Source organism: Chiroxiphia lanceolata, chromosome 2 (assembly GCF_009829145.1).
Source record: "Chiroxiphia lanceolata isolate bChiLan1 chromosome 2, bChiLan1.pri, whole genome shotgun sequence".
Taxonomy (NCBI): domain Eukaryota; kingdom Metazoa; phylum Chordata; class Aves; order Passeriformes; family Pipridae; genus Chiroxiphia; species Chiroxiphia lanceolata.
Window position 1 is genome coordinate 72,091,497 of NC_045638.1, and position 51,432 is coordinate 72,142,928.

At 48.4% G+C, this 51,432-nt stretch overlaps 2 protein-coding genes and 1 long non-coding RNA gene across 3 annotated transcripts; 2 read left to right on the top strand and 1 right to left on the bottom strand.

Moving 5' to 3' along the window:
- The first annotated feature begins 1,306 nt into the window (after positions 1 to 1,306).
- Positions 1,307 to 4,549, top strand: CDX2 (caudal type homeobox 2). Its single transcript, XM_032680962.1, has 3 exons — positions 1,307 to 1,808; positions 4,054 to 4,199; positions 4,382 to 4,549. The coding sequence occupies exons 1-3, from the start codon at positions 1,307 to 1,309 to the stop codon at positions 4,547 to 4,549; spliced, it is 816 nt and encodes a 271-aa protein (XP_032536853.1).
- A 17,148-nt stretch (positions 4,550 to 21,697) lies between these two features.
- PDX1 (pancreatic and duodenal homeobox 1) lies at positions 21,698 to 26,676 on the bottom strand. The gene is made up of 2 exons (XM_032680923.1): positions 26,192 to 26,676; positions 21,698 to 23,332 (listed from the first exon to the last, which is right to left on the bottom strand). Exons 1-2 carry the CDS (start codon positions 26,583 to 26,585, stop codon positions 22,944 to 22,946), a joined length of 783 nt encoding a protein of 260 aa, XP_032536814.1. The 5' UTR covers positions 26,586 to 26,676; the 3' UTR covers positions 21,698 to 22,943.
- Positions 25,980 to 37,202, top strand: LOC116783395. The gene is made up of 3 exons (XR_004355670.1): positions 25,980 to 26,177; positions 31,021 to 31,111; positions 37,017 to 37,202. It is a non-coding gene; the product is annotated as an uncharacterized LOC116783395 (long non-coding RNA).
- Positions 37,203 to 51,432: the final 14,230 nt, after the last annotated feature.

Genomic DNA, 51,432 nt, shown 5'->3' on the forward strand with positions numbered 1-51,432 from the left:
CGGCGGTTGAAAGGTTTCCTCGCTGTGTCATGAGAAAAGATGCGAATATGCAAACGTCGTCTCGCATTGTCCCCGCTCAGGGTGAAAAGTTAAAGCATAAAAGCGGCTGGGGGAAGCTGAGAGGGGGTCGCCTCTTCAAAGGAGACTGGCTGGGCCGGGGGAGCCGGCTGCCGCTTACCCGGGAACCGCCCTTCCAGGGCCAACATTTCCACAGGGTTTCCAAGGCGTCGGGGAGGGAAAAAGTGAGTGTGCGTGGAGGGACAAGTCGTTGGGTTCCCCGCGGGCTCGGCCGCGCCACAGAGAGGGAATCGCACCCTGAGGCGGCAGGCTCCAGAGGCTGATGATTGCCCTCTTGGGGAGAACCACCCTCTGCCCCGGTCCCAAGGCCCCCGCGGTCCCAAGGACGGAGGGATGATCCGGCCTTGCTCCCGCGGTGGATCCGAGGGCAGTGGGTGTTTCAGACGAAAGCACTCCCAGTCTTCGTCCTTTCCCAGACCCGAGGCCCAGCCTAGGTGCGCTCGACCTCGAAACTCTGCAGGCACACGCGGAGGAAGGAGACAGCACCCTCGGAGTGGGGATTTCTCCTCTTACCTCGCCTTCATCGCCCGTGACCGAGTGGGACCGGGATCGGGTGGGAAGCGCATTGGAAAAAGCAGTAGGCCGCCGCGATGGGGTTTGTTGCTTAAAACTACCACGACAAAATGGCTTTGTGGATTTTTAATCAAAACTCCCTCCTCTTCCGCCTCTTCCCCCTCCACCTCCCAACCCCGAGCACGGAGAAGAGCTGGTTAAAGTGCTGCCTGCAGATCGGCCGTGATACACGGCTCCCATATTCCCACCCTCGCCCTTAGATCTCCCTCTCTGTCTTTTGCAAGTCTCTTGATTTCATCCTTTGAACCTGTGATTGGAGGTTAAAGTGCACCAGGTTGCAATGGAAGGAGGAAGCTCTTAAACAATAAAGGCTTGAATATTTAGCTGTGATCAGGTCGCTGCCCTCTCCTTATCTTTTTAAATGCAAATCGTCTTTTAGGGGTAGTAGCTATATACCCAGCGCCTCTCCACGTCACCTGCCTTTGGTGTGTCTGGGCCATTACTAATAGAGCCTTGTAAACAATCGTTAATCATGTAAGGGCTGCAGGCCATTGGATTCGGACCCGGAGCGCGGAGGAGCGCGGAGCGCAGAGCGGGGCCGCGGCCCCTCCGCCTGCCCCCTCCCCGCCCCGGGCAGCCCGGCCCCACGCAGCAGGCGCGCCGCGGCGAGAGCCCCGAGCAGCATGTGGAGAGCCGCCGCCGGGGCACCGCCAGCATGTACGTGAGCTACCTCCTGGAGAAGGACGGGCCCATGTACCCCGGCCCGGTGCGGCACTCGGGGGGACTCAACCTGGCGGCGCAGAACTTCGTGGGCGCCCCGCAATACGCGGACTACGGCGGGTACCATGTGAACCTCGACGGCGCCCAGTCCCCCGGCCCGGCCTGGCCCGCGCCCTACACCGCCCCGCTCCGCGACGACTGGGGCACCTATGGCCAAGGGGCACCGCCGGCCGCCGGCTCCGTCCACGGCCTCAATGGGGGCTCCCCCGCCGCCCCCATGGCCTACAGCCCCGCCGACTACCACCACCACCACCACCACCCGCATGCCCACCACCACGCCGGCCCCGCGCCCCACTGCTCCGCCGGGGTCATGCAACCTCTCAACGCCGCCAGCGTCGCCGCCAGCGCCGCCCCCGAGCCGCTCTCCCCCGGTGGGCAGCGCCGCGGCCTCTGCGAGTGGATGAGGAAGCCGGCGCAGCCCCCGCTCAGCAGCCAGGGTAAGTGCGGGTCGGGAGGAGGCGGGCAGGGGGCTGCCCCGCCGACGGCTCCACCGGGGCGCCGACGGCTCCCCGTGCGCCGTGCAGCGCGGGAGAGCTTTTTTTTGGGGAGAGCTCCCCGAAACAAATCCCCCGAGGGCCGGTCCTCGGGAGCACAGGGCTGCCGGCCTATGCCGACAGCCCGTCAGCGCCGCCGAGAGCGGCCCCGCCGCGGTGCCGGGCCGGCTGCGGTAGGAGCGGCGCTTCGCCAGGGAGCAGCCGCTGCCGGCCCCGGAGGCTCTGTGCCCGGGGGGGCGCTCCGACGGAACAGGGTTGAATGGCCCTGATCCCGAGGAAATGGTCGCTCTTCCTCCCACTGCTCCGCTCTCCTGCTTATAGCCACTTACAAGATTTTTTATAACCAATTATAGTCATATAAATCATCGGCCGGTGTCGCTCCGCATTTGTTTCTGAGTCACTGGGCGCCTGCCCTTTATTAACGTCTCCGTGCGGCCAGGCCTCCCAGGCGGCCGCCCGTCGATTCCTGCGGGCTGTGCCGTGCCCCTGGTCGGGCCGGACCGTGCCAGTGGGGCCGGGAGGTGTGAAGGCGTGCCCCGCCGGTGCCCCGGCGGCGGGAGGCCGGTCCCGGCTGCTGCGGGTAGGACGGGTCAGGCCGTGGCCGGCGCCACACTCCCTTGTGATGTTAATACCCCTGCAGACCCTCTCTTTTATTCCCCCCCCCGCATCTGCCAGGAGAGTTGCGTGTCCCCCACTTTGATATACGTCTTCCACGACTGCTGTCTCCTCTTTTTCCTTTTTTTTTTCTTTTTCTTTCTCTCTTTTTTTTTAACATTTATATATATAGTGGTAAAAAAAAAAAGTATGGCGACTTTGGTAGTAAATAACAACTTATGTCATTCCCCTCTCATCCCCTGCCTTGCGCGACCGGCGGGAACGGCAGGGGCTCCCCGGGCGGCTCGAAGTGGGGATCCCGGTTACTCCCGAGGCCGCCGCGCCTCAGTACCCCGGTGCCGACCGCTGGCAGCAGCCATGTCCCGGGTGACGATGGCAGTGGAGCTCGTACAGGCCCGTCGCTCTTCCCACAGCAGCCCGTGGTGTTCCCACAGTTTGAGCTTGTGCGTCGGTGGCCGGTCCCTTGTCTCCATTCAAATTCTGCCTTTGGAGCCAGTGTTTATGTTAATGTGCAGAGCTGGGGGGATGAAAGCGCCTGCCGCCATTTGTTCAGTAGTGGTAATTCAAACAGAATGTGGCTGTCATTAAGGCTTTGAGAAGGGTTTTTCTTTGATAAGATCTCCTTGTCCTGCATTGTTTGGGATTGTGTTCCCTATTCACTGGCTCTAGGGAGTTTTCTCTGATCAGGCTTGTATCTTTACAGGGTGCTTTTGTTGTGGTTTTCAGAGAGTTTACCTGAACAAAGTCAGCTTGCTAGCCATTAAGCACCTTGGGGGCAGAGACTCCCCTTCGGCTTCCTGGGGAACGGGAGGGCAGGGGACACAACCAGTTAAACAAGAAACCCTCGGGAGAAAGAAGGTCACCGGCTGCGGCTATGCACTCTGACCGGCCACTCTCTGGCATCCGTCTTCGGATTTTGTTGGGATTTGAATTTTCGGGGTTTGGTTAGCTTTTTTTGGTTGGTTGGTTTTTTGTTTTTTGTTTTTAATTGAGCGCTCAAGTTGCACGTCACACTTCCGGGGTCTCCAAGAAACCCCTTAAGTCTCTTCGCCGACGCCGGAGCAGAAAAGGAGAAGCTGGGCCGGGGCCCGAGCTGTCCCCGCGGCCGCTCCGGGTTCTCCGCCCTTAGATCGGTGTTTCTCGTTCAGAAGTTAAATCCCTGGGTCCTGAAAGGGACTTTTCTTTCTTTCCCTTTCCCCCTCTCTCTATAAAAAGTTTGTTCTCGTTGGGGAAGGCAAAACAAAACCGAAACCCAATAAGTGCGCAATGAAGGTGTCCCCGCGCAAGGCAGGGGCGTGTGGCGGGGCTAGGGCTGGCAGCTGAGGCTGAGAGCCTGTGCCTGGTGTGCCCTTACCTGCGGCACGCCTGGGATTTGTATCCCATTCCCCAAGGAAGTGCAGAACGTCTTCTCTCTCCTCTGCTGCGCTCAGTAGAGCCCCGGGCGGGGGAAGAGAGCAGGAAGCCCAGGAGGTGGGTGGGAGAACTGCTCCTGATCGTTCTGCGCCACAGGGGGGAGAGCCACGACCAGAGCCTTTGGCTTTGACTTTCTCAACCATGGCTTTTTTCTCCGCAGTTAAAACCAGGACGAAAGACAAGTACCGAGTCGTGTACACTGACCACCAGCGGCTGGAACTGGAGAAGGAGTTTCACTACAGCCGCTACATTACCATCAGGAGGAAAGCGGAGCTAGCCTCCAACCTGGGGCTGTCGGAGAGGCAGGTCTGTCCCAGGAGTGGCGCTCCCCACGTGTGGCCGGGCTGCGCGGAGGCAGGGATGCACGGGACGGGGCTGCACGGGGGGCGGAATGCGCGGGGTTGGGATGCGCTCTCGGTACGAGCCCCTGAGACGGGTCACATCCACGGCAAACTGCCTCCCCTCACTCCCTTGTCTCCCACCGGCAGGTGAAAATCTGGTTCCAGAACAGGCGGGCGAAAGAGAGGAAGATCAACAAAAAGAAGTTGCAGCAGGCGCAGCCCGGCGGCGCGGAGCCTCTCAGCCCCAGCGCCTCATTACAGGGTCCCGCGACGGGGGCGGCCGCCGCCGGGCTCGGCCCCGCCGCCCCCCAGTGACAGAGGCCGGGGACGGCGGTGCAGGGACTGCTGGAGAGCGCAGCGGGGCCGGGCCGGGCCGGGCTGGGGGGCACGGTGGGAGCGGCCCCCCAAGATGCACTACACCGCCCCACGGGGCCGGCCGTGTGTACAGGTGTACAGTGTATGTGTCTCGTCGTCCGGGGCAAGCGTGTCCATCGCTTTATTAATATTATTATTATTATGTTTGGGTGCTTTTTTTACCCCAGAATTTGTTAGATAAAATGGGGGCACTGCCTGCCAGTAAACCCCCGGTATATCTCAGGGATCGGTCCAAAAGACCTTAGAAATGTTGTTGGGCTAATGATGAATTTTAGCAGGAAAAAAAAATTAAAACACTTTTTTTATTTTATATTTTATTTTATTTTCTTCTTGCAACCATTGGGAATATGCAAAATGTTCATCCTGCCCTAAGGGTCAGAACAGACAAGATAAGGCACTGTTTAAATGTTCAGAAGTGAATTGCTTAATGTCAGACACTTGTAAAAGAGCCCATAAATCCAGTGCTGATAGTCACCCAGCCAGATTTATTAGCTGTAGTGCAAAGAAATTGGATGAATTTAGTTTCTTCTGGAAAAGGTGTCCCGTCATGCTAGAGTAAGGAGCCTTGTTTGCATGTGCAATGTCCTATTGGTTACATTATGTGCTGTTTCTCACATCCTTACAATTTTTATCTTGTTTGGAGGGGTTTTTTTTTGTTAGTTTTCCAGAGTCTCCTTGATTTTATCAGCTTTCTGTAGGCTTCATCAGAGCTCCACTAGGAGCAGAAATCCTCAGAAGAGCCTGTGCTATGCCAGAGCCCACCTTGCACTTGCTATGGCCCATTTTCACACGCTGGCTAGATGGTGGGGACTGGAGTAGAAATGCCAAACAACTCACCTTAGATAGAGGTGAAAATAAGAAAAGTCCAGCTGATTTGGACAAATGTCCATGGCTGTTTGCCATATGTACTTCTTACTTATGGATGGGAGAAACCCCACTGAGAAGCGAGGCCATGCAGACAGGTTGGGGTGGCCACATTGTTACTCCATTTGCCTTCTTTGAAGCAGTTTGGTTTTTTCCTTACTGAACCTTTCTTACCTTTTTGTTAAAAGCCAAAGACAAATGCCAACAAGTATCTACAGAACTGCATGGGAAGAACTGGTTTGCCAGGGCCTGGCCCTACTGACACAGTAGCTCTCTCTGCCTGAGAGAACTCGAGGAAATCGTAAGGACCAGCCCCAAAGCCTTTGTACTGCATTTTGGCTACATGTAGCTCCATGCCTTGCTGAGCCAGGAGCTGACAAACTGACAGCAGACAGTTGGCCATGCATGATTCAGGGCTCCTGTGCCTAGGGGAAGACCACAGTGGGAGTCAGCACCTCCAGTTCAGCGAACCTGCTTGATTTTGTGCGATATGCATAGTCTTTGGAGTGGGTTTGGCCAGGAGACATGGGTGCAGCACCCAGGCAGTTATGCTCATTGCGCATGGGATTGACACACAGCCCATCTTGCTGGGTCCAATGTCCATGGTTTGCTCTGGATCAGAGGGAGGCAGGAGCCAGATCCATCTTTCTTGGACTCTAAAGGGTCCTTAGAACTTTCAGGAGGAGTTGCTTCCCCGGGAACAACTAAAGCTGAGCAGCTCCCAAACTGAGGGGTCTCGGCTCTGCAGCACCAGAGGAGAGCACTTGCACCAGGGATGGCCAAGTTAGGAGGACTTTGCAGGCACTGTGATCCGTTCCTTCCTCTGAGGTCTCCCCAGGCATGGGGGCTCTCAGGTGGCAGCAGCCATGATGCAGCCAGGGTGCAAGCAGGCCCGAGTGGTGCCACCCCTTTGAGGATGTCCTCTGGCGCCCAGGGCCACCCCCGCAGCATTGATCCCGGCCGGCTGCTGCCGGAGCTGCTGCGCGTTGCTGCGATACGCCTGTCAATAAACCCTGTTTGGATTGTGGAGCAGAGCACAAGGTTTGTTTGTTTAGTGGTTAGAGGTTCAAAAGTCGGCATTGTCCCACTGCAAACGAGCACAAGTTTTTTCTCCCTAAGGAAAAGCTGGCTGCGGTGAGAGGAGGGAGAGATATCGGTGGGCCCTTTTATTTGCTTCCAGGAATAATTAATGGCAGTGCAAAAAAAGATGACCACGGAGTTATGAAACACCATCAATAAGTAAATTAATCACAAAGGATCTGCGGGTGTAAGAGGTGCTGCTTAGTGTGGGGGTTTTTGCATCTCCCCATGCCTACTGGGCTGGGCTGACATGGGACTGGCAGAATCCAGGGCTTTTTACTGCAGTGGTGGCACACAGCTGCCCTTGGCACCAGGCCAGGCATGGCAACTTTGGGACAGTCCCTGTAATCCTTCTGTAGTGTGCTCTGGGTTGATTTTAATATTGAAAGTGTAAAAATGTCTCTTTTTTGCCTGTAGGACTTATGAGAAAGAGAGTTACTCCCATTGAGGTGAACTTCTTGATGTCCACGAAAGTTTTACGTCTCCAAAAAGTTCATTAGATACATATAAACAAGCCCAACATGTTTTAAAAATCCCCATTCCAGATCTCTTCCTCTCTTTGTTAATAAACATTAATTTTCTGAGCTCTCTCCACATTCTTGACCATGGTAAGGCAGAACTCAAATTTCTCAGTGTAAGAAGGAGCCAACCGAGCAAATCATATCCACACCCAATCTCAAATATGTCCCCACTCCCATCACCAAACAAGCAAACCATCAACCTTCTGGCTTCCTTGCTATTCCTTATGTACCATAAAGGAGTGTAAAAAGGCACAAACTTATTTATTTGGGTGGATATTTGAGGCATCTGAATCAATCCAGTGGCTGGACCATGACATTGAACCAGAAGTTCTGTTTGTGAGAGGTGAGCTGATTGTGGTGACTCCCCAATCAACCCATGGGTATTTTCACCTCTCACAGAGCTCCCCACTGTCCTGCAGCAGCAAGCCAAGCCAGATTGGTGGGGCACAGTAGGTCAGAGCTGCTGTAGCTTGCTTGCCTGGCAGGATCTGGAGCAGATGTCCTTGAAAAAATATCCAGGAAATCAGAGGGTTTCGCCCCAAAGTTGCAGGATGGCAGTTCCCTGCTCTCCTTCTCTTGCTCTCCTCCTTTCCTGCTCTTATCACTGTACAATAACGAAACACTTAGGATTCCTTCTCTTGGATTAGCTTTTGGACAAATATCAGTTTCTCAAGAAAGCTCTTTGAATTTGGGGTAAGTCAACAATATATGTCATAGCCCAGCATGGGGAGAACAATAAGGTACTTAGAGGACTTGGACGGCATCTAGAGCGAAGGTCTGTTTTCTCTGATCTCGAGTATCTTTCAGGGGCACTTTATGTGTCACCAGTCTGATGGCTGAGCACTCTGGATCTGCAGAATGAAGTAAGATTTTTAAAAAGTAATAAATAAATAAATAATTCAGCAGTAAGCAACAACTTCAGACACACCCCCCACCCGGCCTTTTTGCCCACACAGGTGACTTCTGCGAGGCAGACTGTTTCCATCCATGGGTGAAGCAGCGACTAGAAGCACACATCCCAGTCATACAGCAGAGGGCAGAGGCCATCCTTCAGAAACCAAGAGGGGATTTTGCTATGCATGACTTAAATTCTGGCTCCAGAGGGCTGTGAGAGGTCATAAGTTTCTGTTTGCTACTCCATCAGTGGCTGGTGTGGAAGAGGAAATAATGGAGTTTCCAGTTCTGTTGACACAGCTCTGCTGGATGCAATGCTTCATAGCCAAAATTCATGACCAAATACTTTCCCTCAGTCCCACCTGGATAATGGAGCTGTGTGCTGAAGTTTAGAGCAGTTAGAGCTGAAAGAAAAAGTTGAGTTGATGCCAGAGAAGCAGCACTGGAGGCCTTCCAGGAGCAGCTTGTAAATAGTAAAAAAAGTCACCAGGACACAAATCTGCTGAAGGCACTTCCAGCTGCACAGGTAGCTCACCAACAAAACAAGGCCACCTTGGTGTGAGAGGTTATGGGATGAGTGGGCTGATGTAAGAGAGGACAAATGCCAGTGAGGTGCATCATAAAGAAAGCTCCCCAGCAAAACAGCTCTGGTTACTGGCAGAAAGCCATGGCAGAGAAGTGTCAGGAACTTCTGGGAACAGATGGGGCCAAACTCTCCCGGAAGCCTTTGCAGCCTGTGGGCTTTGCTCCAGATAAGCTCCTTGGTGGAGCAGGATATTCCCGCTCTCCTCACTAATGAGGAAGGACTGCTTCCTTCTCACCTGCATGTTCTGCCATGCTGTGACTCAGGTGAATACAGGCAGTTTCTTCTAATTAATGTCTCAACTTCTGCAATGTAACCAGTTCCATCCTCAGTTTTTGACACTTTCAGAAGTCAAACTTACCTTCCTTGAAAAAGGGCAATTGAAAGTTACTTGCAAAGGAACAGGAAAAATTTGAGCTATTCACAAAAACAAATAATTCATTGTCAGGAGACTGGCGTTAGGGACCTGGGAATCCCTTTCTAGCCCTGTATTCCTAAACTGAAGTATCATCTGTTTTGGGATGACACCCACTTGAACCCCCTGTAGATGCTTCAAACTAAGTACAGAAAAAGAGAGGATGAAAACTCACAAATAATTCTCATTACATGTTTACATGGATGTCTAGATACTGATCTGTGGTATTCATTAGGCTCCAGTCCACTTAACCATTGGCAAGCAACAGGAATAATTTTCTCCTTGTTCTTAATTTCCTCTAATTATACTAATAACAAACCTAACATAATATCTAATATTATCTATCTATAATAGATAACCTATTTAATGTAATATCTAACCTATTGGTCAAGGCAGATGTTTTGATTCAATTCTTCAAATTGACAGAAGTACGTTACCTTTCTTAAGTGTGCTGCATAGAATTGTATAAGAGTGTAGGTTGAAAGGGACCTTTAAAGCTCATCTAAGTCAATGAGCAAGGACATCTTCAATCAGGTCAGGTTGCTCAGAGACTCCTCCAATATGACTTTGAATATTTCCAGGGATGGGGCATTCACTACCTCTCTGGGCAACATGTTCCTGTGTTTCACCATCATCATAGTAAAAATTTCTACCTGATATCTAGTCTAAATCTACCCTCCTTTAGTTTAAATTTCTAACAGCTCATTTCCAACCTGCTGATCCCTAGCACTTGAGCTGGACCGAAGAAAACTAGACAGAAGCCAAATAAAACATCTGGATTCATTATCTGCCTCTCTGCTCCCCTGCACCTAGCTGCAACAGGCAGGGCTGGAAAAAAACACTGTTTATAGTGCTGTTCCAAAAGAAGAGAACAAGCCAAACAGAACACATGGGCCTTTCCTGCTTTCAACATTTTTTCTTCCCTTAGTCACTCAGGTATTTTTTGGCAGCTGTTGCAAGCTCTTGTAGTTTTGCTTTTGAGTCAGATCCTGTTCCCCTGACATGCCTTGCTGCCTTCCATAGAGTCACATCCCATCCTTCAGATAACTTGCATAGACTCAAAGACCTTTGTGAGAGAAAAGCTGCCTTATCTCCTGCATTCTTTGGAAAGGGATGCTCCTCACTGCTTTGTCCCTTCCTCTGCTGGTAGACAAGACAAGCTTTCAATCCTGGAAACCAAGATTGCTTGGGGTCTAATTTTTCCATGCTATGGTTGACAGTGGCAACAGAAAGATCACTCAGGGCTACAGGACTTGCTTGGTCCCTTGCCTCTCTGAGTGACAACCGTTAGGGCTTTCAACAAGGGCTTGCTCATAAACATCCTGATGCAAAACTGAAACAGAAACCAGATGTACAATTCAGTGGCCCCCATGATCATGTGGGTCTCAGGATTTTTAAGATTACAATTCTGCTTTTGGGTACCTCAAGTGTAATATGGGCAAGACATGGATACCAGAGGCCATCCGAGCCTCCAGAAGCGTTTAAACTCCTAAATCAAACAAGAGTCAAGACACATTAGGATCAAAGAATTTTCTTTCTTTTTCTACAGTTTGAAAATGAGTCAATCCCTCTCATGGAGATTTTAGGAAGTGATATAAAGAGCTGTGTAACAGGTAACTACTGAGGTCCCTTTAAAGATAACTCAAGTTTTTGATTACATTTTAGGGAAATTCCAGTCCTCACCTAATTTAGGGGTTTTTTCTGTTATTTCTAAAATTTGAGAATGTGAGAGGGAATTTACATTGTTGAGAATCCCCTCCTATCAGCAATACCAAAGAATTCTTATTCCAGTTTTAAATTAAAATGTGCCACTAAGAAACATAAATTACAATTAAAAAAAAATCAAACTACTCATTTTTCATGTATGGTAAGTGTGGTATATCTGGTAGTTCTGCTCATTTTTTAGATATGCTTTGATCCTCATCAGGACACTTATATGCATCTATGGAGGTGGAGGTATCCACAGTGGTCTGAAAAGTGGTCTCTAAAAACATCTTGCTCAACTACTCACAGGAATGTAGTGACTCAGAAGAAAAGGCAACTTGCTCTTATCAGGGGTGTATTTCTTCCTCCAGGACTTCAATCTAGAAATGTGATTCTTTTTTTGTTCCCGGTAACGACACCCTACTCTTCCAAGGCCAGAGCAACACTTTGGACCTACCCTTCCATTCTCAATAACTGCCTCACCAGTCTCCTCTCCTGGCTCCAAAGGTGTTTTCCATCCTGAGAGGCTTGGTCTTCTGATGGCTTCTGCCAGTAAAACATGCCCTTCTTTATCTCTTTGCCTGGGGGTACATGTTCCTGAACTGGGGCAGGAAAAAACAGCCTCCACTCTAGTCCAACAGAAGCAGCTGCTTGAGTAGGGCCAGAGGGGGTTAACATGGCAAGGGTTTAGCAACCCAGGAAAGTCTGTGGGGGTCCAGAGGCTGGGGGTATTTAGCCTCCTGCCACACACATCCCTACCCAGGCATACTACCACAGACACCTGAAAACCTGCCTCCTTCCCTCTTCGCCTAGGAAAGTGATCCTATATTCTCCACAGGCTGGAAGCTACCATCACACAAATATCCTGGTGCTGGTGCCTTGGAAAAATCCAAGCGTAGAATGAGAAAGAAAAGACAGGAAGGAATTTTCCTGTCTCAGAGATAAGGAGCGAGACCATTTCTGCCACACCAAGGGGAAAGTTGGGGCTGCAGTGTCAAGTGCCCCTGGGGGCAGGGAGATGCCCTCTGAAGTACCTGTTCCCTCCCTGCCTACTGCAGGTAGCAGTACCACTCACCCCAACCCAGCAGCTGCCTGTGCTCTGTGAGGTTTCTGTGGTTTGTGATGTGCTCTGAGGTCCAGAGCCAAGGGAGAACTTGCTTGGAGAGACATAAGTAAATCCACCACGACAGCTTGCAGAGCCCACAGAAAGAGACAGGAAGGAGTAACAGCCCAGCAGCCACTGCTCCTTTCCAGGCAGGTCTTTCATGTTGCCCCACCATGCCACTCCCTTCCCTGTCTACCCAATCTGCTCAACCCACCAGTCCCTTCCTGATAGCCCAGGGAAAAGCAAGGGTCAGTATGAAATGTTAGGAGCACGTCAGCACAAATTGATGATTCATGCCGGAGGAATGAGCAGTGTGTTTTTATCTGACTTCAAATGTTTAACCTCACTCAGTATATTTTTCCTTTGTGAATATCATGCTCTATGCGTTCAGTCTTACAAAAGACATGAGACTGCTTTCTCCCAAATCAGCATGAGCTCAGATGTCTTTAGCAGAGCAAATTCAAGTCAGTCCTTGTTCAGAGGCTCTCAGCCTGGCTCACAAATACTTATTGCTCCAGCGTCTTGCAGCATCAAAACCCAAGGGCAGAGTACTTGACTCACAAAGTCAAGCTCAATGTAGAGGCATTTCTTCACTCTCATGGAAGTTTTCTAAAGTCACCCGGAACCAGCTTAGGTGACAGAAATCTTCCTTGCTGCTGTCAAGTCACCCATATAATACGTGAAGGTCAGGCTGAATACCTACATCTGTCCTAATAATTTGAAAAGTGCCAAGAAATATTCCTAGGCACTGCAGCTCAATCAGCTGGGTTTGTAAATGGCTAACATGGTCCAGTTTGCTTGCCCAGGGAACTTCTGGGCATGGTTTGAAAGTTAGGACAAGCAAGACTGTCCCCAGAATATGGTTTGGGTGCAGCCAACCTGTCCTAGAGGGCAGTAGAGAAGTCATCTGCATATAGACCATGTGGCGACAGCTGGGCTCAGCACTGAGGAGTGAAGCTCAACTTACGGGTGTAGCTGTAGCCTCAGATTCCTAAGTGGCATTGAAATCACATAAGCCAGTTCCAGAAAGGCATTCCTTCTTGTTTTCCTTTTAAGAAGTCCTGGCTTCCTAGAGATGTGAACACACTTAGTGAAATGTTCCAGGAGATCTCCTCTTTTCTGCTTACTTCCTCGGCGGGAAGGTAAAAGCAGCAGAACTGGGGTAGATGCTCCAGCTCTGCTGAACTTACAGGACTGACGTCTTCTGTTATTGTCCAGAATTTAGCCTGTGCACTTCGAAGGGCTAAACCGTCAGGGTGGGGACAGCTGCCAAAACCTATCTGCCAACTCCAACCTGCTGGCACACTGACCAAGAGCAATCTAAGCCTTCGGTTTCCAGCAGGGAATTGCCAACTATTTCTTCACAGCCAAAACTGTTCTCATTGCAGCATTTCTGTGCTGTGGGGCTGGAACTGAGATGGGAAATGTTCCAGAAGCGTGTGCTTTTAGCATCGGGGAGGTCTGGGACCACAGCTGATCACTTCCAACCTGTAGCAGAGTCCAGCTGTGGTTCCTGTGCTGCTCATCTGCTCAGCGAGTACCTTCTACTTGCTGCCTGCATCGCCCAGCCCTCCTCTTCTTTGCCGTTCACCTGCCCCCTTCGCTTCGCCTTGTGCTGAGACACTGCAGCACTGCAACTGCAGGAAGGAGGGGAGGGAGGGAAGAAGGGAAGAAGGAAGGAAGGAAAGGAAAGGAAGCAAAGGAAGGAAAGGAAGGGAGCGGCTGCGCTGTCGCGGCGGGGCCGGCAGGTGGTGGTGTGGCACAGCCCGCACGGCCCCCGGGCAGCTCCTCGCGGCCCTGCCTCCCTCCCTGTACCGTCCCGGCCCCGCCGGCCTCGGGAGGATTGGCGGTGGGGCTCTCCATAAGGGGATGGCTTTCTGCCAGGCCCCACATGCTCCGCTGGGCTACTGCCATGCCTGTCGCGCCTGAGGAGGTGAATCGCAGACATCAGACCTGGCGGTGGGAAATATGTTACCACCTCGGAACTGTGGTACTGCCTTGATCTGACCTCACAAGAAGAGTTTGGCACATCCTCCCTCCCTTTCCTGGGCTTATGCCAACAGGCATCAACATGAGGAGTTTCGAAACCGGTTAACATCCATTCCCACCGGGCAGCATGGCAGCACCTAGCACAATTCCACTCGTCCTCCTCTCTCTGCAGTGTTTTTCCTTTCTTCAGGCACTGCTGTAATGTAAAACACAACCCCATGGAGCAGAACCTGCAAATGTCTATGACACCATCTGGAGAGCTCTGGTGGCACTGAAGAAAGCCATTATATGCCCTACATAAACCATACTTGAATGGCTGAACAAATCCATGCTCCTCAGTTTTCTGTCCTCAGTTCACACACTTTATACCCCTGGTATCCTCCCTTACAGCTGCTGCCCAAGAATCTAGGCCAAAGCCCATTCAAATCAGTCCCACTGGCTGCAATTATCTTTGGACCACGGCCTAAATCTCCTTTACTGGTTCTTGGCTTCATGCCTCTTCCATGCCCTCACTTGGAACAATCTCTGCCTGTCTGAAGGCTCTCTTTCATCAAATTTCCCTTAGTCCCACTCTGTTCAGGATGCCTCTCTACAGTGGGTAAATGATAGCTTCAGAAAGCATATTGGGGTGTAACAGGGACCATCTAAGAGATGGCAGAAGATGTCAAGATTACTGGCAAAGTGCAGTATGTTCTGGAGTGGTAGCGGGGAAATGAAGGTGGACAACATCCAAGATGTGTAGGGCCTCAAAAGGAAACTTAAGCAAGGCAAGGGAACTTTTCTAGCAGCTGCACTTCATTCATGTTCCTGTGGGTGACTCTCCTCTGCTTCCTTGCCTGCCTCTTCCTGGTCGCCATATCCTGCAGAAGCTCCTACTTTGTGTCAAAGATAGTGCAGATGCAGGTGTGGGGTGAGTTGTTTCCCAAATGAAAGAGATGGCACTTTTTGCAGAATAATGAATATTTTGTTGGATTGTTGAGTTGAGCTGTCTCATCCAGCTGCTTCTGTTTGGTACAGAAACAGCAAGCAGACAGGGCACACTAGCACTTTGGATGAATGTGATATGCCACTGTGCTCTCAGACTGGGATGTGACAGCTTTCTGGCTCCTGCCCATTCATTGGTGGTCTCCAGCTCTGCCCTTGCCTGACAGTTCCTCCGTGTCTATCATTACTTTCTGCCCCATGTTTTATTCCGTAAAGGAGAGGAGGCTTGAAAGCAAATTGTGCTTCCTCTCCTCCTCTATGCCACTTTCCAGGTTCCCAGCTCCAACTCCTTCCCTATGACATAGAAGGAAGTACTCTCTCTTTAGTTGGTCTCTCCCTGGATGTTTTTAGTTCCTGATGCATCCTCCTCCATCTTCTACTCCATGCTCCACAACTAGGCATGGAGACAGGCTGGCATCGCACAAGCATGCAGAAGAAACACCACATTTCCCTTGATCTGACTTCCCCAACTTGATGTTGACATGGCCCACAGGTGTGGGTCTCTTCCTTGGTCCTGATGTTAACATGTAAAAGCCCTGTCTCTCCTAAACTTCCCTCTCCCCACTTTCCCAAGTGTTTATAGGTTTACGACTAGTGAAGAATGAAGCCCTGACCTATCTAGCGACCACCTCTGGAGAAGAGGCATAGACACTAAGATTTTCCAGCAAGCTATCACTGCTCCCAGCCCTGTGTCATTTAATGGCTGGGAGGGCAGGATTTTTCAGATCTTCCATGAACAGTGCTGCTGCGTGGCTTACCTCACTTCTCGGAGCCAAGTTGAGAGTATGAGATTAAGGCAGGCATAGGACCAAATGGAACTTTGCTGGAGCAGGACATAAATCTGCCACCCCAAATGGATTTTTATCTCCCACATCTCTGCAGTTTTTCTGACAATTTCCAGTGCCTGCATATAAACAAATTGAGATTATTTTTCCCAGGAACTGTGAGGTAGTTCTATGGACATTTTGCCAAAAAAGAGCTTCACGTAGAGCCCTGAGCAACCTGGACTCTAAGCACCTGATTTGTCATAACTGGGGACAGCTGGAACAAGCCCTGCATGTAACAGTGAATAAACACTGTTTCTGCAGAGAAACTGCAGGAAATGGAAATCTCTACCAGAATCACAACACTTTTCTTCAGTGTATGGACCAGGAGGAATGTGGAGATAGGTTGAGAAAACACCACCACATTACAAGGGCAAATTAAGCTTCTTCAAGAAAGGTGCAAGCTGCAATTAACAGCTAAGTAAAACACACAAAGCACCTGGTTTCTGTATCATGACTTGTTCCCTAGAAGTGAAACAACATTCCCAGATAATGACCTCATTGGTGTCATAATCCTGTAGCTGTTGAGGTCTTGGCATTACATCAGTTACCATTTTTCTTCTCTGTTAATACCTCCCTCTGGCTTCTCCCCACCACAAACCAAAGTGCTTCAGCCTTTATTTGCCTCTCTTTTGACCCCTCCTGCTTGCAGTGCCAGCTCATGCTTCTGCCTGTCCACTCACTGATGGTGTTACTTTCCATCACTACTTGGAGCACTGTTCCCCTGCTTGCCCTCTAGGCCTATCCTCTCCAGCTTATGCTTTTGAGCTCTGTGAAACTACTCTTGCTAATATCTCTAGCAAGTCTCTAACAAGCCAGGAGTTGCTTAAAATTTTAATTTTCTTCTCCAAAATTTTTCCTTTGGCTTCTTGGGAGGCTGTTTTAAAGAGAAGGGAAATACACTGTCCTCTCCTTGCTAACAAGGCAAGAAACAATGGGCTATAATTGCAACAAGTAAGAATTGTTGGATGTTAGGGAAATGCAGTCATGGTAGGAATAAGGATGCTCTGGAACAGAGAAGATGGAAAATCTGCAGCTATGTAGGCCTTAGTGAAGAGGACAGAGCAACATGTCTGAAGTGATCTTACTTTGAGCAGAAGCACAAAGCAGAAAGCTCAGTAGTTCCAGTTTTAAATCTCTTTTTGCTCCTTCAGGGATGCTTCTAAGGAATACTCTTTATTGCCACGTAAGGGTCATGCAGCTCCATGCTTTATGGTCCTTTCCTCTGCCTTTACCTCTGCCTAATCTAATGCACAGCTCAAAATGCTGTCTTGCACACCTGACATCAGATGTATGTCTTTCTATTTGAAGTAAAACTGTCTCACTGAAGTCTGTGGGATGAATAGAACCAAGACAGCAGAGGATGAAGTTGTGAGCAGGTTTCCAATCACAACTCCAGGAACCAACTGTGACTTTAGCAACAAGTTCTACCACATTCATTCCAGGGTAAAGTATTTGATGCCTTGAAAGAAGAGGGGCTTTTCCCCTCCTACCTCTTTTTGACAATTTTCATTCTTGGGGTAAAAATTCAGCGTACAGTGTGGATTAAAAAAATTCCAAACCAGGACTTGCTATTCTGCCAGCTTATCTAGAAATGTCACCTCACACAGTCTCACCCTTAGCCAAATACTGACTCACCAACAAGGGCCTAGCATTCAAAAAGGAGAGAGGGCATACCACATGATAGATCAGCTCTCCCTGCTGGAAGGTTGACTGGGAGTGAGAGGCATGTGTTTGAATCAAAAGGACTTGACCAGTTGTGCTGAAGTGTGGTTAAAAGCCAGGATGCAAGGGGGTTCCTTTGTTACTGCCTGCTGTGGAGAGGTATAGCCTCCTCTCCAAGAGGGGTTGTGTTCAAAATATGGCTGTGAGCCCTACAATGCCACGCCCAGCTGAGGCTCCCAGCAGGTAACTGTTTGCTTTTCCCTGGAGAAGGGTTTGGGCCTAGGGAAATGGTGTTCAAACACAGGTCTCTGCGCAGTCCAGTACCTGGTAACTCTACCCTAGCTCCACCTTGGTCCTGAGATAGCTTGGTCTTCCAGCAAGGGTTGTGGGTAGCCCGTGTTGTCTCCAAAGGGAGCTCTGCTTCCTGTTTCTAACTTTTCCTTACACCAGTGAAGTCACTAATCCTTGCCTGCCTCTGTTCGGTGCTTTGAGGTCCACAGGGAATGTCCAAAGCATGCAAATAGCTAAATAAATAATGGCACACATTGCCCCTCCTCAAACAAAATACTAGCATGCTACCAGTTACTCTTGGAGACAACTTTTCCGGTATCCTCTATCAAGTTTAGCCCTGCGAGTGGAGACACAAGCCATTATAATCTCTGCTTTCTGATCCTGCCAGATGTATTTTACTTTTTAATCTTAAGGACACTGTGCCAAGGTTTCTTTGAGCAGATGCTATTCTCCTCCTCAGCTTGGGTCAAAGAACAGGGAGAAAATGAAGCTGCCATTGTCACCGGCTCATTATACCCAGACCAGCTCTTTCATGAGGCAAAGCCCAGCAACCCCCTCTTTGCCAGTGTTCCACACCTACTTGAGATGCTTCTGTTCTTGGTCTGTTGGTCTAGCTCACCCTCATTTCTTGAATTTCTTCCCTTTCAATGTGTTTTTGGGTTGTTTGTGAAGGATATGCCTAAAGGCACCTCATGGGGATGCAGCACAACTGCAGCCTTTCCTCCTTCCAGTGGTGCTGATGCTGGAAGCAAATGATTTCTGGAACAAGCCCTGACATGAGGCAGCAAGTGTGTTGGACCTTATAGTAGAGGAACCACGTGTTTGAGTTTCCTGCTGCATGAATGAGGCTGGCCAGGCCTGACTCATCACTGAGGTACGCTGGAGAAAGAGAGGGACTCAGCTCATTTCCTTTGCATTTTATTTGTTCCTGCACATGTTGTGATCCCAAAAGCACTAGGGAACAGAGGAGTTGCATACCAGGACAGCAAGTGGTAGGAGGAGAGGAGGTGGAGAAAGGTGGAGGCTAGGAGAAGCCTTACCTCCCTCCATGCACTTTCCCCATTTCTGCACCATTCTTTGTGCTCGCAGCTAAAGCACTACTGGGGCATATGGGTGCTGGCAAGGTGCACAGAAAGATACTGCAAAGGGTGCTGGAAGCCAGTGAGACAGGAGCAAGGAAGATAAAATATAAATGTTAAATGAATGTAAGTAGTAGATAAGTGAAAGTAGATAATGTTCACTGCTAGTATGTGTTTCCATGTTTCATTGTCCTCCCTAGATGCTAAACCAGACACATTCCTCACTGATATAAAAATGTCCTTGAAGATCTGGCCATTCTTATCCCCATCCAGAGTAGAAGAAAGCAGGGAGGGAACTGCCTTTCTGAGTCACAGTTTATTGGAAGCCATGTGTTTGCCTGTGTGTTTGCATGGGTTACCTATGCTTATGTGAAAAGGTCTCATAAGAATAACCCTATAAGCTAACAAGAATGAAGGGAACCCAATGGCATTTCTTTCTATTCCCAAAATAAGCCTTGAACCCCAGCATTTAACCCCCAATCAACTCTGTCCCATCTGGAGAACAGACTACAGGTGCACTGCCCAGGCCACCAGTCCCTGCTTTGGTGGTCATTGCAGAGCTAACATCCCATCCCTTGTTGCACTTCAAATCACTGAAATCTTCCTGAGCAATTTTTCTTTTCTCAGCCTGCAACATTTCTCCTCAGCTGTGATCATGGCAGCAGCAGCAACCACAGTGTGAGAGGTAGCAGCCTACAGTGTCAGACTGGAAAGACTTTCACACCTTAGGTTAAATCACTGCTTTCAGAATTGATTTATGGAAATAATTATTTATAAATGGAGGGATTTTCAGGCAAACATATGGGTTTGTAATGGAGGAGACAAGTACAGTCTTGCAATCCTACTTTTCATATGGCCATCACTGCAGGGTCATGGAACATCGTCCCAGGGGGAGGAGGTAAAACGGGTCAGCACAGAGTGTGCATGAGCTCCTGTTTCCCTTGCCCAGCCTCGACCAAAGCAGAGACCCCAACCAGAGCTGCAGATGTAGCTTCCCAGATGCCAGCAGATTCTGACCTGTGTGTGACAGCAGCCCCAAACTCCTGCCAAGTTTGGCCTAGCTGTGTGCCGTTCGCCTTAGACGCTTAGCTCTGCTTGGAAAAAGGAGAGGTTCTGCCTTGTGGTCTTTCATGGAATAACAGACAATGTCTCAGTAGTGCAGAAGCAGAACACTTTCACTGCAGTGTTGGGGGATGTATCTGAGCAAAGATGTTGCTGTGCAAAGTTCAGTCAAGGCTTTCATCCTCACTATCTTCCCTGAAGACATAGATAGAACTGATGTCTCCATAGTTTGTGGTGCAGTGGATGCCAGAGCCGAGGAGGGGGAAATTGCCCGTAATCCAGTTCAGCTCTTCTTTATAATAATTAACACTGAACACTTGCGAGTCTTGGGGACATACCTCTCCCACACCTACCTAAAGGATTTCACTGTTACCCAAGAAGGAAATAAAAAGACATCTCACACTTTTCATCTCTTGTCTAATTTTAAAAGTATTTTTAGAATGTTTGTGGAAATCCTATCCTGGGGTTAAAGGTGATTACATACAGATCACAAACTATTTCATAAGGGGATGTGTCTCCTAGGAAGATGGATATATCTGAACAACCATTTTTGGTGAGATGGCATGACTCTCCATGTCAGCCTTGCCTTTTTCCAGCACTGTGTAGGGTTGGCTGTTCTGTCAGGTGAAGTTACCATGAATCTTTAGCTCTACAAGATTCCAGAGCTGTCTTGATTTAGTTAATGTTAATTGTTCCATTGGTGCAGTTGTAAAAAGGTGAATATATATATGTGTGTGTGTGTGTGTATGTGCTAAACCCATAAACAATGCCAACTCTCAGAAAAAAAAACTTTATTCATTAAAGCTAAACTACGCAGGTCTGATTCTGTTTCTACTAATAAAAATACTACCTTGATACTGTGGACAAATGATTCAAACAAATTGTGTGAGTCCTTTGTTTTCACATGAGTGCACAAAGAAAATCGAAACTGAATGCACTGTAGTACAGAAAGGACAGGCAACACTTCAGCCACAGTGCATGCTGCTCACCCAGGCCAATGTGCTTTACAAATCATAGCATAAAATCGTGGTATTTTTTGTCAGAGACATACTTCCTGCAGCTAGATCTGTTTTTGTAGTGGCTCCCAAATTGCAATTGTCTGTCAGTGTACATTGTAAAAGGTGTGTGGAAATTGTTCCACTGCATGTTACGAGTGACAGATTAATGTTAATGAGTAGTGATTAGAAATGCTGAGGTTTAAAAACGGTTTCATGTCCCCCAAAAATTTAAGAAATATTACTTTAATTACTATGGTGTTTCGCTTATTAAGCAGAACAACTTTATTCGAATTTTGCTCATATAATCATTAGTAAAAGTTCTCACTCATTGAATGCGCTTTGATGAACAAGGATATACAGTCTCGGATGATAAATTTCTCAGGCGTGTTGCAGGAAAAATTACCAGAAATGCTCCTATTTGCACACAGACCTTAATGTCCCCAAAGGAAAGAAAAGCAACAGACAAATTACAACTTCAGTTCGAGTCTCCCCCTTAGTGTTAAAACTCTCGTGTAAGACGGGAAAAAAACCAAAGAGGTGTGCCAAGCTACTTCCTCTCCCCCTCGTTTTCAGCCGAGGGACTGGTATCATCGTCTGGTCAGGGTGTGACAGGCTGTCTTCCTCCTCCTCCTTTTCTTCCTCCCATGGCCCGGGCCCTCAGCGCGGGAGGGATTGTGGCGGTCCCCGAGGGATGTTCGAGGGGCTGCTGCTGCTGAGTACAGGGCAGTAACCTCTCTGTCGAGGAGAGGAGGCAGATCCTCCTGACTGACAGACAACCGGACAGTTCCTGCTTCCTTCCAAGGGCTGTTTTCTGTTTATGGTTTGGATGTGATTTGTTCCCCACTTAGTTGAAATTCTCGTCGTTATCGGGACGGGGAAGCTGTTCCTTACGGCACAGAAGGCTTGGCCCGGGGCGGCCGGCGAGGGCCCCCGCAACCCCCTGCAGGGGGTTTCCCCGCAGGGAAGCCCAGGCCAGGCTCTCTCCCTCCAGTCCGGAGGAGCTGGCCTTTCCCGCACGCCGGGACGGGACAAAAATAAGACCCAGGAAAAGTCTTCGGTGCTCTGCAGTGCCTCGGGAGACAGAGGGCCCCCAGCCTCTGCTGGCGTGTAAAGTCGCGTCTGCAGAGCCGAGCTGGGACAGGAGTTTGTGCTGCAGGGCGGTTTCTCCTCTCTAAGGCAGAATCCGAACTTGCAGAAGGGTTGGAAGAGAGGCAAGAGCTTTTCCCCAAAGAACAATGTACCTGGGACCAGCCCTAGCCCCCCACATACGTCCCGCGCTCTCGGCTCGCAGCCCGATCTACCTCTGTTCGTTTCCCGGAGATTACCAGCGAATTTTCTTTTGCATCTCTGGGCTCGCATTCGCCCCTCGAGGAGGCGAGTGCAGCCTCGCGCACCGCGGAGCCCCCCGCGGAGCCCAGACGGTCACGGAGCCGCGGGCAGCCAGCGCAGAGTCCCTAGAGCCGCTGGCGAAGCCCGGAGGAGGGTCTGGTTGCCTATGCCCGTCATTGGGAACAGATCATCGGTGTAGTCAAATCCTGCCCGCAGGATACGAAGGCTTTTTTTTTTTTTTTTTTAATATTTAAACTTTTTCTCTCCTTTTTTTTTTTTTTCTTTCTTCCCCCGCACACCCCCCGCCCCTTTCTTTCCCAAAGACAAAAGAGAACGAAAGAAACCAGATTCCAGTTTCCAAAGGAGTAAGTAAAAGTCCCGAGGAGTCCTCGGTAGAGCCGATGCCCTGGTGCCACTGGAAGGGACGGGGACGGCGGCGTGCCAGCCCGTGGATGGTCCGGGATGCTCTGCTCCACGTCCGCGCTTGTGAACCGACGGACACGGCGGGACGCGCGCCCCGACCGGGCAGCCGTTCGGGGTAAGGCGGCGTGCTCTCGTTTCTCCTCCGCTTCCCAGACCGCTCCGTGCACCCAGGGTTGCACACACAGTCGGTGACCACCCGAAACCCACCTTCCCCAGGGGAAGCTGCCCCGTAGGGCTCGTTGCGGTGCGGGTTGCTCGGGGGAGCGGGGCACAGCTCGCCGCCATCTCGGCGGCTCCCTGCGGCCTACTCCGGCCCTGCGGCCCACAGTGAGCCCCTCTTTGTTACAGCTGAACATTTCGTTTTTGGAGGACGCGAGCGTCGGAGTGGAGGCAGAGATTCCCCGGGGGAAGGCGGGAGAGCATCGGCACGGCATGGCGGGGCGGCGGGAAGCCTGTGCCAGCCTCACGGCTCTTTCCCCTATTCCATCCTTTTCCTCGTCCCGGGGCGTGGGGCTCCCCCCGCCTCATCGAGAGTCCTGCTGTCTTCTGGGTGCTAGGCTGGGGGCGAGAAGGTCCCTGGAGGCCCCCGAGGTCAGGTTCCCGGCGGGGCACGGCTGGAGATCCTCCTTGTTCTGGAGCTCTCCGGAGGTCACCACGCAGTCTTGCTCGGGGTCATTGCTGTTGCCCGCCCCGCGCTTTTTGTCCTCTTCCTTCTTCCACTTCATCCGCCTGTTCTGGAACCAGATCTTGATGTGCCTTTCGGTCAAGTTCAACATGACAGCCAGCTCCACCCGCCGCGGCCTGGAGATATACTTGTTGAAGAGAAACTCCTTCTCCAGCTCCAGCAGCTGTGCCCGCGTGTACGCCGTCCTCGTCCTCTTGTTCTCCTCCGGTTCGACTACACAGGACCCCCCTGGAGAGAAGTGAGAGTCAGTCTCGGCCCGCCTGGGTGCCCCATTGGGCTAGGGGGGCCACATCCCTGCACCTCTGCACGGAGTGGAGGACACGCGGGGGAAGCAAGCGGGGTGTAGGAGAGGCCTCTGGGAGCTCTCCGGCTGGGCACAGTGAGGTGGTGCTAGTGGCGGCAGTCACAACTGCTGCTATTTCATTTTATAATAATTTAATATTTTTTAACAATAATTCGGATGAGATTTTCAGGGAAGCGCCGTCCCTCGAGCTGTGGGAGACGCTCACGTGCCACCGTTTGCGTGTCACTGAAAGCTCCGAAGGGGTCCCGGATCCAGGGTTGCAATTGCTTGCGTTCGTGTCAAAAAAAAACAAAAACAAAACCAAAACAAAAAAACCCCCACAAACAAAACAAAACAAAAAAACAAACAAACAAAAAACCTGAACGAAAACCAAACAATGATCCACCACACACAGAGAAATCAAAACGGAAAAAAATAACCCCTCCAAAACACCACCACCCCCAAAACTCCAAAGAAACCAACGCACCAAAAAAAACCCCTCTAAAACAAAGCAACAATAATTGTTGGGCTGCCGTGTTGGGAGCGGGACCAGGGCCAGGAGCGGGACTGGAGCCCCTTCGTTTCGCCAGGTTGGTGAAACTTCGGGTTTCTTGTTCCCGTAAAAAGGGGCAGCAGCTCAATCGCCGTTCCCAGCGTAGCCGCCGCACTCCTGCGTCGGCACTGAGGAGCGGGTGATACAGGCGGCTCATCGAGAGCACTGAAACTCAGGGCCACTTTTGCCAGCTCCAGACCCCAGCTGGTCACGCTTTCGGGGGTGATATCATCTGTAGGGAACGGTGATTTAGACAGACAGCAAGACACAGTCATTTCAAGAGATCTACGCGGAGTCTCCTGCTACTCATCTTTCTATTCCCATGATTTTATATGTATTTATTTATACGGTGTTTGTAAGTATAAACTTATGTATATAAACTTATATATGTATTTAAATATATATTTAAATATATATTTAAATATATCTGTAATGTTTACAGATAAAAATCCTATTGTGTGTGTAGATGCATAAATATATATTAAAATCAATGTGTATATGTATAAAAATATTTGTAAATCTAAACCTATGTATAAACCCGTATGCATGTGTTTGTAGCTGAAAAAGAATTTGTTCTACTACTGTAAAATGAACTAGTGCTACCTGGAAGGCGGAACGCCAGGGATCTGTCGGAGGCCGGGCACCAGGAGACGGCCGGCAAGCCCCGGGTCGGCGGCGGAGCCCGGAGTCGGGCACGGCGGGTGGCACAGGGCCGGGCTCGGCCGCGGCCTCTCTGGTCACCTTTCCCCGTCAATAACAACGCAAAGCCCCGCAGCATCCATGGACGCCTAAGTCCCAAGGGTTTCCACTAAAAATAAATCCTGGGAGTATATAGTTTGACACATACACAGTACAAAATACGTCGGGGTTTGGCTACGAGGGCTGCGTCGGCACAGCGCGGGGCCCCTTTAGGTCTGCGGGAGTGCTCCGGCAGGAACGACTTGGTGCTGCGTGTGCCTGTACACACATCTCACGGACCGAGCAATGCACGGCCCCTGACTGCACCTCCCGGGAGGGCTGGGGAGAACAGGGGAGAGTTTTAGGCTTCCACAGGGAAAGTTTCTCTTTTCTGCTGGTTTTGTCATTCTTTGGGTACAGGAGACAGAGAAAGAAGATGTAGTTCAAAAGTTTGGAGGTTTTTTTCTTTCTTTTTTTTTTTTTTGTAATATTATTATTGCAGAAGTACATTCAACTTAATGAAAATTATCTGATTTTCTCCCCTCCCCACCTCCTCACTGGCACAATCTCTGCCGCCGTGTCCGCGGCGTGGGACAGCGTGCTCTCCTAACCCTTGCCGGCAGATGCACCTCCCTGGAGATTGGGGATCGCCACCTGTTCTTCCCTCCCCCTCGGTCTGTCCCATGCAATTCCCAAACTATTTCATGGTGATTTTAAAACTCCGGTCCTTTTTTCAACTGTCTATTTGAACAAAGCCATTAATATAATATTTGCCCTATAGGTGTGACGGAGGCGCAGGACACGATAACATTGTGAGGGCAGAGACAGAAATATTGTTGGGCAGCGGAACTTTCTGCCTAGATAGAGTTTCTTCCTCTCACTGGCAGCTCTGTTTCGTTTGTGCATTGTTTTCCCTACCTTGTTTTTTTCACTTGGAAAGGTGCAATTATGGCTAAAACCCGTCGGGAAGCAGGAGGGGTGGGAGAAAGAGACCAGGACGGGAGATGGGCTCTGCACAGAGGAAAGCCTAGAGGCAGCGGAAGGGGGATCGGCGGCTGCTCCGGGGGCTTGGGGGCTGCTCCGCGTCCGCACGGTGGGGGCTGTCCCCTGCCCGCCAGCCCTGCCTGCCGCTCCCAGCCCGCTCCACCTCGCAGGTGCCTCCGCACCCCTGGCCTCGCCCTCCGCGGACCCGGCCCCCGCGCGGAGCTCACCGCGCCCGCGGACACACCGTGCTCGGCGAGGTGGCAGCGCCCAGGAAGCACTTGCACATTGTCTCAACTTGGCCACAATTAGTTAATTGGTGAAAAATAATTCGTTAATAATTGCTCAGGCGCAGGGAGCGGTGAGCCCGCCGGCACGGACTGGAGTGTCGGCTCCCTCCCCGGCGTTGAACCCAACGGCAGCAGCCGTAGAGCAGCGGGTCTTGAGGGGCGGGCTGGGGGGAAGCGACCCTCCAGGACCTCTCCACAGTACATCCGAGCGGTGGGGACAGGACCGGTGCAAGGGAGAGTTCCTGACCGCCGAGAGGGAGAGAAGCGGGGGAGCAGAGGCAGAGGGAGGTGGTGAGGCTTACCGGTCCACTGTCCCTTCCAGGCGTGAGATTTGGTGGACTTCATCCAGGCGAAAGGCACCTGCACTCGGGGCTCCTCTACAGCCCCCGTGTCCGCCCCGTCTGAGAAAGGCAACGCGTCCTGGTGGGGAGGAGGAAGATGAGCATGGTGGTGATGGTGATGAAGGTGGGAGACCCCGGCATCCTCAGTGATGGGGGGCACCTCGTAAGGTGAAATGTCTGGCGGGCTGCCTTGCTCGAGAGCCCCTAAGGCGCTGGGATAAGGAGTCTGTTGCTGCCTGCCCATGTACAGGCAGGCGGGGGGGCTGGGGTTGTAGTCCTGCGCCTGAGCTCTTTGAAACGCGCACGACTCCTTGTAGAGCTGCGCCGAGGCGTAATACTGCTCCTCGGTATTCATGGCGAGCGGAGTCAGGGGGTTCTCTCAGCTTAGGGACACATAGGGCTGCTCCCGCTCCCAGAGCCCAGGATGCCTCTTTGACAGCTGGCAGCCCCGCCGAGCCCCACCGCCCTGCCCGGCTCCCGCCGCCTCCCCATAGGTGCCTCTCCCCCACGTGAGCCCTCCCGCAGCCCTCCGGGGCGGGGCGCGGACCGTAAGAGGCCACCCGGGTTGGCCCCGGTCCGGCAACCCCCTTGCCCTCAGTCGGGCCGGCCCCAGGACCCCTTGCTCTTCTGCCGGGTGCCGCTCCCTGCTTTGGGATGAGGAGCCCCGCAGCGAGGGATTTACGGGGCCTGGTAGGGAGTCAGGGGATTGCCCCGAAGTGCAGGGCGCTCCGGGAGGGATGGTCCCTAAACACGCCTTTTCCCTCTTCCACTCGCTTGCCCAGGAGCGGCTTATAAGCCAACACCCCTCGGGCAGGGAGAGGAAATCCCTCCGAGGGCTGGGTAGATTCGGCTCCTTGAGGGGTTTGGCATAAGGGCACTTCGGGCTGCGGGGGCATCTCGGCTAAGGATGCGGTGTCCGGGGACGAGTAGAGTGCGCCAAGCGGGCGCTTCCTCAGGGGGACCCGTATGCCAGAGCCCTGGGTGAAGGCCAGGACCGGCTTTTTGCCCTTTCACCCCTGCCTGGGGGGATGTGGCCGGTGAGGACCACAATGCTATCGCCAGAGCGAGCGATAGGCAGCGGATTGTTTGCCCAAGGGGTAAATTTGGGAGCCTTTCCCGCGGCTTGGGCTGCAATGTGTTGACCCTCGGAGATAATCTGCTCCAAGCTGGTGCCGGTTGACTAGGTGACGAGGCTATGAGGAGGCGGAGAGCTACCGAAAGGGACAAAGATCATTTCCCTGCCTCCCTGCACTCGGCCCGGCCGCCGCTCTCTCGGTCTCGGGCGCAGGCACGCTTCCTATGTGCCCGGCCCGTCTCCTTTCACCGCCGCTTTCCCCGACGCCGGGGCTTCGCCGCCGCCGTCGGGGCGCGCACTCGCCCCTCCGTGTAGGGCGCGTGCGGTCGGCCCGGCTCGGTTTGGCTCGGCTCGGCCAGTGACGATGCGTATCCAGAGCGGCGAGACAGCAGAGTCCCGGTACTTCGCTCCTGCGCCCGATTCCGTGGGATCATAAACCCGCCCAGTCCATTACACTTAAAATGAGTTTCCGCTCTGAACTCACGCGGGTCCCCCATCTCTTAGAAAGCACACTGAGCCTTTGATTCAATATTGAGCCATTAAGCGATTGCTTTCCCGAGCCATTTAACAGCAGCTCTTATGGATAAATAAACAAAAAAGGCTGTAAACCAATTATAGTGCGGATAGCGAAAAAGTATTTTATTAGCGGGAATTACCGATAGACATCTCTGCTGCTCGGGCTCCCCGCGCCCGGCACCCGCCCCCTCCATCCCCTGGCATGCTGAGCAGGGTACGTGTCCCCGCGGAGCCCGCAGCCAGTGTGCGACCAGAGGGAATGCGCAGCTCCGTTAGTGGGGATTTCTCCCCGCCAACTCAGCACGCCCGCGGTGCCTCAGCTTACATCTCTTGCAGACACGGGTGTCCTTTGATCTGGAGACGTCTTGTGCTCTCACCTCAGCCCAGCATCACCAGCTCCTTCCCCAGAGATCTGCTCCCTGCAGCACGCACTTCTCCGGGTTTTCCACGGGGAACCGGCGCGGACAAACAAACGCGAGGCCATAAAACCCAGAGCAAATTGATTCATCTCCAGGGAGGACCATTACCCGATGTCTTAATGCGGTCCTCTCTATATAACGAACGTCTCCAAACAGAGCAAACACTTCCCCCTACAAAGCAAATGAATTTCGTATAATTTAGAGCTAATTCTCTTTCATTCTGCCTGCGTGAGCAGTCGATAAGGACACGCTTTGCCGTTCTAACAACGAGGAGGTGAGCTGCAGTGCAGGAAAAGGGCTCCGCTGGGTATCCCGGCACTGGGGACCCCGTCCAGGCCCTGGGGTGGTGGTGTCCCGCAGCCAGGGGTCCACGGGATGAGGAGCTGACCCCAGCTGGAGCCCGAGCCCAGGGATCTCCGTTGCCTGCCTCCTCCTCCTCCTCCTGGGATGCAATCACTGATACTTGGCTTAAGAGTCCTTCCACAGCTGCCGGTTCCCAGGAGAAGTTTCTGAACTGTCAGTGGGTCCCATCCAAGTACCCACTTGATGTGGAAAAAGGGTGATGGAAGAGGCAGCTGAGAGTGATGGGAATGACCAATGTCCCTGCTTGCCTCAGGACCGGGCTCTGCAGACATCCCTGCATCCATACACATCACCTCAGACAGTCGCAGCAGGGTGTGCATATGAGATAAGACACCAAACATCTTCTACCAAACTCCCAGAATTTTCTATTCCAAGAATTTCCTGAGCACTGTGAATGTTTTAGTCCTCAGATGATTTTACCATACTTTGGCTCTCCCCTGGAACCATATGTAAACATTTTGCCTCCCACCACTTTGTGGCAAAGTGTTCCCCAGATTAAGTGCTGCTGTGTGTGACACTGCTGACCCTACACCTGGCTGCATTTAATCAGTCTTAATTTTCCAACAAGAAGAGCCTTGAGATGTGTAGGCACAATATAAGAAATTAAAAGGTGCATCATTTCCTCTAGCTCTCATGTAGACTTTGAATGGTGAGCCCAGAGTCTCCTGTCTATATATTTTCATCTCCCTGCTGAGAATTTACCCTGTCCTTACTCCTCAAGTCTTTGGTTTTGGCAGGCTTGGAGTGACAAGAATCTTGGCTGTCCTCAGTCTGAAAGTAACCATGCGCAGAAAAGATGTCTGGTACAAATATTATTACCACTGATAGATGTACAGCCAAGTTTTAATTATTGAAAACAGAAAAGTAAGGGACACGTTGCAACTAAAACAAATTAATAACGGATCAGGTAGATTCTCCCTCACCTTAAAGCCTCTCTGGACATATGCTCCAGTTCAGCTGGAAGTCCTGTATTTTACCTGCTCTAGGAAGTTTTTAAGGACTCTAGAAGCCCCTCACAATTCGGGGATATTTATGACCTGCGTGTTTAGGTCACCCAGCTTTATCAATGAGCTGGAAATTTCACACTTCCAGCTCACTTTTGTCTCTGATGCGTGAGCATTGTCCCACAACCATTATAATACAGTTGTAGTTCAGGCTGAGAAAAACCTCTAGATTTGAATATCTGCAGAGAAGGAGACTCCACAACATCTCTGGGCAGCCTGTCCTAGTATTCTGTCAACCTCAAACCAAAGAAGTATTTTCTCATATTCAAATGGGTCTTTCCATGTTTCAGTTTGTACCTATTGCCCCTTGTCTTGTTGCTGGGCACCACTGAAAAGCCTGACCCCATTCTCTGACACTCACTCTTAAGATATTTGTCTGCATAAATAAAAATTCTTATAGTAAGCTTGCTCTTCCAAGAGATTAAACAAAAATGAATCTATGATTCTATACCAGTAATTGAAGGATGGTGGTGATAGCAGCAACGTTAAGTAGGACAGCAGGTTGTAATTATCCTCTACACAAGCGCAGGAATTGATGTATTCGAGCACCAGTACCAAATGTTTCAGGTACTCAGCTGTTGCCATCCTGCAGTAAGATCACACAATAACTGCACTGCAATACTTGAATTACCAAGTATGTTTTAAGGACTTGTTAAGATCTGATCACATTCTCTAGCCTGCTCTTCGTCTGACAGAGAAGAGGCAATCTGTGTGGTTTAGTCTTATTCTGTATTATATGAAGCCTAAACATTTGATATATAATACAAATATCTCTGAATAGTGAGGGGTTTGCAAAGCAAAGTCACTTCATGCAATATCTATTTGGTTTTAAAATAATGCCAACATGTACAACATGCCTCTTGAAATTCAAGGGCGTTTTCAACGTTCTCACCTTTAAATGGTTAATATAGGGGCTTGATGTGAGTCACTGTATTTTGGAAGTCTTACCCACTTCTTCCCCAGTAGTGTCTGACAGGTATCACCACAGGCTGCTGAGATCAGTGAAATGTAAAACCACCTGGATGCAGTATAACTTTTTTCCCCTAGGAAAGGTGACAGGAGTATTTCGTTTGCCTTTCAATGCAAGTAATTTGTGAACCCCTACTAACTTATCTCCCTTTATGACCAATGATGGTTTCCTCATTCCTCCCACCACCCTGACTGTCTGATTAGAGTATAAAATAGTAAGGAGTATAGTTCAGTCACACTTCCCTAAAGTAATCTGGTTTGACTTTCTATATCTGTATAATATTTAACGACTTCTCAGTGCTTAACACCTTTTGTGGAATCCACATTTAGACAGAAAAGAAGTACTGAAGGTGAGTGAAACATATTCATGATAATCTTTTTCTCTCTCATTTTTCTCTCTCATTTGTGCTCAAACCAACACGGGAAAACTGTATCTGTGACAAGGGACCGCAGTGGGAGAAGAAGCTGACTGGGAAACAGAGCTTTCCCAGGGATTGATTTTTAACCCCCCACCATGGCTGTATCTAGCAGAAAGGTAACCTTTCACAAAGCTGGTTAATAATCAATAACCATGTGAAAACAAATCTGTCTTTCCCTCTCAGAACTAACGATAAAAATGAGAGCATGAATTATTCCACCTGCCCTAAAGTAAGACTGGTTCATCAGTTTTGGGGTTTTTCTGGCAAGAAGCTTTTTTAGATCTCAAAGTGATTCAGCATAGGCACACAGCAGCTTCAGTTTGCTCTTCCCACTGTGCATCAGCTTCTTCACACTGCAGGTGTGGGCCACAGCTTGAACTGCAGGAAGGCAAGTTTATGTAAGCCATTTTGAATAAGAACTCGTTTAGCAAATATATAGGGAAGTTGCGTTGGGAAGTCTGAGAACAGTAGAGGGTCTTATATGCGTAATCTCTTTTTGCTTTTTCTATTTTACACCTTTTAAATTTTTTTCCCATGTCCCCCAATATTAATGATTTCATTTTCTAGTAGGGATAGGAAACACAATTTCATTGTCTTGTAAGAAGAACTGAGGAATTACTTTTGAATACTGTGAACCTTCCCACTGAAAACACAGCTATTTCATGTTGTCTGCCTCACACAACTTTATGTTTTCCAATTAAAGTTTATTATAGCAGATAGGAGTAGAAAAAAATCAATATGTACACACACACACACACACATATATATATATTCAGATAGTTACAGCAAAAGGAATTCAGGGCAGAATCATAACCCTGAAAGAATTCCTCCTCACATCCCTTGCCTGTTTAATTTTTCCCCAAAACCCCAGGCTCTTTGAGGCATGTCAGGTTTGGGGCTCAGACAGAACCTGGCCAGGTGGCACCTGGCAGTTCTCACCATAGTACTCCCCTCTTGTTTGTCCTTTGTAACTTTGCCTGACTTCAACCATTTGAGCTGAAATTTTCCATTCTATATCTCTGCCTCTCACGAAACATGTGGGGAAACTTTCCTTAAAATTTTTTGTACAGGTACGAAAGGGAAGCTGAGAAACTCTGACACCCGGCAGCTGGCTGTGTGGAGAGGGCGTGGAGTTGTTGCCTCCTCTGCAAGTCTCTCCAAACAACAGTGACCATGTATGTCTGATCACAAATCAGAAGAGAGGACTAGAATAGATGACACCCTGAGACAGCAACTTGACACAGAATTTTCCTGATCTGTTTTCTTAGCAGCTGTGTTTCTTTCCTGGGTTTAAGTATGTTAGAAGTCTGCTGGGATGTTGTCACACACCAGTGTCCCTCCAGGCCAATCTCTGTGCAAAGCTGCCTACATTTAGTCAAAGTTTGAACTGCTGCACATCACTTAGCAGCTAAGTCCTTTACAACTCATTTACAACAGTGAGCAGATCCCTGCCCTGGTCCTCAGGACTGAATGACAGCTCACTGCTTGGTAGTTGTGATATTGAACCCAGTAGCTGAAAAGCTGGGAGATATACTCCATCCTCCAACCTTGGGCATGGAGGACGAAGGTGATTTATACAAAAGAAGTGTAAGATGCTCACCCTTCCGAGCAAGGCATTTTAAGGTCTAGGTTTGGGCATGCTACCAGCTCAGCTCTGGGTGAGACCCAAGAGTGCACCAACCAGACCTTTTTCCACTTCCCCGTCCCTGCTCACAGGGAAAATCATGGGTGTAGAGGTCAGGAGAGAAGAGGATGTGCTCTCACCAGCCCTCTGCCCAAGTGGGAAGCAGACCTGGGCTGAGCTGCCGGGTGCTCCAGTAGGTCTGACAAAAGGGACATAATGTAACCTTGATGAATCTCTTGGGTTAAATTTTCCATAAAGGGTTTCCAGCTGCAAACACTTTACTGGGTGACTGGTCTGCAGCAGCTTGAGGTACTCCCAAGAGAAGGGGAAACTTTTGGGAAGTCTGGTTGTGAACATGCAATGCCACAAGAACTGGGCTCTGGAAGTGTCTTGACCCCCTCCAGTGCTGTCCACACAGGCTTTTTTGTAGCTGGTGGGTCCACTAGAACTTCTGAGCAGTTTTAGCCTAACCATACTTGACTTAACATGGATTTCAGGAGGTATATACATGGTTGTGCAATGACTGAAATCCATTTGAAAATCAAGGCGTCAGATTTCATTCTTCCCTCCATAACTGATACCGCAACAGCCCTAGGGGTGCTGTGAACCTTTCAGACTCCACAGAGAGAAGTACTAGGAAGAAGACCAGAAGGAAACCCACGCCTCTGTCCTCTGAGCATCAGTGCTATAAAATCAACAATGACTAAGTCTTGAACTCAAGGACCTCAGGAGGCAAAGTAGAACAAATGCAGAATTCTTTTAACTGAGTTTGGCTATAACATACTGTAGACAAGAGAGGAGCCCTGGGAAGGAACAGGAGGAGGGCAGTAGACAAAATACCATGTCAAAGAGTATGTAGATGTGATATGAACTGAAGCCTTTCAGTCAACTTCCTTGCTTGTAATTCCTTGCCTCTGTAATACACTGCAAGGGGTCTAGTTCTTGTGTTTATCCAACAAGGGAAAAGTATCTACACAATACATGTTCATTTGGTCATTAAAAAGTTTGACTAAATATTTAAATAATTGCATATTTTTTTAATTAAGAGACACCCGCCTTACGAAAAGTTTTTAGGACCTCTCACATTTTAAAAAATGAAGAAAAGAAATTAGAATTTCTTTACAGATAATTCACCAACACAAAAATAAGCAGAACCAATTAAATAATATGGATTGCTCACTTGATCAGCAACAATGGGCACTGTTTTCCTCTGTGTATAAGAGAATCTAAATATTTACTGTGTAGTATATAATCTTTTAGCTTTGCTTATTTATGTATAATATACTCTTTTAAGTGCAATTTAGACATATTATGGATCCATGTAGCTTCGAATATTTCCACTTATCTACAAAACTCACCTGGCTTGCCTTTCTTGCCCCTCGCCTTACCTTGTGTTTCCCCACTTTCTCTTTCATTTGCTTTCTCTTTCACTTTCTCTTTCTCTATCCTAATCTTCTTAATTATATTTCCATCTAGTATTTCCAAGTCCCTTAATTGTATATTTATTTCCCTGTTTTGTATACCATTTCTGCTCAGTATTTATATATTTATTTCTGCATAAGATTTGCAAGTCCAGCTCAAGTTCAAAAAGCTTTGATTTAAACCCACAGTTACATAGCAGACTAGAAAAAAATCACTATCTTTATGAAGTGATGATGAGCTGTACACACATAATGGGTATAGATTTGCACATTTAAATAAAGCTTGACTAGGTTGTTATTCACTGAATGATGCATGTAGGTTTTATTGCTCCTTACCTGCACACTGGAAAGTACATTGTCAAAGCTTGAAATGATTTTATGTACTTGAACACCACCTGATTTAATGCATCAGCTGACAAGGACAAAGACATTGATTAAATGTCCTACCTCAGGTGTCCAGAAGGCTGGAAAAGGTTGTCCCCTCAAACTAACCACTGAAACTTCAGCCAGTAATCATTAACTCAGTATTTGGTCCAAGCTTTAGGAATAACAGGAGGCTTTAAAAAGTGGCAGTCAGAAAACACTCAGTGTGATTTAGGAGACCATTTGAGGTAGAGTCGAGTGATAAGAGTCTCTCCTGATTGGTTAGAAAGGCACTGGGGGTTTGATCCTTGGAAGGACACCTCTGGACTCTTAGCGAGCAGGGAGAGAGCCCAAAGGGTGCACGGTGAGTACACAGTGCTTGCACGGGGATTGTAAGACAGTCACTTGCAGGGAGATTGTAAGACAGTGGTTACTCTCACTTCATTTGAATTTGTAAAGGCTCTGGGCTGGCCTGCACTGTCTCTTGACAAAGGTGGTTTGCATTGCCAAGAAACAGGTGAACGCTTGAGCCAGCAGTGAGAGGCTGCACTGGGTTTTAAATTTTAAAATGCCACTTGGTAGGCTTCAACAGAGCAACATCTAGCCACTGTGTTTCTAGACAGGCATGACCATTAGATCTTCTGATTTGAGGCTGTTCTCCTACATTGCATCTACAACAGTTTTTCACAATCTATAAAATCAACGTGACATCGCAGAAACCTTGGCAAGAGTAATTTCATCGTAACAACTGAAGGAAGTGAGACATCACCTTGCACAAAAGAAGCTTTCAGAAACCCCACAGCCGTCTTGGCCATGTTGTTCCAACAGCAGCCCAACCTAGAAGACTACCTCCTCCTGGAGTAATGTGCAGTCCAAACACCCAGAGTAGCACAAGGCAGGCAGAGGCTCAGGGGAAGGAAGGTACCTGTCCCAAGAATTAACCCCAGTGAAAGAAACCAGGTCTCTAATTCTTGTTTGATGTCCACTTCCTGCTCCCTGTTTTGGTTAGGAAACCTCCAATTGAATACACAAGTGCTACTCTTGCCAAAACTAACCCTTTAACCTAAATGATCCTCTTGTGAACCTCAAATGAAATCAACTATTTAGTGCTCAGCTCATTTGTGCAGTAGAACTGTTAATGTGGTTGTCTAATTTATGGAGCAGCCAGGTTCTGGTTAACAGTGCAAGAGTGTAAGGCGGCAATGAGCAGTCTATTTTCTATGCACACTGGAGCAGAAAACTGTATGTAGAGGAAGTTCTTCTCATAGGTGCAGCATGCTAAAAAGCTTTCACCTAAAATTATATAGCCTGACAAACAATATAAAAACGCAGATTGCCCAATAAACAAATAACATATCAGCCATTTATACAAAACCATGCTACTTAAACTCTTCAAGCTTGAAATGACTGTGTATTTTTTCCCATTAAAATGTTATGGTCTCTGTATAAATTGTTTTAAATTCAGATTTGATATCAGTGTGTTTTCAAAGCCTAGATGGATTTAACACTTTTCCAAAGATGAAACATTAGCTCTGGGCGGATGCAGAATCATCTCCAAGGATTTGGTTTAGCAAAAGGTGTCTCTGCCCATGGCAGGGGAGTTGGAATTAGATGATCTTTAAGGTCCTCCCACCCCAAACCATTTTATGAGTCTATGATTTCTTTCCCATCTGGAGTCAGGACACATGGGGCTGCCAGGGCTCTGATGCCCTTGTAGGAGCCAAGTGGGAGCAATGGGAAGGAAACAATCTCTTCTGAAGGTGAGGTCACACTGCAAATACCCTCTGTGCCCTTCCCTGTGGTTTCACCCAAGCTCCTCATGTCTTTGTTATTCAGTTAGATTTAGACACTCCAAGAGTCAAAGGAGAAGAAGGGTCCACATTAGAGAAGGGTCCACATTAGAATTCAGCAAAGCAGAAGTTCCTGCTCTCCCTCCTGCCATTCAGTGGCTTTTACTTGCACCATGTGCTGCTTACCACCTCAGCCACCCCTCTCAAACCAGGCCCTGGCACAGGTCACTCTGCCTCCATGCGCCTGCCTTGCCCGCACTTCTTTTCCTCCTGGGTGTACATTTGTAAATGTTTTAATTCTCCCTCTGCAGGAGAAGCAAGGCCGGGCTCTAGGGGGTGCCGGCTGCAGACCACATGCTTTTTTTCCACAAGGCTTTTCCCTTCAAGAACCAGGCAGCCAGCCAAGCCCTCAGAGACAACACCTGAGCCATGCATGGGAAAGGCAAAGGGCCTCTGCTAATCGCTGACTCAACATGAGCACCAGGCAGATGGATGCAACGTGTTTAATGCATGTGTGTTCACCCGCACCAAAGGGAACAGCTAACTCAGGCTTTGATATCTGTAGTTAAATGAGCCTACCTCTCTCCTTGTTTTAACTTGGCACTATCTGCTAATGTAGAGGCATGAACAACATATTTTTGAGAGAAAGAAGAAGTGGGAAGTTGTGCCCAAACCCTGAATTCTTTTCTAAACACTGCCATTGTCGCAGCAATAGTCTGATACAAATGGTGATGCTAACATGATACCTCACCTGGGTGAGGTGTGAATGTGGATGTATTGGGCTGCTCTCTTGTCCCTCACTTGCCTGTTTTCGTTCCCACAGACATTTGGGATTGCGCCTGGAGCCTGAGCCATACCAACCACTTAGCACGGTCTCAGGGGGACCAAGCAACTCTCCTATCTGATCCTTACAGAGGTCATGCCATGCCCGGTCAGCCACCAATAGTCCCTTTGCCGTTGGAAGACAGAATCCTCCTGGTATCCACCAGCTACATCTCCTACCATCTTGTCACTGGCATGTATTCAACTCCCACTAAAGGTCCATTTGTCAGCTGCCCTATGGTCAGGGTATCACTCTCATGAGTTCAACAGTGGGGGTGACTTCTCTGACCTGTAACACACGGCTGTCCCAGAAGTTTGCCACAAGTATGCCTTCATGATCCACTGTGGCTTGGAGGAAGATCACCCTTGCGGGGGATGGGTTTGCCCGCTACAGGAGATGCCTACAGCCTATTCTGTGAAAGTCAGCTGCTCTTTCAGACCCTCACTTAAGTCACTGCCCCTGAGTAAATCACTCTATCTATTACATGGTAAACATCCCTGTCCTCAGAGCTCACAGCTATTATCATACTGAGTAGCTATTGATCTGGGGCAGCCTGGGACAGCCAGCTGATGGCAACTTCTCAGCTAACTTGATTTCTATTAACATTTGTGTAGGAAGTTCTTCCCATGTTCCAGGATGTTTCTTAATAGTGCAATCCCCTGACTGCACTAGCTGTCTGGCACCCAAACATCTTTCCACAGCTAGGCAATTCATGGAAACCACCACATGCAGAGGGTGCCTCCACTGTGCCAGCAGTGAACTCTCTCTGGAAGTGCTGCTGCCTTATGGGATGACAGAGATCAAGGATGACATGCCTTGTGCCTCCACCTAGACTTTACTTGTGACCTTCTACAATAGTCAGATAGCCACCAGCCACTGCATGTCTCCAAGTACAGGCTCACCCATGTGACTCTGACAGGAGAGGGTGGATGTGAGCAACATGGGGCCTTAAGAGTGTCTCAACTAAAGAGGAAAGCACTTCTACCTACAGGGCTAGGGAAGACAGAGCAATTTCTTGCCTCAGGAAACAACACAGAAGTTCACTTCAGTCAGGTCACCAAGGAACCTGGCCTCCCTCACAAAGACCGTTCCCCTATCCCAAAGATCTTTACCCCAGCCCTGGCACCTGCTCTGTATATGCGAAGTATATTTGTGGCTAAGCTCAGAAGAGAAGGTGTCCAATAGATGATGAAGAAATGAGGCTGCACACACAGTATGATTCAGTTTTCCGGATTCTCCACAGAACTGTCTCTGCATTCCCCTTTATTAGAGTTCTTTGGTAAACAGCACCTGGTGTTGTCATTCAGTTAGCTAGAATTCCCAGGACTTTTTGCAAACTCAATGCTTTGATTTACACACTCCTCCTCAGCTCCAAGGCCGAAACACTCCCTTTTGATTCTAATTAACTGAATGGAGGTGCTGCTGGCTTAACTTGTTCCCACAGTGTCCTTCCTTAGACTTCCTGCAGCTTCTCTGTGTAGACATGAAAAACACTGGCTGACATGCACAAGGACCGGGGACAAGTACATTTTGCAGTGGAAAGGTGTCCTTGGAGGAAGTTGATGCACCAGACTTTGTTCCTGGACTCTCTTGAAGAGAGTTTTGTTTGTGTTTGGTTGGTTGCTCTTTTTGGTTTGGTTTGGTTTGGTTTTTTCCCAAGCAGTAAAAAAGCCTGGGTCAGGAGCCTGCTGTGATCAGCCAGGTCAGGTCCTGTGCTTGTTGCCTCTGGGACACACTGTGTAAACAGGTGGCCATGTCAGACACTGATTTTTTTTTTGCCACAAGGCTTGGCAGATTCAATTTTGCAGACTATCAAGGCTTTTTTCCTTAACCGTATACAAACACAGGTCTTGCAAATTGCTTACAACTGTAATTGGTGATTACAGGTGTGCTTTGTGAAGTGTTCATTAGTACAGAAGAGCTGTACCATAGATGCATGAATTCTATGATACTTTTAAAAGAAGTTTATAATATTAGAAAGTTAGGGGGTTAGGGCTGCAGCTGATGAGTAGATCAGAAATGTCAGTTCGGGCTGTTGAGATGGACACCCCAGAGCTGCCTGAGCTGAAGCTGTCACTGGCAGGGACGGAAGCTGTGACTAGGTTGAAGCCTGTTTGAAGGTGACAGGAAAGTCACTCTAGAGGGATTATAGAAAAGTAGTCTTTAAAGCATTCACTGACAGGGAGATAAAAACCTTAAAAAAGGGAGAATTTTTTTGTTTGTTTGTTTTAACTGCAAGTGAAGAACAAGTGTGGAAAAAAAAAAAGAGGTATGGTTGACCAAGACCCTATTCTGAGACACAAAAACCATCTGCCACTACAGCAGGGTTGGAGCTAAAACACTCTCCAGAGAAATGGGACTGCTGACTCAAATTCCCTGCTGCCTGAGAAAGCTCTGGCCCAGGTTCATAATCAGTGCTTTGCCTGTTGCACAGATGTTTTCAGCTGCAGAATTAAGTTAGTGTGTCATTTAACCTAACCCAACTGCAGTTCTCCCCAGGACAAGCAATTGAGTGAACAGACATCTTAGTGCAGTCAAAGAAATTCTTGTGCCAGTGAAAGTGTCCTGAGGTTTCCCCAGGTGGTTTTCCTGTTCTTCTCTTCTTTGCTAGGCATTCCCTGGCCACTGCTGGGTAATGGATACTCAACAGCATGGATCTTCAGCCTGACCTGTGCAACTGTTTCTATATCCTCATATTCCTCAGTATTTCCACTATGCACTTCTCTGAGCTAGTTGTCCTAGCTCACTTTATAGACAGGGATATTAGGTTTCAGTTGTCTCCTGGTGAAACAACTGTCCCAAACAGGACAGATAAACATGTGCTAGGAGATGGTGTCACCACTGACAGTAAGCAGAGATGAGAGTGACCAGCAGAGCCAAAAGCACCTGCAGCAGTGAGAGGCAAAAGAGCTGGGTCTCACTCACCCAGTGTCAGTCTAAACAGAATGCATCATTTATGTGCTGGGGTTGATCCATACTAAGAGGTGGAGACAGTTCCACATCCTTGTGCAGGATGCAGCTTCTCTCTAGGAAGGCAGTGCAAGCATCTTCCCATGCACAAAGCCCTGAGAAGTCCACTTGCTAACACCTCCTCAGGTATGGGCAATACCTCTTCTCCATGTACACATTTATTGTTAGGTGACATGAGGTGGGAGCAGGGCAAGGGGGTAAACCTGGACTAGACATGAATCAGGATAGCTTCTTGAAAGTAGGTGAATGGCAAATAAAAATATTCCAAGCAGAAAAAAAATATTTCCCTGATATTTCTTTGCACTCCTTTATCCCTTTTTTTCTCACCCCTTTTTTCTAATCTGTCAGTCTGGAAAAATTTGCGACCATCTTTTCAGTTTAGTGATCTTGAGCCTCAAGGCTTTCTCTACGCAACATGATGCAGACTGGCTTATTATTGACCAAAAGAACTGTGAAGAACAAAAATGCTTCTTGGTTTATTAGCACTGTTCATATTGCCAGATGCTGACAGGCAGGCAAATTATGTAGTGTTCAGCAGTTTTTCAGTTAGAGACATTCAAGGAGAGCTATTTCAACAGGTGAAAATATACAGCTTGTTACAATACAAGACTGGAAACTTCTCCAATACAGCTGAAGTCCTGGATCACCTCATTTCAGGTGAAACAGTTTTTGCAGGTACACTTCTGCAGATTCCATAAACTCGATAGACAAACTATAGATCAGGATTTTGAATTCGTAACAGCCTGGTAGGGTGAGAAAATCTGACAGTAGTCCTAAATATAAAAGTTGAAGGTGGTTATTCTTTAAAAAATATCTATTCATTTTAATCAAAAAGTAACATTCAATCTCTCCTGGCTTCAATCAAGAAACGTTTGGTTCAAGATTCTGATTTTACAGCAAAAACTGAAACCATCAATTAGAAGAGGAATTACATTCCCTGAAATAAAGCGACAAACACGTTCACAAAAATTTATTGAATCAGAACCCCATTTTCAATTGAAAAACAGTTTTACCAGAGCATTTTGTACAAGTCTTTGTGAGCAGGTCATAGTTTTCAACCCCATCCTCGAGTACTGTGAGTTGCCTTACATCATGCTCAGACCCCACTGGCACTATTCTGAACAATAATATCAGTAACTTATACGTATTAGTGCAGAGCAGTAGTCTTGCTTTGAAATTTTGGAGGGAGGAGACAACTAACCTGAAAATTTAGATCCCGGAAGACTTCTTTCTCTAGTCACGACAAAATGACACCTTTTGTAATTTTCTGCTCTCCAGTGTCACATCCAGCAGTTACCTGCAGGTATTATTTTAAGACAGAAGGACGCATATATTTGAATTTTTCCCTTTGCCTGGATTTTACAGACATTCATATGACTGAAGTTATTTGTTTGGGTAGATCATGGCATATGGATCACAACATTTTCCAATACCCATAGGTCATGTTTTATACTGTCTAATTGTATTGGGTTTGTGTGACAAGGTTTTGGCATTGGGTGGCTTCTGTGAGAAGCTGTCAGAACGTTGCACCATGTTCAAAAGAGGCAAGGTCAGCCAGCTCCAACATAGACTCACTGATGACCAAGATTGAGCCCATCAGCAGCAGTGGTAGCAGTACATTCAAGAAGGGGGGAAAAAAGCCCTGTGCAACTGCAGCAGAAAAGAGGAGTGAGACTGTGTGAGAGGAACAGCTCTGCAGACACCAAGGCCAGCGAAGAAGGAGGGGAAGGAGATGCTCCAGCAACCAGAGTAGGCATTCCCCTGCAGCCCATGGTGCAGCCCACAGAAGTCCACAGTGGAGCAAATATCCACCTGCAGCCATGAAGGACCCCATGCTGGAGCAGGGGGATGCCCGAAGGTGGCTGTGACCATGGGAAGCCCATGCTGGAGCAGGTTCCTGTCAGGACGTGTGGACCCATGGAGAGAGGGGCTCACTCTGGAGCAGGTCTGTTGGAAGGACTTGCGACTTGGCAAGAGACCCATCATGGAGCAGGCTGCTCCTGAAGGACTTCATCCCATTGGAGGGGTCCTTGCTACAACAGTTCATGAAGAACTGCAGCCCATTGGAAGGACTCATGGAGGACTGTCTCCTGTGGAAGAGATCTCATGCTGGAGCAGGGGAAGTATATGAGGAGTCCTCTCCCTGAGGAGAAAGGAGCAGTGGAAACAATGTGTGGTGAACTGAGCACAGCCCCATTCCCTATCCCCCTGAGGGTAGGAGGGAGAGAAAGCCTACAAAGAAGCTCCCAGTCCTCATCACTGTCCTTGCTTAATGACTGCTTCTAATCATGCATTCCAGGAGTTTAACATATGTGAGCTTATAGAGGCTGAAGGGAGACACTGCTCTGCTTGAGTAGCCATGGCTCTTCTGTACTGTGCACATGGACACATTGACATAGAGAACTGTCTCACAGTCAGAGGAATTTTATAGGGGAGAGAGTTCAGGGCAGTGAAATCATCCATCTGTTGGTTATTCTCACTGTGCCAGACACACAAAACAACACTAGGAGTCCACCAAAATTTGCAGATGCTGCTCCTCTAAAGCACTGCCTGTTTGAAGCATGACAACATGGTAATCCTGCCAGGCAGACAACAGCAAATATCAAGCAAGAACTTTTTGGTCCTGAAATTTGGCAATAGAGAAAGGATGTGAAAATCTGTCCCCAGGTTTCAATAAAATTTCTCCAGTAAAGTCCAGAAGGTTTAACAAAGGTTTGTCCCTTCCTACATGTCTGGAGTACATTTACCCTCTGCACAACAACACTAGAAGAAAACCACACAAGATTATTTTGTTAAATGAATTGCAGAACCATGCCAGAGGGCAAAGGAGCACTCTTGAGCCAGGCCACTGTGTTCTGGAGGAGTTTTCAGTGGGGATTATCATAGCTTGTCTACCGGACAAACAGCCTTTTGCACACTCCACACCCACTGAATCCCCCCAGGCTCCCAGAACTTTGACTTCAATTGTGCCTTTGCAAGGGGAAGGGGACCTCTCTTCAGAGGAGGTAATCTCTCTGAACAATATCAAGGCAACATTTTGGAACACAAAATGGGTTGCAAGATGTATAGTTGCCTGGATGTAGGTTCTGTGTGGACTACTTTGGGATATCCTGTCTGGTCTCTAGTTGCAGCTTTGCAATGGGGAAGTGTCCCATAGAATCCACATTATCCTTGAAAAGTACCTTGTATATCTTACACATCTAAAGGACCCCAGGAATTAAGATTTAGGCAACTAAGTGATTTCCCTACTACCTCTGAAATACTTTGATTGTTACCATGTGCTTCCTGTTCTTATAGACAAGATGTTTGTATGTTATTCCAGCCTACAGACCTTTGTCTTTCTTGCGGCCCAGTAAAAAGCGTTCAAATGAAACATGAGTCCTTCGAAAACATTCAGACTGCTCACAGCAACCAGACTGCCATGGGATGGTGATGTTAAGGTTTGTTTTAAATCAATGTGACAGAAATACTGATTCATAAAATAGCTGCTACTCAGTCCAAGGTAGGACCGTAAATCATTCTATGAATCTTTTCCAGGGCTAGAAATGCCAACATCAGGTTTTCATATATTACTATCTGTACTTTATATTGCAGTGAAGGCTTCCAGTGCCTTGTTGCTCTCAATGCTGTACAAGCCCAAAGGTTCAGTATTGTAAATGGGGCAAATTTTGTTGTAGAGGCCATGTCTTTAATTAGCCCAGTGGAAACCTTGGGAAGAAACAGACAGGCTTTCCTAAACACAAGTCCTTCTTCACACTTCTCTACCAGGTTTGAAATGGCTTTTGGTGCCCCCAAGCTCTGCTCATTCTCCCTGTCACATTACTTAAGTGTTCTTTTGGCACTTCAATATAGACCCAAGTTCATTCATGAGCTGCAGCTTGTCTCAGACCCAATCTATTTGGAGTAAAGCCTGTGTCAGGCACAAATTGGGAGTGACATATGGGGTAAAACAAGGAGAAAGTTCAAACTTCTGCCATATCTCAGCATGACCTAAACGTGTTTGTGCCTGCAACATGGACTAGCCTCAAGAGCACCAAGGACTGAGGGAGTCATTCAGTGCCTGGATTCGATGAGCACATCCAGCACCAGGAGTGATGGGCACACACTGTCTATTAGCCACAGTTCAAACCAGGCTCCAGGCTTTGCTTTGGCCAATGTTCCACCTGCTAGAGTAGACACATCCAGAGGAACTTAACAGTACAGTGCAGTACTGGCTTCCCCTCCCAACAAGTTGCTTTTTTCCTTCCGTAGCCATCTGGACGACACTCCAGCAATGTTATACTGTAATCTGGAAGCATCGTGATTATAATTATTTCACATCTACTCACAACCATTATCACTGCCCTGGCAGGCTTCACTAAAGCAGATATTAGCTGTTTTGCTACTTAGCAGTGAATTTTTAAGTGAGAGATATTATGGCTGGTAGCATTATGTATCTGTATTGAGTTTAACCTACTTGCCTATTTCCTTTGGACCTTAAACATACTTTATTATATCAAACAGTAATCAACATTCCTCAGGGGTGAAGGTAGCTACATGACATGTTTACTGAGGCGGCCAGCTGTCGCCACCTGGCAAGCAACTTTTATCATAAGTTGGTTGAATTTAACATATATCAGCATTTATCAGCCCAGACTTTGTCAGTTTTATAAACGAAAACCAAGAGACAATAAATCATTTGGTGCCCAGTTGATACTGCATAACTAAGAGAGTGTATTTACCAGGCTGGGTGGATTCAACCAACAAAAGGCATCTAAGGTTCTGTTATTTGATCTGAATTGAATATAGGCTCGGATGTCTTTTTTGGCATATAATCCACATCTGAAAGCTTTGGTGAGACGTGTGCTGGATGGTCTCATTTGTTTTCTTCTAGACAGGTCGCTTCAGCCTTCACTCCTGTTCAGTAATAAGTCAACATTTCCAGTGGCTTCTGCTGAAGCCCTTTTGACTGAGCACCCATAACATAATTAATGTCTTCTCACTTGTGGGGGGATGGAGCACAGAGCTGGGGGGAGAAACATACTGAGGTGGGATAAGCCTCTACTTTCAAATGCCTTAACCATAAATAATTGCTCTAATAGTTTGCAATCATGCTTTATCCCAGTCTCAACCAATGTCCTGTGCATCTTCTAGGGTTAACCAAGTCTCGTAGGTGATCAAATGATCTGCTATCTGACCCTAGGGGATAGGTGGCAGACTGCTGCTCACATCCATGTAACCCGTTTCCACCTCAGAGTTGGTGGTTCATCCACAGCACCTACAGGGAACAGCAATTTGCTACTCCTGAACCGTGTCCAGTCTAGTTGGAACAGGATGAAAATCTGCCAGGGATTGTGCTGCAACCATAAACAGTATAGGTTACTACAGTACAGGGTCACACCCTGCATTTAGGAATAACTTAGGTCATGCATTACTGCCCTTGCCTTGGGCAAGATGGGAGAGGGGGTATGTTTTGCAGTCAGTGATTTAACATAGCCTGAAAAATCAGCCTGATACAGTGTATGGCAGCATTGGAAATCCTCTAGAGCATCATTTTCACTTCATCATTGCATCCACATTCCCTAAGGTTAATAGAAACCCAATCTCAGAGATGTTTACACTTGTATGTCAAGGAGCTTCCTTGCACTTAAGAACACTTGAGAACAGTTGACGTTAAGAAGCAAATTCTCATTCACCACAAGAGTATGCCCTCCAGCAAAAGGGAGAAGAGTGAGGACTGTAAGGCATTAGCCATCAGTGAGGGTCAGTAAGACCATATTTGTACTGTTAATAAAAAAGACCCAGAAAGTGATGTCTGATGAAAGTTAAATGGCACCAAATGTTTCACTGTCCACCCTTCAGTGCCCTAACCTTTCCCTTTGTGGGGAATTAGGGGAGAGGTCCATCTGTAACAGCAACAGGCATTGAGACAGCACCTAAGCAGTGTGGCCAAGCAGGGGTACAGTGTTCAGGCTTTCCCTAGTCCGTATTTGGAAATTTATATCTTGTTGCTGAGTTAAGATGCTCCGAGCTCTTTGCTATGATGTGTCACTCTTTTTACTTGACAGCAGTGATGAAAACCCTTGCACTAACATGCCTGGAGCCACCTGTTTTACAGGGTGAGTACAGGCTGGTTCACTCAAGAGCTGAGACATGATCTTTCCACAGTTCATCCCAGCAGGAGAAAAGTGTTTTGTAGAAGGTTCAGTAAACTGAGCCAGTCTCAGAGTGGCCCAATGGAAAGAATGGTGAGCTCTGCGCTCACAGGGCCACCTGAGCCTGTGCAACAAGAGAGGACATAGAAGTGTTGTGGGTTGTCCAGTGAACACTCTTCCATCAAGTAGGACAAACATGAGCATCTAACCTCTGCTGAGCCACATAGGTTAATTGCAACATAAAAATAGCCACAGCCAGGGTACAGAGTAAAGTATTCAACTTCTTGCTGGTTAATATACAAATTTCTTACAACTTCTATATGTTTCCCTTCTCTCAATATATTTTTAGCGCATCTTTTTATGCCAAGCTTTTCCAAAGCCTGTCTGTGCAAGATGAGCTATTCAATGCTTATTTAAAATCTTTAGAAAACTTTAGATTGCACCACTTTTATGCCTTTTCCACAACTGTCTCCTTCCCATTCTCTTGTTCAAAGCAGAAGTTAAAATTTCCAAGGTTGTCCACTTCCAAATCTTGCATCCTTTGACAGACCTAGGATGTAGCAGCTTATTGCTCACTATCATTACAGTGACATGAAAATCCATTGGGAGGTGGCAACACAAGGAAGCCACTGCTCCTAGAAACTTCCCAGCACATTTGCTGGCAAAGTGTGCTCTCCACCTTCAGTGCCAATCCCACCTGTCTCCCAGACTGCAGCATTTAAGTGCTTGAGTTGGAGAATGAACAAAGAACAGGTGTTATTTTTCATACCACAAATGTATCATGAATGCAGTGAAGAACAGGAGACAAGGATGAAGCTTATGGACATGATGCAGAACTCAAATAGCCTGAAACCGTGCATACCTGTAAGCCATGGAATGAGCTAATTGCTGTATACAGTTCTGCAAAGATGGGAGTGAACTCAGAAGCTGTACTGGATGTCTGTGTCCATCTAGCTACAGCACTAGGGTGGTTTTGCCAAAGATCAAAAGACCCAGAGAAAATGTTGAAGGTCTTGCTTCAAGGTAAAGTCTGAAAATTAGCTTGCAGCTTCTGCAGCAATGAAGAACAACCCAGATGGTACAGTTATATTTTAAATAAAGACATTTCAAAAAGATGAAAAGATTACTAGGTGTTACTAGGCTGAGTGTTAAGTCTAGCGATAGGTAAGTAAGGAGATGGGGGTGTAGGTAGCACTGCCACAAAAATATGTAGCAGAGGTGTTTGCTCTAGAGGAACTGAAAGGGAGCGGCTGGAATCTCCTACCTGTGCTGGCCAGAGGGGCTCATGGCTAAGAATGCTGTTTCCCATGCCTTTTTCTTGTCCTGTGGAAAACAAGCAAGCAAACAAACAAATAAACAGGGAATTAATTTATTCTCTTTTCCTTCTTCCCTGCTTTTCAGCTGAAAAGAAGCTGTCTCCTCCAGCTTCCCTGGTCCCAGGGGAGGTAGGACAGCATAGCAAGGATCAGGACTGCAGAGGGATGTTCTGCTGCTCTCCAGATGTCCCCACTAGAGTCACAGTCAGTCCTAGGACATACTTCTGACAGAGCTAACTTCCAAAGGCTTCCTAAGGTATGAAACAGGAAACCTTTAAAGGACTGATTTCCTACAACTTTCTTTGCTAGAAAATTATAATAATGACAATTGCAAAAATATGATATTCTGTGCCATATAGTTTCCGCTTCTCTAACAATGATAAGTGATGCTCTGAGATGTCTGGAGGTAGTATACTGTTACTTGGGCTTGCAGATTTTCCTATATATCTCCACTGCTGCTCCATTTGTCAAAGCTGTTAAGTCTACTTGAACCTGCTCCATCTAGGAAACTCATACATCTTAACACACTGTGATAACTGTTTAAAACTTTCTTTTAATCTGGAAATATGGAGCTATTGGAAATGCATCCTATGCCTACTAGTGGGTGTCAGGTTCTTTTAGTTTTTGGTACTTGTTTCTTTTTGGTACCTTGTTTCATCGTTCATGCATTGGAGATGTGCCTCCATTACCCTCCCACTGCCAAGGTAATCTCCTCCATTCCAATACCAAGTTGGGCTAGTTTATTTTTTGCTTGATCTTTGCAATATCTTGATATCTCCATAAAACAATAAGAAATGACGACTCCTGTGGCAATGTTGCCATTTCCTAATTTAAATGGGCTGAATATAGAGTATTGCCCACCTCAGGAGCCAAACAGTGCTTCATTGCTTTGATGTCATCTTCTGTGAGCCACTGGATAGGAAATAATGGAGACTAGATAGGTTCAGAGACAGAGTTGTTCAAGTTATGAACACCACCATTCCCTGGTCATCCCTGGCAGCAGAGGTCATACTGACAGATTGGGCACCTGTTTTTCAGTCCAGATGCAGGTAGAGCAGTTGCCTCAAGATGACACAACGATCCTTGTGTACCTGTGGTTTTGCAGATGAATGCTAGGACATCTGATATTGGGTATCTGTCCTATCATTGACATATGCATAAATTCCCACCACCATAAACAGGGATCATGCTTTGCACTGTGATTCATTGAACCAGAACTGAGGTGACTTGCTACAAAAACTCTCAGAAAAGCATACCTAAAGGGACATGGCTCTTCAGTTCATGTGATCACTTAACCAAATTTTGCTATCACTGCCAGGGTTGCTGATGTTGCTGCTCATGACTTACAACAAGCGAAAGCAGCTGTCCCCAAAACGGGGTGTGAGCAAGGTGATCTGTTGGGGTGTGGGAAGAAAATATTTCTTTTACCTTTAATAAATAGGAGTTGTCAAATTCCAATCACGTTCAGACAATAATTTAATCCCCCCTTTCCCACAACCTAACTTTAAACATTTTACAGATCATGTATCAGCATTTCATTTCCAAATATGTTTGTTTGGATATTGACCCAATTTCTTTAAATGAGTGTAAATAGGCTAAATAACTTTGAAGCAAAAACAATAAATCATGAAGATGCAGCACATTAGTTTGATTTTGATTTAGGTTCTACTCCTAAAGAAGTGTTGTCCCACCTTTTCCAGCTTTATTTTGAATCAGCTGCTGTATAAAGAACATTTTTTGTTCATTCTACTGAAAGACCTGTGGCCAGTGCCAAGCATGTCTGAAAATCTTATGCATCATCTTGAAGTTGTTTTATCTTTGAAGACCTAATGTCAGATTAATATTGATAGTCTATCTCACTTGAATCACCAGCTCTTTATGGTCATACAGGTGTGTGGTTTCCTTATCCAAAGTTATTATGTGTGCTTGGCTATGCTGTGTTCACACCTTTCTTACTCCAGGATTAATCACCTCAGCTTCCATTGTCCCTTAACGTCCTTCCACGCTTTGCCAGTAGTTTACAAGTCTATAACAGTGCTCTAAATAGCTCTTTAATGTTTTTTTCAACAGAGCTTATATTAGATCAGGTACCCAGCCTGGGTTTAAGGATAAGTGGGGTGCTGATTCAGCAATGCTCAGCTGCTTGCCTTTAAAGTACCCTTATTTAGGGCTTCCTTTAGGATCACTCTTAACCTAGATTTTGGTGAGATTTAAGTAGTAATGCTTAACATGCTTAAGTGCTCCAGTGACTTTTCCTGTGCACGCTGAAGAAATTAGGAATTACTGGTCCTAACAAGCTACCAGCTGGCCCACACAGCTCCTGGCCTTCCCAGAGCCTCTTCTAGGTCAAACTACAAAAGTGAAAAGAAATTGCAACCCTGGCCACTCTCACAGACTTTTATGAGCCCTAGAGAGATGCTCCTGTCTCTTCCAGTTCTACGGACCTGTCTGTCTGACAGCTAACCCTCAACCCTTCCCTAGACATTTCTGCCCTTCCACAAGAAGTTTGACATCTGTGTTAGTCCAGGCTCTCAAGTGGAACACATCCTTCTGGTGAAAAAGCACCCAGATCTGGGGATATGGGGCAGTTCTGGACCATACTGTTAAAAAAGTATTACTGGCAACAGCCTCTTCATACCTAAAACCCAAGGACAAACCCTGCAACCCCTCCACAGAGCAACATGCTAGAGAAACTCTTCTGCTCTCTCCAGAAAGAAGAGTATCATGGTTTAAGTCACTGTATTTTGTCTTGGAATGTCCTTTGGAAAGAGAAGGATCCAATATTTACAACGTTCTTATAGCCTGCCAAGAGCAGCTGATAGGGCTGCTCAGCCAGCAGAGAGCAGATCCCCGACAGCCTCGGGTCCACGCAGGGGTGGTACAAGATCCTTGACGGTTTCGGCCATCAGAAAAGGCAGCCGCTGCTGGGATCGTTGCGCAGAGCACGTCTCACCCCGCTCGGGACTCTGCCAGGGGCGAGTCAGCGCTGTCCCTGGAGGGCGAGCCCCGCCGGACATCATGGTACCGTAAATGTGAAGACATTTGCCCCGCAGCAGGTTTCACGGCATGTCACCTGCTCACCAGCACCCCCGCACTGGTGGGCGGGCCTGCCCCAGGGAGCAGCGAGGGGTGTGGGAGCAGCGGCGGCTCCATCCCGCGGGACCCGGCGCGGCCGGGCGGGCTGGCCGTGTCCTGCACAGCCCTTCCCCGCTGTCGCCGCCAGAGGGGGCTGCGGCCCCACGATTGGCAGCGCGGTGCCACCGCCCGACGGGGCGGGCCGGGCCGGGCCGGGCGGGGAACGAGGCACTGCCGGCGGGGGGCGCGGCCCGCGCTGCCTTCGGAGGGTGCTGCCTGCTCGGCAGGCAGTGCCTGCGCCCAGAGGGAAGGGCCCGACCCCGACAGCCCCGCCACGGTTGCTCCGGGTCGGCTTCATCTCCCCTGCTGCCTCCACATCTCTGCTTCCAAGGAATCATCTGCTTACGGTTCCCCCGCTCTCCCCGCCTCTTGCCTCCTGCCCGTTTCTTTCGGGGCCGTGTGCCATATCTCCGTCCTGCAGGGGCTGTGTGAGAGCACCCGCGGCCCTGCCGAAGAAGCCCCGAAGGAGGGGGACGCGTCCCAGGCTTTCCCCGAGGAGGCAGCCCGGGGTTCGGCAGGGTGGGCGCTGCCCTGGGCTGGGCGCTCCCGGAGACAGAGTATGGCCAGACCTCGGTCCACTCTGCCCTCAGGGCACGGGGGGACACAGGGGCCGGGGAGGCCCCCGTGGGGAGGGCTCCGGGGGTCAGTGGGGGAACTCGTCCTGCAACCCCGGCCCTGCCCCGCGCGGCCCCGGGACCTCACCTCTCCACCTAAGGCAGGAGGCTGAATGGATTTCTCTGCCGTCCCGTCCTCCCCCCTTGCTCCTATAGAGTCCAGCAATTTAGCAAGCTCACCAAGCTGTGTCATGCTTCATGACTAATTCACATATTTAAATGGGAACGGTCAAAGCTGGACTATTTG

What these genes read in the sequence shown, in the direction of transcription:
- CDX2 (XM_032680962.1), top strand. Translation starts at nt 1,307, where the DNA reads ATGTACGTGAGCTACCTCCTGGAGAAGGACGGGCCCATGTACCCCGGC. An exon ending in GCCCCCGCTCAGCAGCCAGG is followed by an intron (nt 1,809 to 4,053) that starts GTAAGTGCGGGT and finishes TTTTCTCCGCAG; the next exon opens with TTAAAACCAGGACGAAAGAC. An exon ending in TGGGGCTGTCGGAGAGGCAG is followed by an intron (nt 4,200 to 4,381) that starts GTCTGTCCCAGG and finishes TCCCACCGGCAG; the next exon opens with GTGAAAATCTGGTTCCAGAA.
- PDX1 (XM_032680923.1), bottom strand. Translation starts at nt 26,585, where the DNA reads ATGAATACCGAGGAGCAGTATTACGCCTCGGCGCAGCTCTACAAGGAG. An exon ending in CTGGAAGGGACAGTGGACCG is followed by an intron (nt 23,333 to 26,191) that starts GTAAGCCTCACC and finishes ACTTCTCTCCAG; the next exon opens with GGGGGTCCTGTGTAGTCGAA.